Source organism: Diplotaxodon limnothrissa, linkage group LG12, assembly GCF_057381915.1.
Source record: "Diplotaxodon limnothrissa isolate DT_005_m linkage group LG12, D_limnothrissa_male_GT1.1, whole genome shotgun sequence".
Classification (NCBI taxonomy): Eukaryota; Metazoa; Chordata; class Actinopteri; order Cichliformes; family Cichlidae; genus Diplotaxodon; species Diplotaxodon limnothrissa.
This window is the reverse complement of record NC_140607.1, coordinates 3,329,746-3,401,458: the sequence shown is the minus strand read 5'-3', so window position 1 is coordinate 3,401,458 and position 71,713 is coordinate 3,329,746. Positions and strand designations below refer to the sequence as shown.

Sequence of the window (71,713 nt, the reverse complement as noted above, 5' to 3'; positions counted from 1 at the left end):
CATTTTGAGATTAAATCAGTCTTTTTATGAACAAGGAGAGACACCTGGAAAAATATTGGCATGGCAAATTAAACAATTGGAAGTGCAGAAAAATATAACGTTGATTATAAACAGCAAAGGGGAACTGATAATGGATCCGATTGAAATAAACAAGGAATTTAGAAACTATTATGAAAAACTTTATGAATCCCAGGATAGATCAGATCAAAACTCCAGAAATGCGTTTCTGGATAAAATAAATATTCCTACTATCGCTGATGACGTAAAACAACAATTAGATGCAGAAATCACCGAAGAGGAAATAAGCAGGGCAATTAACAATATGAGATCAGGTAAAAAAGCTGGACCAGATGGGGGCAGGGATAGCTCAGTAGGTAAAGTGGTCGCCCCATGATCGGAAGGTCGGCGGTTCGAATCCACTTAACGGCTACCCTGAGGTACCCCTGAGCAAGGTACCGTCCCTACTAGTGATGGGATTTCCGGCTCTTTTTAGAGATCCGGCTCTTTCGGTTCGGCTCACTAAAAAGAGCCGGCTCTTTCGGCTCCGAACCGGCTCTTCAGGTTGTTTTGTTGCTTTAATTAATTTATTATTAACAATAATATAAAATTATGCACAAAAGGAATTACTAACGTAAAAACAAGTGGTTTTATTTATATATGTTTATATATAAATATATGCGGTGGCCCCTAGAGACAAAACACGTACAAACTCCAAAACACATTTCTAGCATTAACTGAACTTCCAAAGCAGAGCTACTAGATCACTTAAATTACACAATTGAAAGCATGTGTGTATTGTTTGTGTATTTATACACAGGCACTCATATATATATTCAAATAATTTAAAAAAAAAGTTCATTTACCTGTTATTACCACACACCAAATCCGGTCGTTGGTACTTGCTGGCTTGTGTAGCCACAAGATAACAAAGGCTCAACACTGCGCCCAGCATCCTGGAGCACTTCTGTTGTCTTTTGTACGTGTTTTGAGTTTTTATGTGCTTCTGAGTTTTTATATGCTTCTGAGTTTTTACGTGCTTCGGAGTTTGTACGTGTTTTTACGTGTTTTGGAGTTTTTACGTGTTTTGGAGTTTGTACGTGTTTTTACGTGTTTTTGAGTTTGTACGTGTTTTTACATGTTTTGGAGTTTGTACATGCTTCAGAGTTCGTACGTGATTTGAAGTTTGTATGTGCTTTGTCTCTAGGGGCCACCGTAAATATACTTTTATTTATTCACTCCACATAAAATGTAATAAATAAATCATATAATACAAAAATCAACTATTCACATTTCAACTTTTAACTATTTAAATTTTCAGCTTTTTCCTTTCACAAATTTAAAGTGAAAAGAACACAAAACACTGCAAACCACAACACAATTAAATATAAATTATAATATGAAAACTAAAAGAACATGCATATTCTCTGTCATATGGACCTGCATGAATAAACTTTCTCAATCCTTTATCATCTGCAACCGAAAATAGTTGTGGATGATTACTATACCTTTCTAATGTTGTTGTCCCTGCCTCTCTTTCTCTCTCTCTGGCTCTGTTCCTGTGCTACTGAGTGTAACTACCGCCCCTCCCCCCTCTGCCCAGCGTACAGCACAAGGCTCGCGTGCAGAGTGAAACGGAAAAAAAGTGCGAGAGAGAGGCTGAGAGAAAGAGCCGGCTCGCGTCGTTCACGTCAAAGAGCCGGCTCTAAGAGCCATTTCGTTCGCGAACGACCCATCACTAGTCCCTACACACTGCTCCCTGGGCGCCTGCTTAGTGGGCTGCCCACTGCTTCACTGAGTGAATGGGTCAAATGCAGAGAAAAACAAGTAATTTCCCCATGGGGATCAATAAAGTATCCATTATTATTATTATTATTATTATTATTATTATTCCCAATTGATTTTTATAAAAAATTTAAAAGTAAATTAATGAAACCACTATTGGAAATGTATCAGGAATCATTAAGCAAAGGAAGTCTTCCTAAATCAGTAACAGGATCACTAATCCTTTTGTTACCTAAACCAGGAAAACCGAGTAATAAATGTGAAAATTTGAGGCCAATAAGCTTACTTAATTCTGATTTTAAGGTGTTGGGTAAAATATTAGCAACATGTCTGCAAGATACTCTCCCCTCAGTAATTCACAGAGATCAAAACGGTTTTATATTGGGGCGCCAAGGTCTACATAATGTGAGAAGAGTCTTTAATATTATAGTCGGACTAAACAATTCTTCAGAGAGGGCCTTTCTCTCACTGGATGCTGAAAAAGCATTCGATAGGGTCGAGTGGCCTTATCTTTTTGATGTTCTGACTAGATTTGGTTATGGAGATGTGTTTCGAAGATGGATACAATTATTACACTCAACTCCAACTGCTGAAATCTTGACAAACAAAAATATCTCTAAACCAATAAGGGTGAAACGGGGATGTCCACAAGGCTCACCGATAAGCCCACTGTTGTTTATATTAGCTATGGAACCCTTTGCTATAGCTGTACGTTCGAGTTTATCATTGACAGGAATTATGGTAAATGAAGTAGAACATAGGATTTCGTTGTACGCAGACGATGTAATAGTATATCTCTCTAAAATAACAGAATCTATACCTGCTCTGCTTAGATTGATAGGGGAGTTTGGTCAAATATCAGGGTATGTCATTAACAACTCTAAATCATCAATTTTATTACTAAATGAAGAAGAAAGGAAAAACCCACCCATAGTAACATCTCATTTTAAGACAGTAAAGGACTTTATGTACTTAGGAATAATGATTTCGCCCAAATTAAGTGAGATCGTGGAAAATAACTATGAAAGACTTTCTAAAGAAATAACAGAGATAGTGGACAGATGCATGTCTCTACCAATTTCTTTAATTGGTCGGATTAATATATACAAAATGAGTATACTGCCAAAGGTGCTTTATGCGTATCAGAACATCCCCCTGCCGCCTCCTGTTGATTGGTTTAGCAGGATCAAAAAGCTTGTTCTCGGTTTTCTATGGAAAAATGGGAGACCAAGGATAAGATTATCATTGTTGCATCTACCATATAACGAGGGTGGTGTCATGTGTCCAAATATTGAGTGGTATTACTGGGCATGTCAAATCAGGTCTATAAGATACTATTTTGACTTAAATAACGCCCCGCAATGGTCAGAGATGGAAAGTATTAATTTGCATCCACCTTTACCTTTATATTTTTTCTCAGACACAGCAATAAACTTGATTAAAAAGGCGAAAAATCCAATGGTAAAGAACATGGTCAAAGTGTTGTATGATGTAAAAAGATATATGAAGGAACCTGTTGTATTGTCACTAGAGCTGGGCGATATAAGATTTTTTCATATCACTATGTTTTTTTCATTTCAGGCGATAACGATATCTATCACGATATAAGCCAAATAACTATATTTGTAAGATTTAAATGTGCCGTTGCTCACAAGTAAAATGTGAAATAATCAGCAGCTTGTTTTTATTTGAATATTTATTTCCCATAATAAGTTCAACAGGGTAGATGTACTTAAGGAACATGAGACTTTTTCAGATAAATAAAGGCAAATATTGCAAACTACACAAAAGGCAGCCGCTAAAGCGTTTAAGTTTCAAAATAGAACAAACGAAACAGACTAAATTCCACTTAGAAACAAAATATTAATTCTAAAAATAAATCTTAGCTTGTTTTACAGAAGAACAGACAAAATTGACTAACTTTTGTCAATATCAAATAAACTGAGAACTAGAGCTGGGCGATAGAACGATAACGATATGTATCGCGATATAACTTTTACTCGATAGAGAAATTAAGCTATCGCGATAGACCTCGCCGCTCTTGTCCTCTTAAAAAAAAAAAAAAAAAAAAAGGTCAGCCAATCCAAATTAAGTAGCGCAGAGCCGAACCAATCACAGCCGCAGCGTCACGTCGCATGACTTGTTACATACAGCACAAGTGCCAAGCCGCACGTGTGTTTGTTTGAGCAGCCAGCGCATAATGGAGGAAATGAGTGTGCCGACTAGAAAAATCAACCGAGCGTGACCGAAGAGAAAACAGATGATGGTTCCAATGCCGGAGAGATTGTCGAACGGAAGAGCCATAGAAGTTCCGTAGTGTGAAGGTATTTCGGCTATTTCAAGTCTGACAAAAAACAGAGTAGCATGCACTGTAAATTGTGCCGAAAGCAAGTCTGGAAATACAATAAACTGGTGCATGCGTCACACTGTGCGCCACGTTATTGTTTCGGTGAAATGAATTTCTACAATACTGTTAATTCTACTCTCTGCAGTGTTTAAATGCTTACATATACACACAGTTACTGTCCGTCCACACATACGACTCGGTTCTGCTTCTATGCCCCAGCTTTGTTTACTTTTTCCCACCGAGGCTTCTAGACTTCTGATTGGCCAACATTTGTGCACGGTTAGGAATCTAGCGCCACCTGCTGCTTTGGCATGTTCATAGCAGCGTTTTCCTTCATTTGTGCCTTTATGTGTGGACGGGATTATTTTTTAAAACGAAAACGGAAAATCTCCGTTTTCAAAAATACCCGTGTACGTGTGGACGTAGCCTCAGTGTCTGACTGGAAGCGCTAATTCGTCATTCGGCTTTTGTCAGACTAAAGTAACTGTTAAAACTGTTTGAAAAGCTCAGCTATACAACAAGGAGAGATTGAGAATTTCCTTTTAGTTCTCAGTAGAGCTGGGCGATATGAGATTTTTTCATATCACGATATGTTTTTTTCATTTCAGGCGATAACGATATCTATCACGATATAAGCCAAATAACTATATTTGTAAGATTTAAATGTGCCGTTGCTCACAAGTAAAATGTGAATTAACAGTAACAGTATTGTAGAAATTCATTTCACCGAAACAATAACGTGGCGCACAGTGTGACGTCAAAAAAATGCGCACACCTTTGACGCTGCGTTTTCTCTGTTTTTCTAGTCCACACGTAAATGCAAAAACGGAGTTTTCAAAAATCTTTGTTTTCAGTGACCAAAAACGCCGTTTACGTGTGGACGAAAGGTGCAAACGCATAGAAAAATCTGCGTTTTCAAAAATACCCGGGTACGTGTGGACGTAGCCTGAGCATGCACCAGTTTATTGTATTTCCAGACTTGCTTTCGGCACAATTTACAGTGCGCGCTACTCTGTTTTTTGTCAGGCTTGAAATAGCTGAAATACCTTCACACTACGGAACTTCTATGGCTCTTCCGTTCGACAATCTCTCCGGCATTGGAACCATCATCTGTTTTCTCTTCGGTAACCTTCGGTCACGCTCGGTTGATTTTTCTAGTCGGCACACTCATTTCCTCCATTACCCGGGTGGCTGGCTGCTTCCCAAACAAATACACATGTGCGGCTTGGCACTTGTGCTGTACGTAACAAGTCACGTGACGTGACGCTGCGGCTGTGATTGGTTCGGCTCTGCGAGGTCTATCGCAGTAGTTTAATTTTTCTATCGAGAAAAAGTTATATCGCGATACATATCGTTATCGTTCTATCGCCCAGCTCTAATTGTCACAGTTTACACCAATGTGGGGAAACCAGGATTTCAGACCTGGAAGAGAGGATGAAGTTTTTAGACAATGGTCAATTAAAGGACTCCAAAAAATCCAAGATTTGTATGCAACAGATTCTCAAGCTATGATGTCCTTTGATATGCTTAGACATAAATATAATATAGATAGAAAGCAATTTTTCAAATATCTCCAAATTAGAAGTTACATTAGAGCGAATCAAAATAATACCTCCACCAAACCACCAAAATCAGAATTGGAAGACATAATAAGCAAAAGCAGTTCAAAAAAAGGGGCAATATCAGAAATATATAAATTGATTAGGTCCAAAACATCTGACAATTCTTTGGGAAGGTTGAACGCCTGGAAAAATGATTTAAAGAAAGACGTATCCGTGGAACAATGGGCATTGGTTTGTGCAAAAGCTCATAAACAAACTATTAATTCTAGACTAAGGTTGTTGCAATACAAATGGTTAATGCGAATATATGTTACTCCGGAAAAATTGAATAAGTACAACTCTAATATTCCAGACACTTGTAATAAATGTAATGAAGATAAAGGTAACTTTTGGCATTGTATTTGGGATTGCAGGAAGATAGGCTCTTTTTGGGTTGCAGTAACACAAACTATGAAACAAATATTATCCAAAGAGGTTGTTTTGGATCCTGGCTTCCTTATTCTGGGATTGTACCCAGAAAACATGAGATACACAAAAAGTGACAGAATGTTTATTGATATGGGTTTGTTACAAGCAAAAAGATTAATCGCACTAAAATGGAAAAGAACAAGGGAACCAAGTATCACACAGTGGATAAAACAAATGATGGTGGCTTTGCCATTGGAGCGGATAACATGTATACTGAAAAGGAAATTGGATGTTTTTGAGAAGGTGTGGAGACCATTTGTGAATTTTGTAGAAGGATTTGTATTATCTGAGGAGGACGAGGACTGAGGGCAATGACATTTGATTTGGGATAATGATAAATTTAGGCCTTTAACAGGGTGATAAATCTGATGACTTTTTTGTTTTCTTTTTGCTGTCTGAGAGGAGTGTATGTTCATGTAGTATTTAGAATGTTGGACTGTTTGTAAGTCATTAAAATGTAAAAAATAATAAAGATATTGTTGGAAAAAAAAGAATTAACAATGGAGTCAGCAGAGTCCACGTAACCTCTTTAAAGTGCAGTACTGCCATTAGGGCTGGGACAACGCGTCGACGTAATCGTACGTCGACGTAATCGTACGTCGACGTAAAAAAATCTGCGTCGATGCGTCGTCACTTTCAAAAAAAGACATGGCGGCAGCGAGTAGCGGAATCATGAGTGAGGCAGTTGCAGTCAACTTAAATCACTCCACCCGAACACGCAGTTCTACAGTATGGGGATATTTTAACAGAAAAGGAAGTGATTCAGTCGTTTGCCGGCTTTGTGAGGTGGAAACGGCCTATCATAAAAGCATGACGGCTATGCACCAGCACCTCAAACGACTGCATCCAGGTACAGCTTCTGCAAAGGACAAACCACCGTAAGTTTTCAACTTTTTTACTAACGCTAGTTTTTACCCGTTAATTCATCCAGACCCCCCACGTAGACGTACACTCACTTATAGACACAGAGATAAACACCCAACCTCCGTAAATGCAAAACTCATTTAAGCTGCTGAGCAGTAACATATAGCAGCTGCTGTTTAGTTGTACACTATTGAGTTCCTCTTGGGACTTCCGTACACTTTTTGGCACTTAACTACTTCCACAATTTTCAGCCGATTTTCACCGTTCAAATTTTAAACTATTCTGCTATTTCTGCTAATGTGTGCTATGTCTTTTGGTATTTTTCACTATTATACTTTTTAAAATATTAAGCTTAATTTGTCCCATTGAAATGAATGGGAAACTTCTGCAATTCTGCTAAAATTTGCTTGTTTCTGAAACTTAACTACTTTTCACGTAGAACAACCATTCAAACTTTAAAATGTTCTCAAATTATTGGGCTATTCAGGTATAAATCAGCTTCCACTCAACTTCCACAAATTATACATCAAAACATAGGTATTTTTGCTGGCTTTCCGAAAATGTCACTATCATTGTTGTGGGATTTATAGAACTTTGGCAAATCTCCTCAGACCAACACAAAGTCGCAAAACTCTCCATAGAAAGTCAATGGAGAGCTTGTTCAAAATCACCGCTTGATTTCTGTAATGAGAGGCATATTCGAATCGTCATATCTCCTTAACGAAGCAAAGTTAAGACATAAGGCTTGTCCCAGTATATCTTCAGATACTCCTGACGCTCACAATTCAAGAATTATTTTCTCACCTATTACCGTTCTGAAATGAGTTAGACTTGTTTGAGGGTAGGAAATTCGTCCTTCGCTCAGATTTCTTCAGATTTCAAACTCTGGAAATGAACCACTTTTTTCTCTCGTCATATCTTTTTAATGGATTTCCACAGAGACCTGAAAATTTCCATGATTGTTCACCAAAGCCTGCTGTCTCTTACGGTGAAAGAATGATATTAATACTCCAAATAGATTTAGAGTTACAAAGCGTTGTTTGAGGGCAAGTCAAGGCAGTTTTTGCTTTGCTCTACTCAGTTATGGTGCATTAGAAGTCAAGTATCTTTAATAATTCATATTTTAATGATAAATTGTCAACACTTTAAGATTTCCCCATCTCTTCTGAACAAAACGGTTTAAGAATGACCGTTCTAGCCCCTACGGTTAGGAAATTATGGTCATTTGTTTGAGGGGAGTCGTCATTATGAGAAATAGACTGCAAAAATCCTGTCTCTCTCTGTGCTGCGTGCACCTGTTTTGGCGGGAAAAAGTACACAGCCTCTCTGATTGGTGGATTCAAATTCAGCAGCTCACAGCTGTTTGACTGACTAACGGTGTGTTCACACCGAACGCGATGGACGCGAACAAAACGCCCCTAATTTGACACGTGCACATTCGCGTCTCAACGTTTTGACGCGCGTGAACCGGAAATGTGGGAGGAAGTTGTGCCAGACCGGTATCTTTGCAAGATGGCAGCTGTCGAGCTAGCGCTTGAAGAGAGAGTCTCCCTTCTCTATGTACTGTGGAGAGCAGAGCAGCGGCGTAAAAGACGTCCAGAGGCGTGAGCAGTTTGGTGAGTTTCACCATTTGCTCCAGGAGCTGCGCCTGGATGACGGCCGATTCCAGCGCTATCACCGTCGGCCAGTTTGAGGACCTGCTTTCCCTCGTCGGTCCCAGCATCGCCCGCCTAGACACCAACTACAGGTGCTCAATCCCACCTGCAGAGCGCCTGTCCGTCTGCCTGAGGTTAGTAAAAGTATTTAATACGGTAGTCCTTTATTGATACCTGTGCTAATATATGCTAAACCATCCATTTATACACTGCTAACATGGATGTGCTATGCTAACAGTGAATGCTGTCGGTGTTTACTGATAGCAAACTGTGGTATGGAGACTGTTTATAATATTTCTAGTGATACTCAGAAGCTCTCATCAAGTCCCGATTTAATTCGATTTATGCTGTTATCAGTGTTTGCAATGATAGCATGGCTGTGGTGTCACATCAATGTATGCGCTCGGTGTTTGCTGATATCAAACTGTAGCATTAGGACCACTGAGTTAACCTTTGTAGTGATACTCACTCCTTTATATTTAGACTAGAGATGGACCGATCCGATATTACGTATCGGTATCGGTCCGATACTGACCTAAATTACTGGATCGGATATCGGAGAAAAATAAAAAATGTAATCCGATCCATTAAATATCACGAAAGCACCTCACAAAACTTGCAACACGCCCTAACTCGCCTCAGAACGTCGGAGCAGTATGCATCACGTGATAGAGCAGCTGTGGCATGCGGGACCTGTCGGTGGTCTGGATAGCATTTGGAGCTTCGCTAGCAACCTGGCATTTCATCTCCGACAAAGTTATCCCCGAGAGAAGTAAAGCAAGTGTGTAAGTCCATCTCTGAATGTTTGTAAAGCATTCCCACGTTAAGCTTAACGAGCGACTGCCTCTCGCTCTCCGGCTGCTACTTCAATCGTGAAACTGCTAATGATCAGCTGATCGGCTTTTCTGTTGTGAGTCTCTCTTGTTTGTTTTTGGTCCACTTTGCGCCAGAAAGAGCAAACCAGCGGCTGAACAACAGCAGCACGTTTAAGCTTGATAAGCTGTTGTTACAATTTATTTAATATTACTTTCTACACCAGGATCTTTTTCTACGTAGCTGACGGCTGGTAACTGTGCAGGGGCGGATCTAGCAAAGTTTAGCCAGGGGGGCCGATAGGGCATTAACTGGGAAAAGGGGGCACAAAGACATACTTTTCTTTCTTATTCTCATTTAAAATGTCTAGCTTTTAATAAATAATTATCTGACACCCAAAGTTTTAATTTGATGTAAAATGAATAGAAGTCAATTACTGTATATAGTGACTATTAAGTCTAATATATATACCCTAGTAAGCTATAGTACATTTTCCTTTGGGAAGGTACCATCTGTGCAGTCTGCAATTTTGTTGAAGAAAGATGTTGAATCTATTTAATATTTCTTGAAAAATAATTGATTTCTGTGCATTTTTTTCACACTTCATCAAATTAAGGTTGATTACGTTGATTAAGCATCATGAGGTGGAGCGTGAGGGGTGGTTCCCTATTTTTTATTTATTTATTTTTGTTGTTGCTGGGAGTTGGAACCCTATTAGTTAGGTTGCTTAATATTTACGCTAAGTACTCTTTAAAATACCAGAATAGGGAGGATGGTGTAGGTCTAAGTTTATTAGATTGATCAGTATTGCTGAACTATGAAATATTTTTTTTGTATACAGGTATAACAGAATAGCTTTAGTGTAGTTGTTGTTTTAAACTTGAGTATGAACTTGCAGACTTGCAAAATGCAGCAAGATATTTTAAAAAACAGTTTTGTTGATTAAAAAACACTATATCGGATTCATATCGGTATCGGCAGATATCCAAATTTATGATATCGGTATCGGACATAAAAAAGTGGTATCGTGCCATCTCTAATTTAGACCTGGTTTAATTCTGGGATAGTTGAATATTTGTATATAATCCCTGCAACTGTCAGACTCTATAGCAGGGGTCACCAGCCTTTATTAAAACAGAGTTAGATAAAACTGAACAGTTTGGTTCATCTTTAGTTACATGGTTCTATCTTGATAAGCTATGTCTTATCACAGATTAATTTTTCAAAAATATTAATGATTTAAGCAAGGAAAGGGCTACATGTCAACATACAACTCTTTATTTCTATTAATGTCTTACTTCATTCCTACCTGATTGACATGTTTAGGGATTATGAGTGATTGGCTCACTGTAGTGGCAAAAGTTGCTACCAATCAAATTATGATATGTTAAAGTTAAAACAAAACACAACTGTTTTAGATATGATCTAATATACATTTTGTAATTATCCTTATAATTACAAAATGTTTTATGTAAGATTTAAGTTTTGTGATTTAAATCTGACATCACAAAAGTATTTTGGAATTTGAATAATGTATTTTGTAACTGCAGTACACATAATACTAATTTTGAACAATTTTGTCCAGGTTCCTTGTCACCGGGGACTCCTTCAGGACCATCGCGTTCAGTTACAGAGTCGGTGTGTCCACGGTGAGCCAGATCACCCCCCAGGCAGCGATGTCCATCTGGGACTGTCTAGTGGACGACTTCATGGCTGTGCCTTCACCTGGAGACTGGCGGTCCATCACAGAGGGATTCCAGGAGCGCTGGAACTTTCCTCTGTGCTGTGCAGCTCTGGATGAGAAGCACGTCCAGACAAAGGCACCCCATATATCATATAGGAGACACACACATTGATATACACTAAATATTTATTTCATTTCTTTTTTCTGGTGCCCAAATTTATGCACCTGCTTGATTTTGTTTAAACAATTATTGCACACTTTCTGTAAATCCAGTAAACTTCTTTTCACTTCTCAAATATCACTGTGTGTGTCTCCTGTATGATATTTAACTGACATTTTTTATTGTAACAACCAACGATTTATACAGGAAAATAATGTCTATTAACAAGGTTGCCCAAACTTTTGCATCCCACTGTATTAGTATATTTGTCATTAGTATAATATGAAATAAATTCTACATGTGTCAAGTCGGGTGCCAATATTTGCTGTGTAGTAGAACAGAGACATTTGTCATTATAAATGTTTATTTGATAAAATATATAAATTCAGTAACAAAAACATAAATATATGAAATTTAACTATTTACAGAGAGACAGGAATAAAAAGGACCCAGCTTGGAGTGGAAGAGCCTCAGGGAGAAGGAGGAGAAGAATAAGAACATTGTTTCTGCCCTGGAGAGCTGCTGCCTCATCAGAAAACTACTGATCATTAGGGTCCAATGTTTCCAAATTTAACACAGCTGTGCTGTTTTCAAAAACTAATTTATAAATTTGAAATTTCACGAATTCTCGTGTCTGAGGCGGCATGCTCTCCAGAGCAGGAACAAGGCTGAGGAGGAAATGCTCTGTTGGAGACGGGCGTGGCCTCTTTAGGGACTCCAGGATAGCCAGCTCCACCACAAAGTAATGAGAAGGCTGCTACTAGATTTTCATTTTCAAAATTAAAAAAAAAAACAGGATATGAACAGATTGGTTGTAGATATTTAGTAAAGGTGATCACAAGGGGATTCAAGCAAGTAACAAGCTATCAGTGCTTGATGTTCATACCTGTGGGTGCAGCAGCAGGAGCTGAGGGACCAGGGACTGGGGAGCCAGGAGAAGCAACAGGGGAGGACTCTGCTGCATGATTACTTGACTCTATCAGGAGAATATTAAATGTTAACAGGCTGAAGACAATAGTCATAGAGAATATTATATACTTATTATTATATACAGTGGTCTCTCATTTATTGCAGCACATGAACAGTAGTCACAGTCAGAGATGGGCAGTAACGCGTTACTGTAATCTGATTACTTTTTTCGAGTAACGAGTAAAGTAAGGGATTACTATTGCAAAAACGGTAATTAGATTACCGTTATTTTCCCGTAGGAACGCTGCGTTACTAAAACCGTGATTTTTTGCGAGAATGTCTTACGACAGTGACGTAAGCGAGTGCGCCGTTAGTGACAACAGCTGTGTGCAGATCAACAATGGATCACATATCGATTGTGGGAGAGAGTATGAGCGTGCAGCGTGGAAGTACTGACCTTACTTTGAGTTTGATTCCATAAAAAGTGACAAAAACATTAGTGTCCGTTGTGCGTGGGAAGAAAACTTCTTTTTACAGCGAAAAAAACCCTAAACTTCCAAGCAAGCACCGAGTAGCTACGACGTAATGGGAAACTCACAGAGAAACTGCCGTATCCTTCCACTGACCGCTGTACACCTGCACCAGGGTAAACCTCCGCCTACCGCAGTCCTGCTTTACAGGTGAAAATAGAGCAACAGGACTGCTGAGTCTTTGACTTTATTTATTTTCTGCTGTGTTTTACTTGCATCTATTTGAAAGAGTGAGTGTAAACACAAAAAATATTTTATTTTATGTGCTGGAATGTGCAGAAAATAGGTTTAAATGTTAAACTAATTTATTCAACTCAGAGAATGTTGCATATAATTAAAGTTTTGCTTGATGCATAAAGTTAAAAGATTAAAACTGATAAAACAAGTTAAAAAAAGAGACTTTTCCATTTGATTACATTTTGTATGATGGATTATGCAGAAAAAGTAGAATTGGGCTGAAAGATCTATCGCTTTATCACCTCTTCAGGTTGTAAATCGTGTTTTTAAAAAGTAACTAAGTAATTAATTACTTTTGAAAATAAGTAATCAGTAAAGTAACGGGATTACTTTTTTGGGGAAGTAATCAGTAATTAGTTACTGATTACTTTTTTCAAGTAACTTGACCAACACTGGTCACAGTTCTCACAAGTTGATTCTCAAAGTGCAAACCTTTGTCGATTTTAAAACGTAAAAGTATTATGCCGCGCTTTTTCTCCGTCTGCGGCGCCACTTTTGTGCGCCTTTTTCGCTCCCGGTGCAGGTGTCTATTTCCGAATGAGGGTCATAGTTAAGTGCTGTTTTTTCTATTGGACATGATGGTTATCAAAACCAAACATGATAAGTTTGGCAAGCGCAGGAGACACGACACGGAGGAGATTTGTCATTTGGGCTGCAGAATGCAATGCGCATTGTTGAAAGCTGTACGGTGCAATAAAAAAAAATCAGCGAAAAGGCGAGGCGGTGACGGATGAACAGTGGGACTACTGTATACTGTTTATTAATAAACAAAATATATTCCTGTATGACAACACGCATAAATTAACTGCCTACATTAATTCATTGTAAACATACACCTTCTGACTGACACTCCCCTGCTGCCTCTTCGGGCTGTCCCTGGTCCTCGGGGGAGAAGTTCCCCACGGTCCGCACCATATTTCCGCTAGTCTCCCGCGGGGTGAGGAAGGGGTCCAGAAACCCTATGACCGCGAAGAACTTCCATCTCCTCCCCGATCCTGCTGCAGACCCACTCCTCTTCTCCTTCTCTGTCCTCTTCTCCTTATTATAGGTGTCCCTGAGGCTCTTCCACTTTCTCCTGCAGATGTCCTCTGAATAAACGCATTATCTGGTTAGCGGAAAGGTATTTGTACAACAGTGGGAAAATCGCGGGACAGTAGGTGGGCTTGCTAGCTTTTGTGCGGCTTCATCGGGTCAGTCTGAAAATTAAAAAGAAGAAGGAATGGACTTACCAGGTTGCCCGATCTCCTCACTTATGTGCCTCCAAGCTAGGTCCTTTTTATTCCTGTCTTGGTAGAAATAGTAGCTGGCATCATACAGCTCGGGGTAATTAGCCACAGCACTGATTAGCTTTTCCTCCATACTGAATGAAGAATGAATGGCTTTGGCTGGATCTGCCCCTTTGACCTAGGTCAGAGCCACGTCACCAGGCTCCTGATTGGTTGTCGCGGCGCGATTTGATGCTGGAGTTCAGATTTTCCAACTCGAGCAGTAGACGCGAAACGCGCGTATGCACAAAATGCAACACAAAAACTCACGCGCGTGGTTTTATTCGCGTGTCAAACGCGCCAGATGCGCTACACTGACGCTCGTTTCACGCGTTTTGGCGACGCAAATCTCCTTCCGAATTTTCGCGGGACCCGCAATCGCGCGTCATTGCGCCTTTCCATTGACTTTACATGTAAACCTGACGCTCTATTCGCGTCCATCGCGTTCGGTGTGAACAAACATGCTGTTGACAGCCCCAGTTCACTTGCTGCTGCTGTGTGTGTGTGTGTGTGTGTGTGTGTGTGTGTGTGTGTGTGTGTGTGTGTGTGTCAGACAGAGAGAGAGAGAGAGAGAGAGAGCCTTTTAATGTGATGATCTCATTGTAAGATTCAAATTCAATATATTTAGACTGGTTGACTGAATTGGATCCTGTGTGTGTGTCTCTCTGTGCATGTGTTTCCATATGTGTCCATATTTGTGATTGTGTGGCTGTTATATATTTTTTTGCAGATTTTTGTCATTTAACAAGTATATTTGAGGGACCCTCAGCATGTTCAGCATTTTTTCAGCTGTCCATTTTGCTTTTCCAATTTTTCTGTTTAACTTATTACTATTGTGCTAAATCACACTATTTCTGCTATTTTATAAGATTTGTGCTAAATATAGTATTTCTGCCGAATATAGTATTTCTGATTAATTATAGTTTTTCTACCAAATCATAGTACAGTATTTTTGCTTTTTATAGTATTTGTGCTAAAACATAGTATTTCTACTAAATGTAGTATTTATGCTTAATCATACTATTTCCATATATTACTGCCAGGTCCCCTGGCAGCCAATCCTCTGTGAGGATTGAGACATTCAAATTTACAAATCAGGGCCTGCACGGCTTCACAGCCAGCCAATCATATCTGAGGGCTGAGGCATTCAAATTTGCATATTGAGGCCTTCACGGCTTGTAAGCCAACCAGTCATCCATGTCATATATCTCTAAAAATTCACATTTTTATTTTAAATAGACAACACTTACTTACACTTATTTGTGTGTGTGTGTCTGTGTGTGTGTGAGAGAGAGAGAGAGCGCCTTTTTATGGGATGATCTCATTGTAAGATTCCAATTCAATATATTTAGACTGGTTGACTGAATTGGATCCTGTGTGTGTGTCTCTCTGTGCATGTGTTTCCATATGTGTCCATATTTGTGATTGTGTGGCTGTTATATATATATTTTTTTTCATTTAACAAGTATATTTGAGGGACCCTCAGCATGTTCAGCATTTTTTCAGCTGTCCATTTTGCTTTTCCAATTTTTCTGTTTAAGTTATTACTATTGTGCTAAAATCACACTATTTCTGCTATTTTATAAGATTTGTGCCAAATATAGTAATTCTGTTAAATTGTAGTTTTTCTACCAAATCATAGTACAGTATTTTTGCTTTTTATAGGATTTTTATAGGATATTTATATTGCTTAATATAGTATTTATGCTTTTTAAAGGATTTGTGCTTAATATAGTATTTATGCTAAATTATAGTATTTCTGCCATTTTATAGTTGTGCTAAAACATAGTCTTAATTTAAAATTACAATATTCATAGTTCATCACAGGGTCTCTGGTAAAACACAGTATTTCTGCTATGTTGTACTATTTTTCTAAATCATAGTGTTTCCATAATGTTTAAGTATTTCTGGCTAAATATATTCTTTCTGTTATCTTATACTATTTCTCCTAAAGTCTTGTATTTTTGAGAAGTTATCATGTTTCTGGTAAGTTACAATATTTCTGCTACGTTCTGCTATGCTATTGTATTTCTGCCAAGTATTATGTTTCCTCTGAGATATTGCAGTTCTGCTAAGTTATTCCATTTTAGCATAGTTCCTTTGCTTCTGCAAAGTTTTTACAATTTCTGCAACTTTTCAGCTTTTTCAGCTAGTTTTTGCATGCAGCTTCAGCTTAAAGCATCCACACTGCATTTTCGCAGGAAATGCAAATTTTTCTAGTTGTTATTGTTTTTTTGGTTTGTGGCCCATGCTGGCGAAATGAGTCGGAATGCACGCAGGCTGATTATCAGAATCGGCGAAAGACAAAAATGTGAGACAGCGAATTGGCCGCAGGAGAAATGTTAACAAGGATAATGCACCACCTGCTAAACGTAGCCGTCGTGGACACTATTACAACATTGTTAAAGTGCTTGCAAAAGCAAAATGACAATGAACTCTTGATTTGTCAAATTTAATGTGTTTCATCCTATTTGAACGCTGTTTTTACACATAATGCTTCTCCAGCTTGATCTTATAGATCAAAGTTATGCCATCTAATGACTAGAAAGCAGTGCACCAGTAAAGGTGCCATCAGCTATGGCTGTTTAAACGTTATTTTTTCCAGCCATCATGATTACTGCATATCATAAGTTCAACATTGGGGATTATTATTAACCTCTTACTGTTATGCTATGAAAGCACATGGCATAACAGTATGTGTGTATCTATCTATCTATCTATCTATCTATCTATCTATCTATCTATCTATCTATCTATCTATCTATCTATCTATCTCAACCAGATCCTTATCAAATTATTTTGATATTATGCTTTCCATATAATTATTTAGTAATTATTCGAATTCATCTGTGTGCTGTGTGTGGTTTATGATTTCAGGAATAAACAGAAAAGTCTGGAGGACTACTGTCAGAGAAGAAGTACACCATGCACCCCCCAGGAGGTGGCTGTACTTACTGAGAGCGTCTTAGCTATGATTTTAAAAGACAAGAGACCACTTGCTGTGGGTGAGGGATTCAAAGAAATGCTGACCACCTTCCAACCAGGTTACACTCTGCCGTCTAAGCGTCATTTTACAAGCATGATGGAGAGAAAGTATGAAACTTCAGTGCAGAGACTAAGGAATGAACTAAAAAAAGCCACATCCAAAATCTCCCTTACCACTTATGCTTGGACAAGTCTGGTCACAGAGTCCTACTTAGGGGTAACTTGTCATTTCATTATTTGTTCAAAGACGCCATTGCTACTGTTTGTATATTATTAATTTTTTGCTATGATTTCCTTTATATTTGTTTTGCAAAACATTTAATTTTTTGTTAAAAACAGAAGATTGTAGTACAATGTTATTGTGGATCAGGGCCGTGCAGAGAGGTTTAAAGGGGCGGGTGCTCAAAGCTAAAAAGGGGCACATTGAACCAGGCTGAATAACAACAACACACATTCATCAAGAATCTAATATGGGCAACAAGGCAAAGCAAACGTAGCCGATGTTTTACCTGATGGGTACAATGTTGCTGTTGAGGGGTTGCTGTGGATAGTGCTGGAGGGCAGGGCTGTGTTGATCTGAGACTGTAGACATTAAAAAGTCCACAGGAGAGATGGTAGCTGATTAATTAAACAAGTATCATGAGATAATAACAAAATGCAAAGATTGGTGACAGCGCTTGGAACCATAAGGCAACAAAAAACTGTGAGAAATAAATTAGGCTCTGCCTGTGAATCACTCTTTGCTTCTCTTCTTCCTTCCATCCCATCTTTTCATATATCACTTTCCACTTGCTGTCCATCTGAGAACAAGGCACAACTTGCTATTGCAATAAACTATAATCTAATTATCCACACCTAACAACTCTTGCACTTAATCTATAATAAAATGATGACAGAAAAATGTTATAGCCCTGCTTTTAGTAGCCTCACACAGCTCCTGCTGTTTCCTCCTCATGTCCTTACCAGGCATGTCTGCACAATGTTATATCATGAGTAATATTTTTTTTAAAAATCCATCTAAATAAAACACACACATGCACGCACACACAGGGACATTTTAGACCTTCTTCAGAATACTGTATATACTATGGGCATCATGGTGCTGATCCAGAATCCTTACATATTTATTACTAGAGCTACAATAATAAAGCAATGAGGAGGGGGAAGTAATAAATATGAAATAATGTATTTATGATGATTCCATTTGTTTCACTATCCACTCTGTGCAGGGCAAAGCTTATTACATGTTTAAACTGTAGAGATACAATCATTTTACTGCTGTAAAATCCAACTTTTGTCTTATTTAAAATATAAATCTAATATAATCTGCTTCTTAATGTATGTTCTTTAAAATACAGCGTGTGTTTTTTAATATATTATAATTATAATAATGCACAATTATGTGGACATGCATATTAGATCGTTTTTAGTGAAATATAATCCCTCCAGAAAGGCAGGAAAAGCCCGGAAACTTACTTTAAAACTAAATATGTTCCCTAAAACGGTGACAGAGCTACAGACCCATGACAGCCTTACACAGGTAGCCAGCAGCTGTGACCAGCACTACTTGTGCAGTTAATAAAAGGACAGGTAATGTTTGTCGCGCTGTTGCACACACAGCACGCTCGTTTGTTTCAGTTCGTCAGTTGCAACAAGACAACTTACCAACGTGTACGTAATAAGCTAATACTCCTGTGTGCTACACACTACAGTGTACGCTGTGCACCTACTTACTGGTTTTGTCGCATCAGTCTGTGTCTCTGAGTTAACTTGTGTTTCTCCTACAGCTCCGGACTACAAAAAATGCGTGTGCTCTTTGTGAGCTCGTTCCCAGCTCCTAACCAGCGCGTTCTGCCGTCAAGGGCGATCATTGGTTAAATGTGATCATGTGACTGATGCAAGCCAGATCCTTTTATTTGGCAAAACTGTGATTAATAGTTAAATATTATTGTTGAGGGGCACAGACAGGACTCCGCACGCACACACACAAAGAAAATTTAAAAAAAAAAAAAAAGTTGCCTCAACAAAAGGGCACTTCGGGCACCCATCAGGAAAGGGGCGGGTGCCCAAGCCCCTCTAGCCCCCCCCCCCCCCTTCTGCACGTGCCTGGTAGGAGAGCCTGCACTGTAGATACTGGGTTTTATTAAGAGAATGCAATTGCAACAATAACAAATTGAAAAGATTTTTTCATTCCCTGTAATGTATGGCTGCTGAGTAGCCATACCAGACATGCACACAGGGTGACCAGATCACAATAAGCCGCATGTCGGACTTTTCAACTCTTGCTAGGTAAACACCATAAGAATAAAGGGAAGCTTTCACTCTCCCTTGTTATTTCAGCTGCGATTCTGTCTGGTAACAGTCTATAGGTTTGAGTAAGGATGTATCCATAGGTCTTTTTGGAGCACTAGCTGACAATTTATGAATCTTTAGCCAAATATACTGTGTGGCTTCACACCATTTTTTCTCTTATGTGAAACTGAAAAATAACTCTATTTCTCAGTATATCTGTCATCTGCTTTGTGGTATTTTCCACTATATTGCACAGAATGATATATTTGTTCATGATAAAAGCATGACCTAAATATGTACTAAGGAAAATCCAGTGTTTAGAAAGGTGGATGTCCTGCAGAGCCTGTAAAATGTGGGACATTGGTTCAAGATGTGGGAGAGGGGGGAAAGCATAAAAATGCTGTGCAGTCCCCCTCCTTAAGGTCCTTAAGGTGTTGTGTTACTGGTGTTACTTCATACTTCATGTTGTGCAGGGAGGGACATCTGATCCCCCTCCCTGCACAACATGAAGTATGAAGTAACACCAGTAACACAACACCTTAAGGACGTAAACCAATGTGTAGACAGTGATGTGCAAAGCTTTTCTTAACCCTCCTATCTATGAAAGTGACCAAGGTACACAAAGTTAAAGCCGCTGGGATGCCTGTCACTTTAACAAAGTTCATAGTTCAAGCTGCACGTGCTTGAATCAACATGGCGTCGCCTGCTCAATAGAAGTGGAGCAGAAAGTAAATACAGAGGTACGGGAAGGTAAGGAGCTCTCGTGGAATGTTACCGCTAGTCAAAAACAGCGCACTACACAAAGTGTTCCGTTAAGATACCGACGTCGTTCCTCTGAAACTGCAAAGAATGTAACTTCCTGCTCGAGCTAACATCAAGTCTTTCAGTTTGCCATATAACCAAAACATAATTACTGAAAAGCAGTAAGTGCATGTACTGTTATGTAGAGTAACAGCATTGTTTTACATAGTCACGGTGACACATTAATTGTAGCAGTTATTTGAAAGTTGCACAATACCCTAAACCAGGCTTGAGAGTAGAGTATGAGACTTTTTTCACGTTTTAACTCCGTGAATGCGAGCTCCTGATAGGCCTACTTATTGTTTGGTGCTTTAGGAATCAGCACAGTGATGGCAGATATCAGCAGCAGCCCAGCGGCCATCACTCCAGCCTCGCTCTCCCTGGAGGAGAAGCCTGATGACCTCTCCAAAAATGATGTTGCCAAGCCTGATGTTCAGGCTGAAGGAGAAAGCCAGGGGGCTCCTGACCCCGGCGTGTACCGCTACATCAAAGAGGACCTGTTCACGTCGGAGATCTACAAAGTGGAGATCAGGAATCTGCCCAGGTTCATAGGCTTCAATGACCTGAAGAAGTTCTTGGCCAAGCATGGCCTCAACCCGCACAAAATCAAGCTGTTTGGCAGGCAGACGTTTGCTTTCGTCACCTTCAAGAACGAGGAGGAGCGCGACAAGGCCATGAAGATGGTGCATGGCATGCAGTGGAAGGGCCAGGTGCTTAGTGTCAAGCTGGCCAAACCCAAGGCAGACCCCATCTTGAGAAAGAGGAAGGAGAATGAGGGGGAGAGCGTGCCCCCATGCAAACGAACAGATGATGGGGACGAGGATGAGGAGCCGCTCAGTGTCCAGATCGCCAACGTCGTGACACCTCTGTGGAACATCTCTTATGACGAGCAGCTGAAGAGGAAGGAACAGGAGGTGGTGGTGGTTCTGCAGAAGCTGGCCAAGTAAGTGTAATATAATACAGATTTGGGGTTATTTATAGGTCATGTTGTACTTTTTATGGGACTTGCTGACATGTCCGTACAAGTTAAACCTTTGTTTTCTTTCAGAGAGATCGGCAGCACCAACAAAGCCATGGTGCCGTGGCTGTTTGCACAGAAAGGGAAATACAACAACATGTGTTGTCCTCTGGAAGCCCTCCGACCGTCTCCTACACAGGTATACTTTGAATAGTTGCTTTTATCTGTCCATAAAAGGCAGGTGGTTATGCAACAGTTAAAAAAAAAAAAAAAAAAAACAGGATGGAAAAAAGGCAAAGCACAAAATAAAAAGTAACTAATTAGAGATGGAAAATGACGTACATAAGTTTATTCTGTTTCACGATCTCTCGGCTGTTTTCATGTCTCTAAATATTGTATATAATTTAATATTCATCCTTCTGACCCGGTTTCCGATCGTGACAGACAGAGTACAGAAACAAGTGCGAGTTCCTCATATCGGTGGGTGCAGATGGCGAGGATAAAACCATCGGTTTCCGCCTGGGGAAATACAAGGGAGGGTCCTGTGCTGTGGTGGGGCCGGCTGACACGTGCCACGTGCCGCCAGAGGCCAAGAAGATGGTCAGCGAGTTTCAAAAGTTCATCAGGTATTATTATGTGTGCTCGTGAGGATCTAGGAACAGTTTAGTTTGGGGAACTAAAGCTGCTTGGAAAAAGTAGTTGAACCTAAATAAAAAAAGATCAAATTCATAATGTACATGTCATGTTATTTGAGAAATATGATACAAATAAGTGGAAAAAAACAAAGCAAGTTGTCTAAAAGTGACTAATCGCTCAGTCTGGCTGTGATTTTTGCAAACAGAACAACTCCATACTCTGTGTACAGCCCAGAGACATATGAAGGACACTGGAAGCAGCTGACTGTACGTACTACAAGGACCAAACATGCCATGGCCATGGTGTTCTTCAACCCACAGGTGATGAAATGTTGAAACTGAACTAGCGCCCCATGCTGTTAAAGGTCTCCCTTTTGATTCGCTTCATTTGTTTAATGACTCTTAGAAACTTGAAGAAGAGGAACTTGGTGCTTTAAAGAACTCCATGAAGGAGTACTTCACAGAAGGAGAGGGGAAAGACAGCGGCGTGACCTCTCTGTACTTTGTTAGAGAGGGCCAAAGGTAAAACTAAACTACATGCTCAGTAAGTCATAATCTGTATGAATTTAATGACTGAATGTCATCTTAATAATACTCTGACTATTCATGTAACTTCTTGTATTTTTTTTTTGCCTGTTAAGGAAATCTCCAAACCCAGAGGATCTCCCCTGTGAGCTGGTGGTTGGAGAGACCTGCATTCAAGAAGAAATGCTTGGTTTGAAATTCAGGATTTCTCCGCATTCATTCTTCCAGGTGAGGAAGAGCAGAAGCTGCATGTTGTGGAAGTTATGAGGTCTGGTTTGCAACTAGAATATTTCAGGATTTCTTTCTGTGAGGATGAGTGAACACATGTTATCGCAGGCATGGTAATCCTTTTCTGAAGTTCTGATCTCACCATGTTATCCTTCTGCAGATGGGGTGAAATGGTACTCCTCTGGCCAGGGGTGGGCAACTCTTGGCCTCGAGGGCCGGTGTCCTGCAGGTTTTAGATGTGTCCTTGATCCAACACAGCTGATTCAAGTGGCTAAATGACCTCCACAACATGTCTTGTAGTTCTCCAGAGGCCTGGTAATGAACTAATCATTTGATTCAGGTGTGTTGACCCAGGGTGAGATCTAAAACCTGCAGGAGACAGGCCCTCGTGGCCTGGAGTTCCCCACCCCCTAGCTAGGCTCTTCTAAGGCTCATCACAGAGCCTAACAAACAGAAGTAGATCACTGTACTTCACCATGCTTTACCTTTTTTTTGCAGGCATTCCTAAAATGTGGAAACCTCTCCAAATACAGGGCTTAACTCAAAAATATCCCACAAGGCTGGAGTGACTGTGAATTTAATACATTCATCTTATGTTTGTTTGTTTTGTTATTAATCTGTGGCTAGGACACTCGGGTATGGTAGACGATGGTCCCAGTTGTGTTTGCCAGCTTTAACATCAGGTGCTCAGCCTCCATTAACAATCTGTTTCTGTGTGCTAGGTGAATACAGGAGCTGCAGAGGTGCTGTACTCTGCTGTGGGGGAATTGGCCCAGCTGGATCAGGACAGCATAGTACTGGATGTGTGCTGCGGGACAGGAACCATTGGCATCTCTTTGGCTAAGGTAATGGTTTTTTTTTTTTTTGTCAATGTATAGGTGTTGTGTGCATTTTCTCATTAGTCATGAAGCAGGACAAATGCACACTGACTCGGTTTCATGTTGCCTTTTTTTGCCACCCACTTTTATATCTAGAGGGTGAAAAAGGTGATAGGGATTGAGATGTGCCAGGAAGCAGTGGAGGACGCCAAAGTTAATGCAAAGCTGAATGGTAGGCACCACAAACATCATCACTTTTATCTTTTTGTAGCATTTAGTTTGGGTAAAGCGCATAAGTTGTGGTATTGATGTGATTAACTTTAGTAATTGTATGCATGCTGCATCCCTCTCTTATTTTTTGTGTTTTTAAGGTCTCAGTAATGTTGAGTTTCACTGTGGAAAAGCTGAGGATGTGTTCCCCAACATCCTCAATGCTGTCGTTTCATCCAGTGCGACTGCTATCGTAGATCCACCACGAGCAGGCCTACGTGAGTGCACGTTATGATCAAAAGATCTACTCAGGTTAAGATGGTTGTAGTAAGAGATGATTATTTTTTCTTTGTTTCCTTAGACTCAAAGGTGATACTCGCAATCAGGAGAGCAGAGCATTTAAAGAGGCTGGTTTATGTATCATGTAATGCCAAGGCAGCAATGACCAACTTCATTGAGTAAGTGAATTTTGTAGTAGAAAATAAGCCAAAATAAAAAAAATTAAAATGTGACTCCAACTGTGGAATTGTTTTTTCCTTCAGTCTGTGCAGAGCTCCATCAAACAGAGTTCATGGAGCCCCATTCCGTCCAGTGCGATCCATAGCTGTGGATCTGTTCCCTCAAACCATGCATGTTGAGATGATTCTGCTGCTGGAGAGAGTGGACTACAGCGAAGACTCAGTTTTATAGCTGGAGAAATGGGTCTCTGTGCAGTTTGATTGGCAAATTGGGCTTCCTCCTCTATAAATGTATCCACACAGTACTCTGAAGAATTAACATTGTCATTTACATATTTGTAAAGCCAAAAAGTAACACAAGTTAAATCCCAGTTTTCACAGTGAGCGATAACTGTAGTGTCTTTTTGCATGAACCTTTGTTAGCTTTGACCTAAAGTTTAATTTTCAAACTAATACTGTGTTTTCTGTTATTCCAAACAGTAAAAGCTTAACCAATAAATTACCACCTCAGCTCACTTCCCCCTTTTTAGTTTTGATCCTTCAATCACTGAATAAACAAAAGCTCTTGTAGCTATTAGTCAAGACATTTTTATTTTGCATAACAAATATCACCAAAGTCATGGAGCTCAGGTTGCAATACATACTTCATAATCTAGGCAGCAACACTTCAAACAAGTCATTGGTACAACTTAACAGCAACGCATGGAAGCAGTATCCCCCCCTCCCCCGACACTTATGGGCTTTGCATGAAAACACATACACAAAGGGAAAGCACATTCGTAAAGTGATCTGTACTATCACAGGAGCCTTGGGTAAACAGATGTGTCCTCTTGTAGAAAAACCGCGGGGCAAATACTTGAGTGCACAGCAGTTTCCATTTTGTTCCAGCAAGTGACGGGTCTATGCATTTTCCTGTTAGTCCATATTCTCTTCAGTTCACAGCAACATTGAGTTTTCTATAAAATGCATAAGACTATAAGCTTTGGTATACACAGTTTCATCAGCTTGTTGGACTGAATGACTTTATCGCTGTTGTTTACATCAGTGCCAACTAAATTTTACAAGTTTGCCTTGAAAGAAAAAAAAAACAATTTATGGCAAACGTACACAAAATAGTCCATTCAGGTGAATCCTACAAATCTGGATGAGTTGTAGGCATATTTTCTTGAGACGTTTCTTGGCCATTTTTAACTGAAAACACTATCTTAAATTCTTTATCAAGTAAATAGAGATTGGTCTTTCCACTTCCTGCTGAAGGGTGTTTTAGGTCCAATGTACAATATATACTCTTGAGCCCTTCATGAAATGGATTAACTAAGGCAACATGTAACCAACATGATTTTTTTAAAATAAGAATATAAATGAAAAGCAACTGAAATGCGCTTTGTGGTTAGCAACTGTGCATGGCATTAGCATATGAATAAAAATCCAAGTGCGAACTAAGCGCATAAGTGAAATGATCCCCAACATGTTACAGTACTGTGTCCCTGTGCTTGGGGTATACTGCAGTGTCACCATGTAGCAGGAAGCTCTTGTAGAACCTGACCTTCACCGGCTTAGGCCTAATGTCAGATATTTGTATGGGCACATGTGCGTGCCCTTTTATACTAAAGATAATTTAGAAGTAGTAGCTTGGTATCATTCAGAGATGGTGTCACAGTTTTTTTCCAAACAGTACCTCCAGCTTCACAGCTGGGTTAGTAGTCGGTGAAATTCATTACTTATTAAATGAAGGAGTCCCTTTTTAATACAGTCGTATTTAACAAACATGCATTTTTGTTAAGAATATCGACTGACATCACTGAAGTTTCGTATTCCATAAAACAATCTGTACTGGTATCAGCGATGAAGACATCAGGTGGGCTCTAGCTTATGTCTTTTACTGAAACAAATGAAAAAGGCAAGACCCTCAAGAAAAAGTCAGCCCAAATATTCCACTAGGAATTATTCCAGGAATAAAAGCAACAGTCAACAAAAACATCTGACAGGACACGAGTGTGTAACAACAGTGAGCACTTCACACCGCATGTTGCCAACGTGCAAACCAAAGACAGCATCTGTCAATTCTGGGGACAAACAAGACCGCACACAGCTGTAATCATCACTCACCACATCCATAACACCTACCATTAAAATAACAAATAAAATAGGAACTTTGCTTCCAATTAAATGAACGGTATAAATACAAGTATTAGTAGTCCCTTTCAAATACTTTTAGCACAGAGAAAACTATCAGCTGCTGGTACTATGCGCTCATGACTGGTGAAAACAAGCCTTCAAAAATAAAACCAGTGTGTGCAGTGGCTTTCTCCACTTTAAGAGGCATGCAAATCTATTTTGATGTGGTTCATCTTATCAAGTAATGGTCACTTCTCTGGACACTGGGGGGGAGGGGGGTTCTCCTACTGCTGTAATTAGGATGCATCTAGAGAGGTAGACGATATTCGCTCTACAGTCTGTTCAGTCCAACACTTACTTCTACCAGCTTAACCAATTAAAACAAGTGAAGGAAGTAAGCAGTAATATCAGCCTGGTCAACCCTTTACTATATTGCCATTTAGATCTCAGTGATGCATAATTAAGTGGTGGATGGTGGGGTGTGCATGTGTGTGATGTCTGACAGTGACTGGTTTTCAGTGCTGTGGTTCATCAGTGATTTGAGATTTAAACGTCGACAGTGCAGAGGGGTTCACTCCCCGGCTGGGCAGATTCCATTATGGTCATCTTGGGTTTCTTCCTCGTTTCCTCCTGGTAGAGAAAATAATTAAAGTACAACAAGCAAGATAACAAAAACAATTATTCTCAAGTACAAGATTTTGGGTAGTGTACATGCAGTCTGGCCAACCAAAGACTGGAAGTTACACTCCTTTGTTTTGTCTTTTTTATTTACAAAAAAATAAAGCTAAACATTACCCCCCCCCCCTTTCTTTTTTTTTTAGAACTAAAATCCCAGTAAGAACCATTCCTACCCTCTGTGCAGCCAATTTAATCATCTCTTCTTGCAGTTTGTTCAAGATATGAAGGTTTGGCTTGTTCTTTTTGGCATACTGCTGGAGCTCGATCACGCTCTTGTCGGAGCTCTCCTGAGAAGTAAGATCATTTTATAACGACATAGCACATGACACTTCATGATAACACGCTATTCAGCTCATCAACACATGGCAGTACCATTTCAATATGTGCAGAAAACTGGTTCAATTCTACATCCCAGTCATTGGTTTAAAACCCAAAATCAATGACGTAGCAGCCCATCCGCTGTTGACCAACACTCTAGGAGCAGAGCTTTGTCATCACATAAGCTCATTTATTTTATTATGCATAGTAGTGACTTTGTTAATTACAGTCGTAAGCCCAAAGGATCCAGCTTTATTTAGCTGGACACTTCAAATGTTCCAGCACTGACCCACTCACATCTTTTTTCCTGTCATAGACACCCAGTTCCTAAATAAATTAATAGAAAGCAGCATCTTAAAACGGCATCTTCTTGCTCTTCATCCTGTTTTCAGACCCAAAATGAACTGTGGTTTGAAAAAGATTGACTGCCACTTGCTCCAATTCAGTAGAGCATCCACTGTTTATCAGTGTACTTGAACAGGCGCCCTCTGTATCGGTCACAAAAACTATGATGCACAATGCTGAGTTAAAGCTGGAGATTGCGACTCTGTGGAAAACGGTATCTTCTTATCTAAAGACACTTAAAACCCACAGGAACTATATTAGAGACCAAAACAATTTTCTTCATCTTCAATGCTTTCTCTTAAGACTTTACAGCAGCTGTCAGTCCTTACCTTCTTGACCATCTTATTGCTCTCTCTGCCGTACATGCGCAGCAGTGAGCCCCAGTTCTTGACGTGAGGATGTAGCATCTGCAAGATCTTCTGAGATGCTAGCTGTTTGCCAACCCTCTTGTTCTTGCCTAGTTACAAAGATGACAAATACAAATAACCTGTCACTGAAACTCACATGTTAGTGTCACAGTGAAAATTTGTATTTATCACTTATATTGGTTTTATTCTGATTTTTAGTGTTTTTATTTGCATGATTTTATTCTGTTTGTATTGCATGTTTTTAGTGTGTTATTTGACATTGTTTTAATCCACTGTGGAATGGCTGAAAATGGGATAAATTAGTTGATAGGGATCACCCGCTGAGGTATGGGTGTCTCCAGAGGTGCTGTGTAAAGACCTTTTAAAAGCAGGCTAGCTGAGCCCTGGGAGGACAGAGGCCCCAGATATGAGCAGGCCAGGTGAAAAGAGGGACCCGCTGCCTGACCGTGGGGTGCAACACCTAATCAGGAGACGTGGCGGCGCAGTCCTGACAGCAAGGAACGGCGACAGTGGGAGACAAACGCGTGTGATTAGCAGCAGGGCAGAAGTATACCTCCTGCATTTGTGAGTAGTGTCTCCACTTGTTCGCCAGATGCAGCCGGGTTGGGAGAGGGACGCCATGGCTATAAGCCAGGGACACTTCTGGGACGATTGTTCTGGCCCCTATTTGTTATTTTACAGGGCGCTGATGCGAGGGGAGCCGTGGTGGCATTGCATGATGGACTCCGGTGCAGAACGCAAGCTGGGCTGGGATGCGATGGGCCTAGTGAAGGGATAGGAGGAGGATAGGAGGCTCCTCCTTGTCTGTTGGAGACTAGACTGTTGTGGACTCCGCTCTGGAGAAAGAATTCCTGGCCTGCTGGTGGACCCATAATGAACATGTGGCATGATTACATCAGGGGATTTTAGTGGATGTAGAAAATTGTATTTTTATGGGTTTTAGAATTGTTTTACTATATAGACAACATTTTATTCTGTAGGTTTTTTTATGCTCCCTGGCCTGGTAATAAACTGCTTCCGATCAGACCTGCTTCATCTTTGTGCGCTTGGTGTCTGACTCGCTTGCTCGCCCCCTTGTATTTAAAAGAATCATTCTCTTTAGCATGACATTCTGGCACATCAGCTTTAGTGTCTGCGTTACATTAGCAAAACAGGTCCACTAAAAAAACTAAATAAAAGGAAAATAATTGTAATAATATGGACTTCATTTACAAAGCAATTCTGACAGCTGCTTTGAACTTATCTATAAATAACACCCAGCTATGCTCTCGCCAGATAGAAATGCAAAGATTAGGGTCTACTTACACCAGCCACGCACAGTATGTTTCCCACATGTCATCACATATTCACTCTTCTGGTTCTTCCCCGGGATCACCTCAAATTTAATGCTGGTGTCCCCCATCCCGTGGTTTCTGCAGTAAGGAACAAACATTTGTTTTCACATGGATATTTGAAATCTGTCTGCGTTTTGCACAGACACCCAAATGTCCAATCAGCAGCTGTGAACTTCATTCTCTCATCTTGATGACGAGCAGCTCCACCTTATCATTTCAGTTATATGCTTTTCCTTGTTTTCTGTCATATATATGTGATAAAGGCTTATATTAAACAGTTACCGATAATAAAACCAGTGTCTGTACAAATAAGCCAAATGATCCATTTCAAACTGATTTTCCCACTTATGTTTCTGGATGATATCCTGAACACTGGCATCTCGGGCACACAGCCAATCAGTTGTTTCAATCCATGTACAAGGAGCAGTCAGTCAGAAGAAAGATGGTGAGGAGGGACTCTAACAGCTTGTTTCAAATAGAGGGTGAAATCAAAGACTGCAATAAGGCCAGTAAAAGACAGTAAGGATCATTTTGAAAAGTTAATCATGCAGAGCTGCTCTATTAACAATATGGACGCAGTCGTAGTATAAATCCCACAACAGGTGACATAAAGAGGCCTGAGAGAGAGAGACAGAAGAAAAAAGGACACACACATCGCTTTAACAATAACAGTTTAACAATATTAATAAATACTCAAATCTACTTTACCTTTTAAGGCACTCATGAAGAATCTGATATGGCGATAGTAGTCCTGCTTTGTTGGTCAGCTCATATACTCTTGAATCTTCTATACTGATATGATTAAAATACTGCAGGAGAGAATGCACTGAATGTCACCACTGCTGTGTCATCTTCAACTCTAAAAAGATGTGTTTTACATTTGAAGGAAGTATTATATGAAAATCTTGGCTTCAGAATCAGGATTTAGCTTTGCTTCAAGAGTAAACAACAAAAAAAAAAAGACAAAAAAAGAAATACACACAGAAAAAAATGTCAAAAAACGAAAAAGTACCTCCAGTTCATCGCCTTCGACGGGTTTCTCCTCCGAGGTCTGCTTCACAAAGTCAGGTATGAGGATTTCCAGTGTTGCTCGAGCTGCAAACACCCAGTGAGATTTTACAGCAGGTGAATGTGCAAATATTTACCACATGTAATACAGTGTACTGTTATCTTGCTCCATTGTGGGGAGGTGCAACAAAGAGATTGTTCTTGGAGCTGCAGTGTGTAAGAAAGTGTAACCCCTTGACTTTTCAGAAGACCTCTCTCTCACAAAGCAGATACATCCAAGCTATTCAGTGACATCCAACTAAAGCCCCTTTACTATCAGTACCTACTCGAATCGACTCACCACATTTTCAGGGTTTTCCATTAGGTCATATTACCTGGTACCACGTACTTTTTTAGTACCTTCTCGGCCGGGTCTGAGCAGGTACTAAAATGTGATGTCGTCAGACTCCACTGCCACTGATTGGCTGGTCAATTGCGTCACTTGATGAGTGATGAGAGCCTCTCTCATTCACGAAAATCAAAACCATCATTTTTAAAAAACCCGGCAACGAATGACAGGACCACAAAGAACAACGCCGGGGTCCCCCGAGTCTGACGGAAAGCAACAGAGCGAGCAGCGGGTATATTCTTGCCTCAACGTCCACCTTTGTTGTAGCGTTTGTGGTGCATTCTAATAACATGCGATGTATTGCTATAACAACGAAAACACACATTAGGTGGCGCTCATTTGCAATGGAAAACCAGTGAATTGGAGTCAAGTCGTGGCTACGTGATGTAGGTACTAATGAAAAAGGGGCTTGACATGTTTTTTAAGGTCATTATGCTGATTTTTTTTTTTTAATTTATACCAACTCCAAAGGACAACCTCTAATACAACACCATAATTTTTTTATATATTAAGCTGTGACCAATATCAACCACATGATCAAATGTCCAATATTGTAAAGAAGAAGAATTACCAGCTTTATTCTTGGCAAGTTTTTTACTGCTTGCAGTCCCTGTGCCGTATGTGACTCCATCTATAATGACTGACGCTCCAAAGGGTTCACTTGGGTTCTCTGTGGAAAGAATGGCAAATTAAAATGGATATTCCAAAAAGGTCAACATCAAAAACAGGCAAAACACAAAAAAACAAAAACACTTTTACTAGTTTATGCACAAAAAATCCTGATAGAAAATGAGTGGAAGAAGTAATAGCGTACTATGAATTTGACTGTCTGTGCATTAGCTGCTTGATAAAACCAAATCAGAGATCATATATCGGGCTTTCACATTGCTTAATAGCAGTTTTATATGTTAACCCGGTGTTTTTGCTCCAGATCCAACACCAGGTTACAGCTCAGTTGTTGTGTCTATTTAAGATAAGGTAAAAAGAGAGCTACTGACATAGGTAGCTAACCTGCTAATATTGCTTCGTAGTACACCGTTGTAAATTACTGTATTACCTTTGGCCGCTTAAGAAAGAGGAACTTACCACAATCAAAAAAGTTGTAAACAGGGCGAACCTTGAGGATACGCTGCATATATTCATGTAAGATGCAGACTTCAGACTTTCCATTAGGATTTATAACAAATTCTGTGGAAACAAACAATTCATTGCATCAACAAACAAAAACTTAACAGGATATGTTTAATATCTACACCCAAACTGTATGAAATGTACACAGTATGAATCACAGGTACTGGCACCTTTCTTAGTAGGAGCGTCCTGGACTGACAGTGTGATGAGCTTCTGGTTGGCAGGCAGGATAGGTCTTTCCGACTCTGCCTGTTTCCTCTTCATGTCTCTGTTGAACTGTCTTCGCTCAGCCCAGGTGCGAAACTTCTTGACAGTCACTTGTTCAAAGTCAAAGCATTTCTCCAGGTACAGGCGAAATTCTTCAAGTTCTGCAAGGAAGTTTCAAGATGTCAGATGATGTCTTTTACTGTAGCAAAACACAAGCAAACAAACAAAAGAACATTTCAAAAGTCACTGCTAGTGTGGGAAGCTATTTACCGATGGACTCATCCTTGCACACCTCCACTTTGGCCTTGACCTGCCCTAAGGCTCCTTGTGCAGAGTCACAGGGAAGAGACTCTTTATTTTGGATGCTGTTGTCAGTGGTACCTTCTCCATCCCGACCTTCACCAGGGAGACTGGAGGGTGGCATGACATCCTGGTCCTCAGCTGTAGCATCTGATGTGCCTACTTGCTCTCCCCCGTTGGCCTCCTCAGCAGGCTTGACAACAGACTCCTCTGCATCAGGCACCACTTCCCCATTCAGCTCCCTTTCCTCCTGTTCCTTCATTTTCTTGTAGTGTAGGCAGGGGATGCTGCTTACAGGTGGGTCGTGTTTCTGTTTGAACAATATGTTAACAGTGCTGTAAGTTTGAGACTAATTTTAAAATGACCTGGAAAGTGTCCATAGGCTTTAAATAAATAAGGTAAAATCTCTCAAAGTGATGTTTACCCAGCTGTAAAATGTTCAAGATGTAGCTCATCCAGTGCCGATATGCGTTTTGGGGAAAACAGTGTCGTTATGGTTTTCTTTAGGCAAAAACATTTGAGCCTTTGTTTCCTCAAACACTGTCAGTATTGGCAGGGTTCCCAAGCCCTTTAAATCACTAATTTCACACTAACTTGAACAACAAAAATAACACCACATCAAATGTTGTTACTTTTGTATTATGTGAATTAACTCAGATTAATCAGGAACAAACAGACGAGGAACAGTGCAGAGTTTAGGCTTTTGGTGGCAGACTACTTTAGTCCAAACTGAGAGCAGAAGCAAAATCTGTCACTAATCTGTTTAGAGTGTTGACACAGGCAGACGTTTAATGTAAGCAAAGCTAAATTTTATTCCACCAGTTTCATAAACAGAAACAGTTGTGAAATTTATGCCGTTCTTACCCTAATGCTTCCAGTGCCAAGGAAGTACGGTCTGGACCAAGTGACCACTCTGGTCTCTCTGTGCAGGTAGACTGGAATGCCTGAATTATGGAATGTCATTATCCATCCATCAGGGAGAGGCTCGGTGGGCGGACGTCCCCGACCTAGTACATAAGAAAATGCAAATGTAAATATAAGTACTACATAGTACACTTTGTGGTATACCTCATTAGTAATACTAAATACTGACATTTCTAGGAGTTGTAATAATCATTCATTCAAAAAACGTCGAAGGCATTTTTATTCATTTGCTTCATTTTCCATGTAAATATAATCCAAAACAAATCAAAAAAGCCAGAACAGCAACCATTACTAAGACTTTAACACGTGTGAGGTTTTTGTCAGATATTCAAGGCAAATTAGAAGAATTTATTTTTCTGTAAATATTTTGCTACTTTGAAAAGAAAAGTTCTTTACAGTCTCAGTGTAGGTGCATGATATCCCTCTCACTCTTAGCAGCAATCATTACACTTTAGGTCACCTTGTTGTAAATAAGCACCTTGCTAAAAATCTATGGGAGTTTGTCCCCTGTGAAAAAGACATTGCTTTTTAACTTTGAGACCGAATCATGTTCAGCTCATGGGTATGGGGTGAAGACTGAGAGACTATTTGCTATTCATTACATCAAAACCATCATTAACAGGCCTAAATGCTTCTTAGCTGGGAAGGTGAAGTCTTTTCATTAATTTGCCTTTAAAATGCGACCAATGCAACCACATTAATTTAAAGTTTGGTAAAAGAAAAAGTGAGACACGGTTCTGAAGTTGAAATTAGAAACTTCAAACAATGATTTCTGAAGGAACTTTAAGGAATTTGGAAAATATTTCTGCTTTGTCTTTTAGGATTTCAGACCAGACTTGTTTAGTAGGTCATTCTGTGTAATGCAACAACAACACTCAAAGACAGCAATGACCATGTGCTGTTAGACTGTGTGATCCTTTCAGAGGACTTCTTAGTTGTCTAGTGTATTTATAGAGAGCACATCTACCAAGCAGTGTCTCAAAGGAGAGCAGGTTATTTCCATAGGTCACACACAAAAATATAATATACAAAAGATAAAATAAATTTCCTACAATTTCAGATGGTTTATTTAAACAAAAAAACAAAAGTAACTAATAAGACAAATATGTGGCACATACAAGACAGTATTTGCAGTATACTTCAGACTACAGGCCCCTCCCCAACTCACTCTTCAGGACAGTCTTAATTTTGGTCATCATGGGTTGAACACCTCCTTCACCATCTGACTGATGATCACTGTCCCCACCATATTTATCCTCTGCCGGGCGCATCTTCTTTGGGACTGGCATGCCCTCCTCCAACAGAGCGTCGACATCATTGTCAAATTCCTCCTAGAAGAGTGAAGGGTTAAGGCCAGCAGATGATGATTGTTGGGCAGTTCTAGAGAGTACTGAATTCTTTGTAGTCTTTTCTCAGACTGTGTGTTTGTGTGTGTGTAACTCTGTAGAAATATAGAAAAAAACATTACAGCTGCAAAATGGTGCATAAAAGCAATTATGAGTTTAGAAAGAGAGGATATGCCCCTCTGTTAACTAGCCAGGTTTCAAAAAAAAAAAAAAAAAATTACCTTGAAAATAGGAAAAGGGCAGGCACGTTAAAAAATGACCAAAGCTCCACAGCTGTGATTTTACTGGCCAATATTTCCTCAAAAGTACCAGCTGGTCCGACCAACCACAGTGAGCTTAAAGCCTGTCAAAATGGATTCTCTAAGGATCTCACCAGAATTCATCCGTCTGACAGTAACTTCTCCTACTAGAAAATCATATGAAGATCTTTTGGGTCAAATGCAGACTCCGCTATTGAAGGTAAAAATTAAAACACTGACCTCTTCCAGCTTCACACTTCACATTTTCAGTGATTTAAAACAAAACAAAAAAACATTGGTTATCAAACATTTACTTAAACATTTGGTCCTGTTTTTATAAATAAAAGCTTGATGCAGAAGAGTGATGAAATATGACATTAAGAAGTGTACTGTACTTGCAGTGACTGTAGTGTTTGTGGTCTGCATTAGTCCTGCATTATTATGTATTTCACAACGAAGGACAAACTCAGTGCAAAGTTGTCACTAAAAGGGGATACTGCAAATAAAAGTCCAGTCATACCTCATAAGAATAAGCCGTGACTTCGTCATATGCCTGTTCCTGCTGAACTATGACGTCAGACTTAAAGCCTCCATGCTCTCCATCGTCGGGCTCCAGGAAGTTCTCGTAGAGGTCATCCAACTCATCCAGGACAGCAAACTCAACCTTATTCTCTAGATCTACCTCTGTGTCCTCTGACTTTCTGCCTGCAGCATTTGCTGCTCCACCAGTCACCTCGGCTACCTCCTGCTCACTAGCCATGTCGTGCAACTCACCATTGAGACTTTCTAAGCCATCCTCGCTCCCTGCCTCCTGCCTCTCACCTGTATATAAAACCTTCCTCTCTTTGCTATTACTGCTTTCAGTGAAGCTCACACTAATCTTAACATCTCTGAGCAGCTTGAGATCTGGCAGAAACTTGGTGACCGGGGGAGCATGGCGGGCTGTTCTGGGGCACGGTGGGGCGGGACTGGCCTCATCTGAGAGATGACTACAGAAAGTCAGTGAGCCCCTGCTGAGGGGCTGCTGTGTCTTGGTTTCCCCGTCCCCTGGGGTGTATGTGTATCCATCACCACCAGAGCTAACGTCCATTACCTCTGCGTCACTGGACGTTTGCAGGGGAGGTGGTGGAGGTGCTCTTCCCTCATCTAGGCCAAAATCATCAGGTGGCTCCAAGGGGAGAGGGGGTAGAACATCATCTATCTCCATTTCCTTATAAATATATAGCTAACTTAAATAGACTGAAATTTTAATTTTAAATTCTTTACTTAGTGAGAGGCTATCTTCTTATCTAAACACAGAATGCATGCAGAAGCACATCCCTGCATAGGCCACGTACCAGAGGTGAATATGCTAAGCTGACTACATTGTTCTTTTCATTAATGTAGACAGCTTTCAGAATCACTGTCTCAATTATTGGAAATCACAATGCATTCAGCTTAATATGGGATCTAGGCACTGATCATCCTCCACTGCGATCTTGTGGAAGCTAGAAAAAAGGGACCAGTGAGAATAATGTCAGAAAGCACAACTTTATTACTATTACAATACGATATTTAACGTAAAAATAGCTTCGACAAATAGACGTGTTTTGGCTTTGAATTTGAATATGTTGTATGCAAACTATACATTTGAATAAAATGGGGAACAACCACTCTTTAGCGCATCTGTTCAGCCCGAAGCTTCACAGTGGGCCCCTGCTAAGGTTAGCATCAATGCTAATGAGCTGAGCTACAGCTCACCGAGCGAACCCGCAAAGGTCAGCAACCCATAAAACAGCCAGATATTTGGGATACAGGCGTACTCACTGATAAATATGACACGGGTATCTCCTCTTGGGCAACTATCTACCTTTCTAAATTAACACAATTCTCGTCGCGCCGCCATCTTGAAGAAAATCCTAGCCGCGGCTCCCAAACTCATGCCCCGCCTTCCTCTACCGGCTTTTTCAGAACCGGATGTTCACATGGCCAATCACTGCATTCTTCAACCGCCATTATTCGGCCAATCAACACGACAGCGTCACACCTCGTGGCCTATCAGCAACATGGCAATGCTTCGTGCTTTCCCCTAAAGCAGGGGACACGGTCCAAATTCGAATGAAACCAACAGTAATTAGTGTGAATGCTTGAAAAGCATTCACAGTATTGTTCTTCTAATTAGTGTGAATGCTTGAAAAGCATTCACAGTATTGTTCTTCTAATCTTTATTATTATTATTCTATTTTATTATTATCTATTCCGTACGTTTTTTGAAAGCCTACTCCTTCAAAACCGTTCAACTTAGAAAAACCATTCAAACATCGTTAGATTCCTATTATTTTGGACAACATTGCTTCTATTTTTCTCATTTTTAACATTTATATTTTTAATTTTATTCAACTTTATTCAACAAAAATTTCCCATGTATTTCAATGGGGAGACCCTTCAAATTCTCATTCAACTTACTCATTTTTAAACTCTTACTACTTCAACATACGTTCACATAGAGCCACCATTCAAACTTTAAAACGAAGACAAGACATTCAACTATTCAACTTGTATTTATCTTTTCAATATCTATTATACTTTTTCTTCAGTTCCAGTTTAAGTTTCATGATGTTTTTTCACCCGTTTCAGAGTTTATAATGGGTGTGTATGGGACGGAATGTTGGGGCTAGAGTGAGGCAGCTCAACTGCTAGAGTGAGAGGAGCAAAAAAATTAATCTTAAAATCTTTTTTAAAACTGCTGCTGTGTCCGCAGCATTTGCTCTACAGGTATGATTTTACCCTCAAAACGTAGCCATCGCTGTCCTCTTTCATCCAATGTGTTTACTATTGTCCTAGGTGTTATGGTTCTTTCATAAATGTCACCAATGCACAGCCTCCTCCCTCCAACTCTTCCATAGACCCTAATGTTAAAATGGCTCAGAAGGTTCGTTTGAAAATCAGAAGAGCATGGTGTCTTTCCACTGTCACCACGTCCATATAATAAACTCCACAGGCATGAAAACTGAGAATTCAGTAGACTAGAAGCTGCTGTCACTCACGGTGAAAGAATTTTGTCAATACGACTTTTACTTTTCATTTGGGAACGATTTGTTTCGGCCTGACTTTTCTGTTCATTTTAAGCAGCAAAAGTGAGGCGCATGTCTGTGTACGTGTGTATGGAGCCATTGGGTGCGGTCACTATAGCAACCAGGCTCACACCTGCCTGCTTAACGAGCTCTGCCTGCCACTGTGCCAAGATTCATCTTAAGCACTTCTCTTTCAACTGCTGCTGTGTCCACAGTGTTACAGCCATCATTTTACCCTCAAATTGTCGCCATTATTGTTCTCTTTCCAACACCGTATCTTTCAAAGCTCAGGCATTTAAACTTTTTAAACTGTGTGGATCAAAGTGGAGGGATCACATTTGAGTCATTCAGTGATTCAAAGAATATGAACTTTTAATATTCATTCAGATGTTTTCTGACTCTAAATGTTCTTTTCTCATTTCTTAGGTTTTTCTAATTTACAATTAAAACATTTTCAGCTTTTTTCCAACTTCTTCTTCTGTGTAACCTTCAGCTTTTAGCAGTTCAGCACTTTTGTTTTCAGGTTAAATTCGGGTTTTTTTTTTTTTATCTCATTCAAAATTTTTAACTTAAATTCAGTAATTATTTCATTTCAGTGCATACATTCAGATTCAAGCATTCACACTGCAGTTTCTTCAGAAAATGCACTTTCTAGTCTTTATTATTATTATATTTTATCTATTCCGTACGTTTTTTGTAATCCTACTCCTTCAAAACCGTTCAACTTAGAAAAACCATTCAAACACCGTTAGATTCCTATTATTTTGGACATGACTGCTTCTATTTTTCTCATTTTTAACATTTATATTTTTAATTTTATTCAACTTTATTCAACAAAAATTTCCCATGTATTTCAATGGGGAGACCCTTCAAATTCTCATTCAACTTACTCATTTTTAAACTCTTACTACTTCCACATACATTGACATAGAGCCACCATTCAAACTTTAAAACGAAGACAAGACATTCAACTATTCAACTTGTATTTATCTTTTCAATATCTATTATACTTTTTCTTCAGTTCCAGTTTAAGTTTCATGATGTTTTTTCAGCCGTTTCAGAGTTTATAATGGGTGTGTATGGGACGGAATGTTGGGGCTAGAGTGAGACAGCTCAACTGCTAGAGTGAGAGGAGCAAAAAAATTTATCTTAAAATCTTTTTTAAAACTGCTGCTGTGTCCACAGCGTTTGCTCTACAGGTATGATTTTACCCTCAAAACGTAGCCATGGCTGTCCTCTTTCATCCAATGTGTTTACTATTGTCCTAGGTGTTACAGTTCTTTCATAAATGTCACCAATGCACAGCCTCCTCCCTCCAACTCTTCCATAGACTCTAATGTTAAAATGGCTCAGAAGGTTCGTTTGAAAATCAGAAGAGCATGGTGTCTTTCCACTGTCACCACGTCCATATAATAAACTCCACAGACATGAAAACTGAGAATTTGGTAGACTAGACATTGCTGTCGCTCACAGTGAAAGAATTTTGTCAATACGACTTTTACTTTTCATTTGGGAACGATTTGTTTCGGCCTGACTTTTCTGTTCATTTTAAGCAGCAAAAGTGAGGCGCATGTCTGTGTACGTGTGTATGGAGCCATTGGGTGCGGTCACTATAGCAACCAGGCTCACACCTGCCTGCTTAACGAGCTCTCTCTGCCACTCTGCCAAAATTCATCTTAAACACTTCTCTTTCAACTGCTGCTGTGTCCACAGTGTTAAAGCCATCATTTTACCCTCAAAACGTCGCCATCGTTGTTCTTTTTCCAACATCTTGTCTTTCAAATCTCAGAGATGTAAACTTTTTAAACTGTGTGGGTCCAAGTGGAGGGATCACATTTTAGTCATTCAGTGATTCAAAGAATATGACCTTTTAATATTCTTTCAGATGTTTTCTGACTCTAAATGTTCTTTTCTCATTTCTTAGGTTTTTCTAATTTACAATTAAAACATTTTCAGCTTTTTTCCAACTTCTTCTTCTGTGTAACCTTCAGCTTTTAGCAGTTCAGCACTGTTGTTTTCAGGTTAAATTCAGGTTGTTTTTTTTTATTTTTTTTATCTCATTCAAAATTTTTAACTCAAAATTCAGCAATTAATTCATTTCAGTCCATACATTCAGATTCAAGCATTCACACTGCAGTTTCTTCAGAAAATGCACTTTCTAGTTGTAACAACATCTCCAGCACTCTCATTCCTTTCAGTGGAAATAAATATATTTGGAAAAACCTTTATATTCAAGCATCACCCACCTAAAACAAATGATGGGCATATCCTGAGAAAAGTAAAAGTTCAGTATTTCTCAGTATATATGAATTACAAGAGCTATAAAGGCACATGTAATATTTTGGAAGTTAAAAAAAGTATTTTACTTCATCATCCAAACAATATGTTGACATCTACAAACACTCTATACAGAGTACTATGGGGCGCGGTTTGTAAACTGAAACATTAACAGCAACATTTTTCCACATTTAGCTCCAAACCTTGTAAAAACCTGTTGTTGTTTTTTTAGAACATTTATGAAAATATTTGTAACGTTTTTTAATCAAGGTCTTTTCATTGAAAGAAATCATATAATCACAACAATAGCATACTGCTTATAAACTGAAACCCCACTCTCCTGTCTGCCAAAGGAAGGGGGGGGGGGGGGGGGGGGTCAAATTAGGCAGTGTGATGGAAAATTGACATTTATAGACATTTCCACAAATTGTACAGAGGCAACTATCCATCTTTCCATTTGTCAGTAAATGTCAGAGATGGTTGCCAGGTAGTGTAGAAGCTGGACGTAGATCCTTTGAGGGAGCATCTTATCTTTTCCTGTTTAAAATACTGCATAACCTCTATGATCCAATGTGAACATGAAAGGGGTGAGGAGTCTTTCCAATGCAACAGCACCTGTCTCCTGGCTAACAGAGTATAAAAGGCTATCGTTTTCAACTTTATTTGTGTTCAGATGCCTACCCTGTGGGACAGTACCAACTAGTCCAACAAAGGGACATGGCTCAAATGGCTCTCCTAAAACTTTAGAAAGAGTAGAGAAGATTACTTGCCAGAACTGATGATGCACTGAACAAACCCAGAACATATGTAGAAGGGTGGCTGAAGCATGCTGACATTTATCACAGGTAGAATAAAATTAGAATAGAATTCAACTTTATTGTCATTGCACATGCACAGGTACAGGGCAACGAAATGCAGTTTGCATCCATCCAGAAGTGCTTTAGTGATATAGATATATTACAATATATATTAGCAATAATATAGATATGTGAGTATATTACAGAAATGGGTCTATTATGGTATGTTATAATGTACACGGTATGAAGTATGTTGTGAATATTCTATAACTATAAGTATGTACAGGCTGTAGTGAGTACAAGCTATGTACAGGCTATGAACAGGATATAAATATGAAAAACTATACAGAATATGAAATAAATAACTTTACAGAATCTGGGATATACAGCTATACAGAAATGGGAACTATGCAAGTTGTAAACAGTTGTAGGATTAAAGATTATCGAATGTACAGAATGATTATTTACACAGAGCTATACAGTAGTGCAGTTAAGATAAGTGAGGGTGTAGATAGTTTCTACACTGTAAAAACTGTGATTGGGGTTAATTAGAATCTAATAGGAGAGTAATAGTAATTATTACTCAGTAAAAACGTGTATGAGTAGTTTTAATCAAATCTAAGCAAAATTCAACAATTTTGAGATGTTCAGTTATTTAAATTTACACAGTTTTGTTTGGGGTAAATTCAGCAATGGTTTGTTGAGTAGATTTTAAAAAAAATGTTTGAGTACTAAAAAAATTTAAGAAATCTAATAGATTTAACTGATGAAAGCATTTTCATTTTAATCATTGAACACTTCCGCCCATAATCCTTTGTGCCACGTGCAGGACACACGCGCTTCATGAGTGGACATCTCCATTTTGTCAGAGGTAAGACTTCTTAATTTGTTCAAATATAAGACACGGTTTAAACAATAACGTATATCGGTTTTGAGTAAAGGTTTTAAACAGTATGATACGTCGAAATTTTATTAATAATCATCACTGTAATGATAGTATCGTATTTTTACACAAATGGCAGTTAGTGGACTGCTAGCACAAGGTCACTTTCCAAGCCTTCACGACTGTGTTACTGAACAGCTTTAACTAACCACATGTTTTACCGTATTAAAAAACATCAACGACATATTCCGATGAGTTTTAACGTCTTTCATCCACGTTTAAAAGTTCATGAAAATGTTTTGCGCTCAGTTGTGAGTGATTTTGTCAGCCACAGTCAGTTTTTCGAACTCCAGTTTCCAATAATGGCGGCCGCTACTAAGTTTTAAAATTACTCTTAGTAATCTTTCTGGGTCACAAAATAAACTTTTAACATATTTTCAGGCGAGAAAGTAGCTGTGTAAACATCAAATATCTGCTCGGTTCATCAAGATATCGCGTGTTTGCAAAAGTGCTTCGACGTTTTCGGAGCATCTGCTACCCACCAGCTCGATAGCAAGCCGGGAGCTCGAGGGTCACTGAAGCCGCTGAGAACGGCACAATTCCCGGCACATCATTTTCAGATCACCGCGGGGTTTCGCTACTCAGTTTAAACGTAATGTATAAGTCACTTAGACAACCTAAAAATGTTATTGTTTGGTTTTTTCGGTGTTTTATTTGTTCGTGAGTAAATCGGTTTGGCTGAGATTAAAGTTATTAGATTAGATTAGATAAAACAAAACTTTATTAATCCTCCGGGATTTTCACACAGCTGAATAAACGTCAAACAGAAAACTGATTAAACAAAAGTGTGAGACGGTCGAGAATTTACTCCAGCGTCCTGTTATATTTTAGATAGCAAGGAGCAGACGGCTGAGTTTATTAAACTCCACCGAGACAGCGGTGACGCTAATCAGAAGGCTAGACCGTCCAATTTCCCCAGCCGTTTACTTCCAGCCTACCCGACCTTCTGGGGACCCGGCCCACGTAGACCGCGAAGGCCGGGTCCTCAGGAGGAAGCAGCCCATGAATTTGGACAAACTTTTAAGATATTTTCATGCGAGGTGCTGTGTAAACTTCAAATACCTGCTCGGTTTATCAAGACATCGCATATTTGCAAAAGTGCTCTAAAGGTTTGTGTTCGTTTAGAGGCGTTAAGTCAGTGTCAGTGAGTTTATATTTACTGTTAAGAGTAAATATCTCACCAGAAAATTTGTAGAATCATTATTAGAAAATAACAGTAAACGTCCTTATATGTTTTGAAATGTGTTAATCTATTGGAATGACTGCGTGTGTTTGTGTAAATTTTTTATTTTGGAGACTGCTATTAATGATAATGTTGCTTTCCTTTCAGGTAATGGAAGATCCCTCAACTTAAATTCACCTGATCAGCATGTAGACTGTGCATTATAAAGTAAGTTGTGATAACATGTTATATTAAATTAAACTAATGGTTTTGAAATTGAAGCGGCATAAAATTACCAAGTTGACCCCACTTAATCTAACTTGTTTGTTTTTGTAAAAACAATAAGTAGAAAATAATTGCTTATTATTTGTAGGATTTTTTTCTTCTTCTCTATAATCTCAACATCAAATGTGTATAGATACCCATGCTCTTACATTTGTCATGAAAAACTATTTAGATTCTTAGATATATATTTTTCCATCACTTTAGGACCTGGCAAATGGGATGGCAGTGTAAGATATGCAAATCTTTTTCAACAAACAAACAAACAACAAAAAACAAAACGACAACAACAAAAACTTGATAACATGTACATCTCCCAAGTATTTGTTATTTGCAACATTTGGTGTGTTGAAGTGTGCTTTTTGTTTTATAGTTTTATATCTCAACTATTGTATAAATGAAAAGTAATAACTAATTTTATTTAATTGAAGGGAAATTTAACTCTGCCCATTTACATTTTATTCTAGGTTGAACAAGATGGAGGCAAAGCTTCGTGTAATTATTGATGACCAAATCGAGAAGTTGGTTCTTCCATCAGGGATCCCACCAACATTGGAGGAGCTGCAGAGTGTTGTGAAGGATACTTTTGGGATTTCAAATGACTTCAGTCTTCAGTATTTTGACCCAGAATTCCAGGACTACTTCACTCTTCACAGAGCTGACCAGATAAAAGACAAAGACACTGTGAAGGTTGTTGGCATCACCCCAGTCATGCTAAGCTTGACTCCGGTTGATGACAGTTTTGGCGGCCCCTCTGGCCAACTGTCTGACTATGACTCCTCATATGCTGAGTCAGTTGTATCCAATGCAGACTCTGCTGCAACTACTTCTTCTCAGGACACCATTATTCTCAAAAGGCAGAAGACCACAGAACGTTGTGAGCCCTGGCCGAAACAGTTTCCCATTCCACAGTTTGCATATGAAACTGAGATGTACCTGGAAAGAGCCACTGAGGAGTATAAAAAGAATGGAAATCTTCTGCCCACCTCCAAAGTAAAGACTGATATTCTTGAGAAGTTGGCTGAAACTATATTTACATTTACGGCCTATCCTTCAAGTGCACAGGTTAGTTATGTTGCTGAGGCACTTGTGACAAAATACCCTTGTCTCAAGGAACCTGGCTCTTTCTCAGGTTATTATGGTTGGCAACAAAGCATCAAATACAAGATGGCCAATTATCGTACAAAACTTAGAGGGTTTGGTGTTCCTGAGTTGACATGCAATGCCATGAAACACAAGAGTCCAGGTGACCAGAAGTCTGCAAATAAAGTGAAAAAGCCTCGGAAAGCAGAGGTAAATTACCTTCCGCCATATCCAGCAGGTGAAGATGAGGACAGTCAAGAAGAAGAGAGAATTCAGTTGCTTACTGAAGTCAAGAAAAGAGACAACAACAAAGTGATAAAAGAAAAAATGGCTAAAACATTTGCACATAGACGACATGAAATTGTCAACCTGTCCCCCAGCATTGAAGACATCAAAGCCAGATGGCCAGCTTTGTTTGAGGCATCTCATGTGAGTTCCAAATTCATTTTGGGTAGGCTTTTGGGTTTTTTTTAATGTAATCTTTCAAACTTCAAATAATTTGAGGCCGCATCATGTTTTTTTTTGTCGTTCAGCTGCAGGATGAGTTCTACAGGATCACCCTGGTACACCTTGAACCCAAATTCATGTCCATGCTGGATGAGTACACTCCCAAACTGTTGGCCCTTTTCCATTCCAAGGGGGGAGCCATGGGATTGAAGTTGCAGGCTATCATAGCCAAGGTATTTTCCACAGACATTTCAGCTTGGAATTTTATTTAAAGAATTTTTTTGTCAAATTTCATTTGCATGGTGCACAGCTCCACTAATTTGTTTGCATGTTTTTGTCAGTGCAAGAGGACGCCAGGACGTCACTGATATAATTAACAACACAATTATGGGTTTCATGTTTTAATTGTATTTTAAATACATGTCTATTCTTAGTAAAAACAAACAAACAAAAAACAAACAAAAAAACACAAGTACAGGTATTGCTGGGTTTTTGTTTTGTCCCAAGAAGGAAAAACCCTTTCTGACGAACATAAACTAAATTAGATAAAAAACTAAAAGAATAAATTAATGTAATTTACTAAAACGACACATTTAAAGATTGAAGCTTACAAGCATGTTGACAATACCTTTGTGTTGACTGTCAGCACCCAGGCATGTGCATTAACATCAGCTAATTATCGCACATAATGTTCCATGTGATGATAATTTGATATTTAACAGTTTTTTTTAATACTGCCAATTCTCACAGTTTTGTCTTAATAAATGGTCACTTATCTGATGGTAATTTTTGGAATTCTTGCTCATTTTCAGTCACCAAGCAATCCTAGCAATGACATAACCAGAAATCTGGTTATTCGGTGCTTGATGGTGTACCTTGGGGAGTCCATTGATCAACTGATCAAAGAGTACAGTGTAAGTGTTGAAGTAGAAACATTATTCTGTTTTTGTTATTCATATGTGTTTGTCAAGTTTCAAATAATTTGAGGCATTATCATGTTCTATTTGTCATTCAGCTACAGGATGTGTCCAGGAAATATTTCATGTGTGCAACTACAGTCAGAAAACTCATGTGTTTGTTGTTTCAGGATGCTGATGAGGATGGTGTGTCACAAGATCTTTCTGAACAGAGGATGAAAATCTACAAAATCAAGGCTGTTGGATCTGAGGAGGATGACATTGGCATTGTGCTGGAGGGTGTGAGAGTTATGCCTGCTCTGGGCAATTTTCCAAGAGCATGCGCAATGCTGGTTGAATTGACATATGCAGTCAATCTTGCCTATCCCAAAGAGCTAAAATACACCTTGGAAGTATTCCAGAAAACTTTCCTTGAACTGGATTGTGCTAAGCTCTCACCAAAAGTGAACAGCCTCAAGAACAAGTTATTGGCTTAAGTGAGGACTCTGAAAGAATGAAAGGGAAATAAGCTCACTGAAAACCTTTGGTTTGTCTTTGTTAGATGCAGCTATCTTTTCAGTTTTCAAAATAATTTCAACTTATTCATGTCTTACCCAAATGACCTGCAATGTGTCAGGCTGTATTTGTGCTCTTCATTTTAATGTTTGTTTTTTATTACCTACAAGTTTCTTAGGAATATTCTGTTTGAAAGGCAACAAATTGGAGGAATCACTAGTGAAGCTTTTCTTTGTTTATAGTGTATGTTACTATAAAACATTAGTTTAAAACAACTTTAAAATTTAACAGAAGTGCAGTCCTGTAGCTGTAGAAATGTTACTTCCTCTTACATGTGTCTTAGATTTTCTCAGGTTAAACATCCAAATTGGGATAAAAGGTTGATTTACATTATTGATATTCCATGTACATGAGTTAAAAAACCTTTGTTCTACAGTTATATTGAGTGATTCAATTTAACAAAAGATTGACTAACTAAAGTTTTTGTTAGTCAATCATAAATAAGTAACAGAGATAAAGGAAACGGTAAAGGATATTCAAATTTCAGGTTCATGTTGATATTACAGTCTAATCTAAAGATTAATTTCTTTTTTACAAAACTGGTTTACATTCATGCAGTTTATGTTGCTGTTGCTCTGTACACAAAGCTGTGTGATAAACTGTTTATGACACTAAAACAAATTTACAGCAGAGGAATGTATTTAGGAGATCAGGAGATTGTTGATGAGAATTCAGTGTATACGAGCAGAAAAATGTTATATTATAAATTACTGTGTTTTATTTTCCACAATAAAACAAATTACTGTGTTGATGTTTTCTTTGTGAAATTGATTCATTTTACTCAGAAAATAAGTTAAATTCATTTCATTTTCTCTTATTATTCAGTCATTATTTTTAAGGTTTATTTGGAAAATTATTGAATCCAATTTGAGTTTTACTGAAAAAACAATAAGATTTCATTTCTTTGTAATGGATATTTTAGGAAGTTTTTACTAAACATTTGCCAGATAGTTAGTAAATTCAAAGTAATTTTTCTCAGAGACTTATTTCATATCAATTATTTTTTTTGGTAAAGTTGGGCAATTTCAACCTTCAGTTTGAGATTTTGACCCTAAATCCAACACATTTACAGTTTAATTCTATTAATATCTACTTTTGTTTTCTATTTGAATTTAATTAACATTTTCTCTACATTTTACATAAATCTTTTGAAATTAAAATCTACTTAATTATTTCAAGTGTCACTTTGTTGCCATAACTTTTTTAAGTAACCTCTAGTCACAGTTTTTACAGTGTAAGGACACCAGTGCTAATTGCCCTTTCTCAAAAGCTGCTGTGGCCGCAGACTCCTGGAATTGTTCAGAGATTGGACGGTGAGTAACATTTTAAACTTCGGACACATTTTCGTTTTTCGCATTACACATAAAATTATGCACTGTTCCAAATGCAAACTTTAGCGCTAAAACGTCTTTGAAAACTGCATGACAGCGTCTCATCATGGAAGTGTGCGGTTATGTCCCCCCCCCCCTTTTTTTTTTAAAAATAAAAGTCAAAATTCGGTGTGATCTGTATAAAATCTTCATGCCATTTCCCTACTAAATGATTTATTGGTCAAAACGGAGAAAAAGCCGTATTACGTAGAAACTATGATTCTTACAGATGTGGTGTGTATTGTCAACAGACAGTACAGTATAGAGATTAAAAATATCATGCCTCGGATCCCATCATTCACTTCAAAGATCCGGACCTAAGATCTGTTTCGTTCCTAAGTGACAAATTACTATTGTTACTGACATCGTCTGTAATGACAACATAGAGGGGAATAATATTCCAGTATCACGGTAAAGCACGTAATAGATGGTCCAACATGTGGATATCACCCTTTGCCTCTCCTAAGCATTAAATTTAAACGCATACTTAGGTTGCAGTAAGCTGCAGTACCAACAGTGATATTTTATTTCAAGCAAACATGAAAAGAAATGTTTAAAGAGATGGGGGTGGCTGTAGCTCAGGTAGAGCGGGTCACCTACTAACTGGAAGGTTTTTGGTTTGATATATATATATATATATCAAACCAAAAACCAATCTTGACCAATCTTCTTCAGATAGATTTATTCCCTCTCCTTGGACACAATATCTGTATTACAGTGAGGTCTTAATTGGAGACATTTAAAGAAGTAACCCCTCTCCAGGTTTTAACTGTCTGACATTTGTTGAAAGGTAACCAGGCCTTTTTCAGATGATGCTTTCCAATATGCGGAAATGCCAAAGTTGCACCAATATTTAAACCTACTATCAGTTTTAACAGGGCTGATTTCTGTGTCATATGCTCGCAAGCGTAGTATTCTTGCATCACTTTCAAACATTTTCTTTCTAAGTTCCTGGAACCAGATGTTCAGTGGTACTTTTATGCAGTTGGATACTTTGTTTTAAAAGTGACTGCAATAATGGTTTATCCCCGCGAATAGCCGGGAGCGGGACATGAACTTCAGCCTGATCTATTTCTCTGAACTGTTTCAGGAACATTCTTCAGAAAGGCGGCTCTGCAGTAGATGCTGCCATTGCTGCGCTGTTGTGCACCTCCATCATCAACCCACAGTGCGCGGGCATCGGAGGCGGGGTCATATTCACTGTGATGGACAGCTCTGGTAACAAGACACCCTCGCTCCTCTTAGCTCAACCCCGCTGGGGAATAACATAATAATATGTCATCTTTTCAAAGGTAAAGTGAAAATCATCAACTCCAGAGAGACTGTCCCCAGAAATGTGAACTCTGACCTGCTTAAGTTGTGTCGTAAAACCACAGAGTGGACCATGGAGTGGCTGGAAGGTGGGTTGTTTTTCTGCCATAATGCTAATATTTATAATGGTTTAGTCTAATCTGCTCTTGGACTCACCTTTATGACACAGCCTCATTCCTCATTCCTCAAGAAAGAGAAACTGGGATAATAAAAAAGAAAAGAAAAAAAGAGATAAAGCAAACCACTACAGAGGGTTTGGCTGTCGGCAGTTATTCAAGACAATGAGTCGGTGTCGTATATGACACTATCAGAATAATCTAGCATAAATTAAAACCATGAAACACATGCTCCTTAGTTTCAGAAGCAACCAGAGAGATTGAAGTAGTTTCTTTCTCCAAACAGGTCTTAACAGGTCTTTTTCCAAATTATGCACAAGATGTAACACAAAAGTTCTAAAGGTGTAGCCAGTTATTTGCAGAGGTATTTTTTACATTCTGCACCTTAGTCTGTAAGACAAACTCAAGATGTGAAGGATCATACCTACTTTTTATCATCTGGGATAGGGCTCTTGTCACCAAAGAAGCGAAGGAAAGAGACAGCATGACAGGTATCCGCCTCCTCACCTCTAACCTCATCTCCTGAAATAAAGTCAGGGCTCTAACACACTAAGGAATGCATAACCATTATTATTTAATTACTGTAAGCAGATTAGACATGGAGCGCTTCCAACTCCAGGCAGTCAACGAAAAACCAGCTAAACAACAACAGCTGGTTATAAGCTAACATTAAAGCAGGCTTGAGTTTCCTGTTTATGAAAGTGGGACAAACTGGGACAAAACAGTTGGACAAAAGAACAAAACACTAAAGACAGGACCCTCAGATGAGACAGAGACGGACTGGACACAAAGAAAGTCCTGGGTCCTTTTTGTCATATCTTTCATTTCATGGTGCATCCGATGTGTTTTTTTTTTCTTGGTCAAAGGTTTGAACTGCAGGCAGGTCATTTTAACACCCAGGTACTTCTACTGTGAAACCATGCTATTGTAATAGATACAGTATGCGCGGTCTTGCTGATGTCAACTCGATGGGAGCGTAAGTTGTTCTAAGACCTGTGTACACCTTTCAGCACTGATGGTGCATTGCCAGATGTGCAAGCAGCCAATTCCATAGGCAGTAATGTAATCACCTTCAAATGTTTTGAATTGAGTGGTGATAACAAGCTGCAAAAACAGCAGCACTTGTTAAAGCCCTTTACTGTTTAGCCCAGAGGATGCAGGATCCACATTTTCTAACAAACAAACAAACAAACAAACAAACAAACAAACAAACAAACAAACAAACAAACAAACAAACAAACAAACAAACAAACAAACAAACAAACAAACAAACAAACAAAAAGATTTGTCAGACATTAGAACAGTTCTCCACTTTGCCTCAGTCCTTTTTAAGTGAGCTTTAGCCCAGAGAAGACAGCTGCATTTCTGGATCATGTTCATGTATGACTTTCTTTTTTGCATGATAGAGAATTTAAATTTGTGGATGGCACACTGAACCATGAAAAACTAAGTACATGCTTACTGTTGTGGCGAGGTGGTCAGGGGGTGTTATGATTAAAATGCAACAGCGCCACCTAGGGGAATTTCAACCCTAGGAAATATAAAGAGAGTGTGTTTTCAGACTAAACAAAAGAATTACATAGGCTTGAAGAGACATTGCTGAGGCAAATTGGTTCCAGTATTAAAATGCCTTTATTAAATACATTTGTTAAAAGACAAAAAAAGGGTTAATAAGCAATTGCAGCCCAGAGCACAATGAAAGTTGACTGTGGCACGGCCTCAATAGTGTCCTCAAGTGTCCTATTATTTTACATTTCCACCAAATTATGTGTGTGTGTTTTAACAACAAAGAGAAATATAAAATTAATGATTTCTAAACTCAAAATAACCCGTAACCACACAGCTCTTTACATACTTTAGAATTTAGTCTGTGCAATACTACAAATTTTTGGATTCAAAGATTCAAGAAAGTGTTTATTTTCATGTGTACAGAAGGAATAGCATTTCTATGTGCAAAATGAACTTAGTGTGCAAATTGTCCTTATATGCAAATTGCAGTTGAGGTAGGTCAGCTGTTCAGGTGTCCGACAGCAGTGGAAGAAGGAGTTAGTGAGTCGAGATGTTCTGGATTTCACACTCCTAAACCTTCGTCTCGAGGGCAGAAGTGTGAACAGTCCATGTTGAGGGTGTGTGGGGTCTCTAAGGATGGAGGCAGCTCTCCTCTGGACTCTGCGATGGTAGATGCTCTGCAGAGAGGGCAGCGGGGTCCTGGTGATCTTCTCCGCAGTTGTTATCACTCTCTGCAGGCGCTTGTGGTCCATAGCAGTAGTGCTGCCGTACCATGCAGTGATGCAGCTGGTCAGTGTGCTCTCCACGGTGCAGCTATAGAAGCTGCTGAGGATCTTGGCTAACATCCCAAATTTCCTCAGCCTCCTCAGGAGGCTTCTTGACCAGCTGTGTGGTGTTCAGTGTCCAGGTGAGGTCTTCACTGATGTGAATGCCCAGGTACCTAAAGCTGCTCATCTGCTTTGTTTTATCAGTGTTGAGGGTGAGGTTATTGTCCTCACACCATGACACCAGACCGGCCACCTCTCTCCTATAAGCCGCTTCGTCCCCTCCAGTGATGCGACCGATCACTGCAGTGTCATCTGTGAACTTCAAAATGATGTTGTCTTTGTTGGAGGCGACACAGTCGTGGGTGTACAGGGTGTAGAGGGTGGGGCTGAGGACGCAAACTTGTGGGACGCCAGTGTTTGTGGTAATGCTGACTGAAGTCCTGTTGCCGATCCTGACAGAGGCCTGCCAGTGAAAAAGTTCTGTAGCCAGTCACAGAGGGTGGGGTGCAGGCCGAGTGTAGACAGTTTGTGGATGAGTTTGTGAGGGATGACTGTGTTGAAGGCGGAGCTACAGTCAGCAAAGAGTACCCTGATGTAGGAGTCATTATTTTCCAGGTGGGAGAGTGAATAGTGAAGGGCAGCAGCGATGGCGTCTGACGTGGACCTGTTGGGCCGGTAGGCATACTGCAGGGGGTCCAGAGTGTCTGGAATATTGCTCTTAATGTGTCCTTGGGCAAGACACTTCACCCTACTGGTGGTGGTCAGAGGGCGCCAGTGTCCGGCAGCCTCGCCTCTGTCAGTGCGCCCCAGGGTGGCTGTGGCTACAATGTAGCTGCCATCACCAGTGTGTGAATGGGTGGATGACTGGTTGTGTAAAGCGCTTTGGGGTCCTTAGGGACTAGAAAAGCGCTATACAAATACAGGTCATTTACCATTTAATGTAGGCCAGCACCACTCTCTCAAAACACTTTGCAATGATTGGAGTGAGTGCAACTGGTCTGTAGTCATTTAGGCAGGTGGCTGGGCTTTTCTTGGGGAGATGGATGATAGTTGTGGTCTTGAAGCATGTGGGAACTATGCTCCGACTGAGGGAAAGGTTAAAGATGGAGGTGAGAACATCAGCCAGCTCGTTAGCACATGCTCTAAGGGCCCGTCCAGGGATGTTGTCTGGTCCTGCTGCCTTGCGGTGGTTGATCTTCCTCAGGACCTTGTGCACTTGGTCTATTGAGACCGCTGGCGGGGGAGAGGGTCGGGTAATCTGGGGGTTCTGGAAGGTCTTGGAGGTCTAGAGGTTCTGGGAGATATGGGAGGTGTGGAGGATCTGGGAGGTCTGGGGGGTCTCAAAGCAGGTGTAAAGCGGGTTGAGATCCTCCAGCAGACCACCTGCGGAGCTGATGGTGTTGGTGGTGGCCCTATATTCTGTGATGTGCCTTGCCACATCCGCCTGGGGTCAGCAGAAGAATAGAAGTACTGCCTCTTAGCTGCTGTAATGGCTTTCCTCAGTGTGTACTTCACAGCTTTGTACTCCATCTCATTGCCTGATCTGAATGCAAGAGAGCGAGTACGCAGCATGTGTCGTACCTGACCGTTGATCCAGGACTTCTGGTTGGGGAACTTTCTGATTTGTGTAGACAGCTTGCCAGGATGCTGTCCATCTTTCCCATTTTCTGGTCCCCAGGACAAATCTTAACTTTCCTCACAAGTCCATCTTTATCAGTCATTGTTTCTAATTTGGCTAATCTTCACTCGTTCTGTGGCAGATTATCTGTCTATGGAGGTTAAGCTGGAAATCTTGTGAGATCTTGTGAGGCCAGAGACACAGGCTGCTGTGGATGCACATGTCCCTGTCCCTTATGTTGCTGTCAGCAGAGTACAAAAGACCTTCCTGCATTACTTCCTGATTGTCTATAGTGTGTTGACTTTGACCTATGGGATGGACAGCAATACGAGGAGTATTTATTATAGCAGTTCACTTGTGGCGGACATAAAATAAATAAATAAAGAAAATAGAAATTAAAATATGTGTGAGGTAAATGGATCAAGAAAAGAAAGGGGGCTCCAGACACCATTTATTTATAGGGTCCAGAGTTCTGTGCTACACTCCTGCACACAGACTGCATAAACAGTAAGAAAAGTAAGTATAAGATGCTAAATGCTTCTTTAGGCCAGAAATAGTGTAAATATGTAAATGTAGTGAAATAAACTAAAAGTAAGTGTAGGATGCAAAATGTTATCTCTAACACAATCAGTTACAAACAGACACACATTTAAAAATTACAGTGTTTCCCTCTGAAATGGAGCAGAATAGAATAGATTATTTACAAAGCACCAAATTATAACAAATGTCATCTCAGACCATTAAAGGTCAGGACCTTACAGTTTACTCAAAACACGAGTAAATGTATGTGTGACTTTCCAGCCCTGACTACCCATTATCTGTCTAACCAGATAGCAGATGGATTGGGGTTCCTGGGGAAATTCGAGGTTATGAAGCGGCACACCGGCTTTATGGGAAGTTGCCGTGGGCCGACCTCTTTCAGCCGACCATCAAATTAGCCAGAGGAGGATTCCCTATTCCTTACTACCAAGGTCAACACATCCCACGCATTGGCAACACGTCACTACGGTATGAAATACACCAACAATGTGATTTCAAAAATACAAATGAATGTTTTAGGCGATCGTGGCTCAAAGAGTTGGCAGTTCGTCTTGTAACCGGAAGGTTGCCGGTTCGAGCCCCAGCTCGGACAGTCTCGGTCGTTGTGTCCTTGGGTAAGACACTTCACCCGTCGCCTACTGGTGTTGGCCAGAGGGGCCGATGACGCCAGTGTCCGGCAGCCTCGCCTCTGTCAGTCTGCCCCAGGGCGGCTGTGGCTACAATGTAGCTGCCATCACCAGTGTGTGAATGTGAGAGTGAATGAATAGTGGTGTTGTAAAGCGCTTTGAGGGCCCCGAAAAGTGCTATATAAATGCAATCCATTATTATTATTATTTCACTGTCTTTGTGTTTTAGGGAGTTATATTTAGATAAAAATGGGAACCTGCTTAAGACCGGGGATACTGTGAAATTTGAGAAACTGGCTGACACTTTGGAGACGATCGCAAACGAGGGACCAGATGTGTTTTACAACGGAACAATAGCAAAGAATTTAATCAGTGACATACAGAAAGCAGGTATTATCAGACGGGATTCATCCTGCTCTCTTTTCTGAACATTTTCTGTTTGCCAGGCACAATGATCTAATTACAAATTAACAAATCGATTCGTTCTGTAAAAATCTACCATGATCACTGTGTGCTACACTCTGATCTGTCTGGATCCATTCAAAGTCTTGATTATGAAATGCGTTGTGTTCATTTTTGCTCAACAAAATCATTTGTTTTAATGTTTTTGCTCAGGAGGAACACTCACACTGGAGGACTTGGCATCGTATCAAGCTAATGTGACTGATGCGTGGAATATTTCTCTGGGAGAGTACCGGATGTACTTCCCTCCGCCTCCTCCGCCTCCGCCTCCACCTGTCCTCAGACACCCTGGTGAACTTCTATCGCTGCACCATCGAGAGCATCCTGACCAACTGTATAACAGTCTGGTACGGGAACTGCTCTGCCTCGGACCGGAAGGCGTTGCAGAGGGTCGTGAAAACTGCCCAGCGCATCGCCGGAGCACCACTTCCTGCCATAAAAGACATCTACAGGAAGCGGTGTCTGAAAAGGGCTGGGAAAATCATCAAAGACCCCAGTCACCCATCACATGGACTCTTCACCCTCCTGCCCTCTGGGAGGCGCCACAGGAGCCTCCGGACTAAGACCACCAGGTACCGGAACAGCTTCTTCCCCACAGCTGTCAGACTCCTGAACTCTGCCTCCTGACATCTGACCCACGTTAAACTCATGGACTGAACATACACACACCCACAATGGACAACTGTACCCTCAAACACAATAATAACATGGACTGAACCACCACTCACAACCACTAGCACTTTATATAGCCTCTGTAGAAACTATCTACACCCTCACTTATCTTAACTGCACTACTGTATAGCTCTGTGTAAATAATCATTCTGTACATTCGATAATCTTTAATCCTACAACTGTTTACAACTTGCATAGTTCCCATTTCTGTATAGCTGTATATCTCGGATTCTGTAAAGTTATTTATTTCATATTCTGTATAGTTTTTCATATTTATATCCTGTTCATAGCCTGTACATAGCTTGTACTCACTACAGCCTGTACATACTTATAGTTATAGAATATTCACAACATACTTCATACCGTGTACATTATAACATACCATAATAGACCCATTTCTGTAATATACTCACATATCTATATTATTGCTAATATATATTGTAATATATCTATATCACTAAAGCACTTCTGGATGGATGCAAACTGCATTTCGTTGCCCTGTACCTGTGCATGTGCAATGACAATAAAGTTGAATTCTATTCTATTCTATTCTATTCAGGAGGAGCCATCCTCAGCTTCATCCTCAACACCATGAAAGGTTCCTGATTGTTGCTTCTAGCATGTGGAGATGATCCTTATCAATCTTTACAAATGTGATACACTAGAAATGGATGTTTTAAATAAAAAACAAACAATTATTTATATTTTCAGGATACAAAATGGAATCAGAACCTAACATGACTGATGAAAAGATTTTGTTTTATCACCGTTATATTGAAGCTTTAAAATTTGCCAATGGATTAAAGAAACATATCAGAGATCCAAACTTCAGCTCGGATAAAGTAAGTATCTGAAAATCCTACAGATTTGCACCTGCTTTGTTGCATATAGTATGATTATATTTAAGTGACTAAACGAGTAAATGTAGCAACACCACATCAGCCTCTGCTCTGCCTGAACCCTGTGCTCCACCCCGCCTGCAGCTCATCCACAAACCACATCCCACCACAGTCGGTTTATGCACATTGATAATGAGTTGAGGTCTGAAGTTTTTTGTAATATCTCTGAGCATTGCACAGTCGGACTTTGGGTTAATTTGCTGGGGTGAGCTTGCGACTTTGCAAGTCGCTGGTTGAAGATGCTTCTGCTGTGTCTGTCACCAGCAGCATCAGTGATGCATCAATGATCAAAATTCTGTTAATATTTGGCTGTAAATTGTTAATTTTCTTGATATCAATGTATTTTCTGTAATGTGCTTATTTAATTATGGGTCTTAATTCTCTGTATTTCACACAGATGGCAAAGAATTTGACAGAGGATAGCTTTGCCAACCACATACGGAGCTTGATCAGCAGCGACAAGACTCACGATCCCCAGTATTACGGCAAAAACTCATATCTGGACAGCATCGGCACCACACATGTATCTGTGCTGGCTGAAGATGGATCTGCTGTGTCTGTCACCAGCAGCATCAACGATGAGTCAGTACCTGCATCATTCTGTTTCACTGTTAGAAACCAGCTGACACAACACAGTGTCACAGGGTTTAGACCTAGTTCATTTAATGTTTACTCTTTACAGATTTGGGTCCAATGTCCTCTCTTCAAGCACTGGAATCATCCTCAACAACCATCTAAATGACTTTTGTGGTCGAGCTCATAACATCTTTCATGGTAAGGGATCAGCAGGATTCCTTCTGAATTTAATATTTATTAACAAATATTCTGGACCTCAGTTCTGATTTGTATAGTGCTAATTCGCAGTTGTACTTCATCTTCATCTTTACTTCAACTAACGTGTTTAGCATGGTTAATATCAGCGGTCTCCAACCTTTTTTGCGCCACGAACCGGTTTATGCCCGACAATATTTTCATGGACCGGCCTTTAAGGTGTCGCGGATAAATACAACAAAATAAAACTAGTACCGGTACCGAAAAAAAGAAGATTTATTCATAACACACGTGAAAAGACCCAGGAAAACCGAGTTAACGGTAAAAACAATAACAAAATAACGCTGACAACCGATAAAAACCCTGAAAACTATACATTTCACACCTGAGCCTCAACTCTCGCGGCCCGGTACCAAACGACTCACGGACCGGTCCAAGGCCCGGGGGTTGGGCACCGCTGGTTAATATAACATATACTTTATAAATATGCATGTTTGTACATGTTAGCATGTTGGGGGGTAAATATAAGAAATTTGAAAGAAAAACAACAACACCTCAGGAAACTGCACACCATGAATTATTAATCTAAGAGTACCAAACAAAAGCACCATTGAGGAAATGAGCGCAGAAAATTGCATTTCATAATTCATGGTGACACCTTGTCATCTGACAATTGATGAAAACAATCAACAAAACTGCCAAACTGAAGCACATCATGTAAATTTGGATTAAAATGCCATTTTCCATTTAATGCCATAGCCTACTGAAATGTTTTGAATGTTCAAAAACAGGCACAGTTGAGCTCTGAGTGAACTTCTATAAACACAAATTACACGAGCTCTCTAAATCTGTCCTGTCTTCCTCACCTCACTCTTCAGCTGGTGACTGCCCCTCTGTGAGCCTGGTGCTGTTGGAGGTTTCTTGCTGTTAAAAGTGAGTTTTTCCTTCACACTGTCATTAAGTACCTGCTCACAAGGGGCTCGTCTTATTGTTCAGTTTTGTCTCTACTGAAGTGGGTTAACCTTATAATATAAATGTGCTGTTGTGATTTAACAGTATATGGATATTTATATTCATTTATACTGTATATAGATAGGGCAGCACGGTGGCGCGATGTTGCCTTATAGCAAGAAGGCCCTGAGTTCGATCCCACCTCCTGTGGGGAGCTTGCATGTTCTCCCCATGTTTGTGTGAGTTCTCTCTGAGTACTCTGGCTTCCTCCCACAGTCCAAAGACATGCAGTTAGTAGGGTTAGGCTAATTGGTGATTCTAAATTGCCCATAGTTGTGAATGTGAATGGTTGAGTGTCTCTCTGTGTTAGCTCTGCATCAGGCTAGCGACCTGACCAGGGTTTAACCTGCCTCTCACCCTATGATAGCTAGGATAGGCTCCACTGCCCCCGCAATCCAGGTATGAAAATACTGCAAGAAAATACAGTCACTGATTTATGTATGAAACATTTGTATGAATGATTTATGCTCAAATATGTGTGTACAGACTGATTTCTGCTTTCTAGTTTCGCCGTTCAAGGTCTTTGTTGTATTTCTCAGGCGAGCGGCCTCCCTCCAATATGGCCCCTTCTGTGCTGAAGTCTCCGTCGAAGACGCTGGTGATTGGAGGGTCTGGTTCTGAAATGATTCCACCGGCTGTGGCCTCGGTACATATGCATGGTACACACAAAGGTGCCGTTACATATTAAATAAAATAAATTCATGTGGACCGATGCCCGTCTTTGCTGTTAAAGGTTGCATCACAGTAAGAGGATTCTTCACCCTAATTTATCCTGTAATCATCACATTCTCACCTCATAGATTTATTTTTTCTCTCCAAGGCGCTCATGAACCACCTTTGGTTTGGAAAGAGTCTTAAGGAGGCAATTGATACTCTGGTTGTTCTTGTAGACTCTCAAAGTGAAGTAACACTTGAATCCAAGCTTGAAAAGGTAATTTATTCAGTGTATTTAAATGATAAATTAATAATTTCTACAGGTTTTGTTCCATCTGAGTCTCTCTCCTCTTTGCCCTGCAGGATGTAGTTGATGGTCTTGAAGCTCTGGGACATAAAGTAGCAAAATTCTACAACACAGTTAACGCTGTGGAAAAAGCGGGCAACTGTATCTCTGCATGGTCTGATAAAAGGAAAAATGGTGAAGCAGCTGGTTACTGAGACCAAGAGTCAGTGATGTCAGTTATACAGCATGGCTTTAAGGTTATGATAGCAGAGCTGGACATGGCATATTATGTTTAAGTGGAAGCTAGCGAGCTAACTTCCTGCTAACTTCTAACTCTGTTGAATTTAATAAATTCTGTTTTCATGGATGCCTGGAAGTTAAACTTAATTGTTACACCTGGTAGAGCAGAAAACTGATCATCTTATTAAAGATGAAAGAATTTAGACAGTTTGTAACTCTCAGTGATGCCACAGTGATCGTTTGACTGTGGGACCCAGAAACGGTTAATGACGTCAAACTTAAAGACCTGATAACTATTTCAAACTGTTTACAGAACACCAATAGGAAAGGATGGTTTTGTTTCTTGTTTTTTTATAATTTTTGTGCTTTTGAGTGTTTGCCTTAGAAAATGCAGTTTTTACTGTTTCTTCCCTCAGTAAACATAAACAACGATTCAGGAAAAAACATTACATATATTTTTTTTATCATGACTCTAGTTTTACGTGGCCTATCAACACAACATACACTTTTAACACAAAAGTGAAGACTCAGGGTTGTCTTGGGTTGTTGCTATGTCATCTTAAATTGGTCATGTGATTGGTTTATCATGGCTATTTTTCCTCAGCAAATCAGCAGCACTTGTGCGATTGTTTCACCCTGGAGACCGCTTCGACTGTCTTGAGTGTTGAAAATATTATTTAAATCCCAAATTTAATGCAAAATAGTGCAAAGACAGCATGATAGAATTTTTTTGAGAAATTGATATATCGGCCTTGATTTTATACAGTCAATATGATCTATTATATTCTTTTATCATAGAATATATAAAAACAAGGACACCGCTTTCAGGTTGAAATGTGAAGCCTGTGTCTGTTTCTTCAACCTGCATCAGGCCAGCAGGAAGAGACTGACCGCAGAAATCTTTGGTTATATGAAAGATTGTTGGAAAAAGAGCTACAATTCACATTTTCAAGTCTCATCAAATTCATGTTTACTTTGTAAATTTTAGCCCACTGGATTGTCCAGAAGTGAGAGAAAGTAAGGTCCACTTTAGGACAGCCCTAAGTTATCTATCAATTGATTTGTAGCTTAAACAAATAAACAAAACCAAAAAAGTTTGGAGTCCTACAACAGCAGTGCAGTTACTGTTACAGGCATGTCAGCATTAACAAAACTAGATCTCACAGACTGTTCGAGCCAAACAGAAAGGTCAGGTTTTTATCTGAATATTATACACCACATTTAAATGCTTTTCAATATTAGGTTTTTTTCTTCAGTTTGCATATTAAGATTCTTTGCTCAGTTCATCCTGTTATTGTTTTGCTGTTATAAAGTGTGGGTAATTCTGCTGATGTGCTCAGGGTTAAAGTTAATCAGACAAACAGTTTGTGAAGCAACACTTTTCTTTTTATAGTTGTTTAATGTGTTTTATTGACAGGAATAGACAACCCGGACTTGAACTGAAAATGTTTTATTTTGCCAGTTTTGTGTACAATAAAGTCCTTTCTTCAGTGTTTAATGTCTGCCTAGTTTTCATTATTGGATTTCATCCAGGCTGCCTTTTGGAAATCACGAGTCAGAAACTTTATGTTCTGCGGAGATGACAGAAGCTTATAGAAAACAATTGCTTTCAAAACACACAGGTCACGTAATTCTGACAAAATCTGAAGTTTTGGTGCACTTCACCCCAGTTCCAACAGGTGGCGCACCTGCGGCTTCAAGGTTCTGCCAGGCGCCAGAATTCACATTTTTATCAACTGGAGTGATTTGTAATAATTTAATCATTACTGCTTTAATTTATTAAACACACATGTGTAAAAGAAAACAATACCCTCTCTCTGACCTGAATTTGAAGCGTAATCAAATCAATATTATATAGATAAATATCCTACTCTGATAATCCTGGCTTACAGATTGGAGAAAGCAAGATACTGCTGGGTGAGCTCCATTCACTCATATAAGCAGAGAGAGAGAGACACACCAAGCTGCAAACTCATAAAAATATCTCAATAAAAAAATGTCATCCTCACTATATACACACTATATTTGTACTGTAGATAAGAAAAGCTAGAAAAACACATCCATTATTTTCAGGTGATCGATTTCGTAACAGTTTTCATAACAGATTCGTTTTTTCTTTTCTTTTCTTTTAAAGAAAATTCTTGCTGATGCTTCTGGTGTGAATATCTGATAAACAACACAAGGCAGGTTTACTATAACCAAAGCTCAGCACTCACAGTAAACATCATGTCACTGTTACGAGATATACAACATTCACAGCAGTATAAATTTTAAAAAGGTTTCTTCATGTTTCAGAAGTCGCTCAGCAGAGGATGATTCGAGTCAGCATGCATGAAGTGGACTGTTACAACTGATCAGAATTAGTCCATCAAAATATAATACATGTCAACTTTTTATAAAGAAGGAAAACACATTTAGTGTTAAATTGACTAAAAATAAAACCAAATTCTATTCCAGCTTCTAGCTTTGTTCTACTGTGTAAGTAAAGCAAACCTGATGACAGGAACTCCCAGAAAATGTAAAAAAACATGTAGAAGTCAACCAAACACATCCAAATTTTGAGCGCTTTGAGCAAAAAATAAAGCTCAAAACCAACTGTAAACCTGTGTGGTTTTTACAGTAAATGTAGTAATGTTACCCACAGATGTATTTGGGGCTCACTTGTGAGGGATGGCAAGGATTCTATTAAATTATAATAGAATCTATCTATAATAATCCTTATGTGTTGGAGTGTAAATGGCACTTTTCTAGTCCCTAAGGACCTCAAAGCGCTTCACACTACATTCAGTCATTCACACACTGGTGATGGCAGCTACATTGTAGCCACAGCTGGGGCGCACTGACAGAGGCGAGGCTGCCGGACACTGGCGCCACCGGGCCCTCTGACCACCACCAGTAGGCAAACAAGGTTAGTATCTTGCCCAAGGATATTTGGCATGCAGTCAGGAGGCAGCCTGGGATCGAACCACCGACCTTCTGATTAGTGGCTGACCTGCTCTGCCACCTGAGCTACAGCCACAGTAGAGTGTATACTGTTGACTTTAAAGAGTTACTGGCAAAGTTACACTAATCATAGCCCAAAAGGTTGATTCTGTTCATCTGGACGTAGCATTTTCAGTTGGAGAAACATTTTTAGCCTGTCTCACCCTGTCCCTTTCAGAAGATGACATCAAGAATTGGGCAGACTCCACTCCAGTAAAGCTGCTGGCCCTGACGGTGTCAGTCCCAGGGCCCTCAGGTGCTGTGCTTCGCAGCTGTCTGGAGTTCTGCATCGGATCTTCAACATGAGTCTGAAACTGCAGAGGGTCCCATCACTCTGGAAGACATCCTGCCTGGTTCCTGTCCCTAAAAAGATTAACCCGTCGACCCCCAGTGACTGCAGGCCAGTGGCTCTGACTTCACATGTCATGAAGACGCTGGAGAGACTCATCCTGAGACATCTGCGTCTGCTGGTGGAGCCTTGGCTGGACCCCCTACAGTTTGCTTATCAACCCCATCATCTACCTGCTGGACCAGGCTTATTCTCACCTGGACATTGTTGGGAGCACTGTGAGGGTCATGTTCTTTGACTTCTCTAGTGCATTTAACACAATCAGACCATCACAGCTGGGGAATAAGCTCACAGAAATGCAGGTGGATGCCCCACTGGTAGCTTGCATCACAGACTACTTAACAAGTTGACCACAGCATGTTCGGCTGAAGGGCTGCTGCTCGGACAACATCCTGAGCAGCACTGGGGCGCCGCAGGGGACGGTCCTATCACCCTCCCTCTTCACCCTCTACACGTCTGACTTCAGGTCCAAGTTTCAGTCATGCCATCTGCAGAAACTCTCTGATGACTCTGCCATTGTGGGCTGTATCAGACGGACAGGAGGAGGAGGAGTGCAGGAGTGTGGTGGACAGCTTTGTTGAGTGGTGTGAGCTAAACCATCTACAACTTAACATCACAAAGACAAAGGAACTGATCATGGACTTTAGGAAGCAGGCTCCTCCTCCTCCCCCTGTCACCATCAGAGGGGCTGATGTAGAGATCCTGGAGGACTACCGGTACCTGGGGGTACACTTGGACTGTAAACTGGACTGGACCAAGAATACCAATGCTGTCTTTAAAAAAGGGCAGAGTCGGCTTTTCCTACTGAGGCGGCTCAGGTCCTTTAATGCTTGTAGGAAAATGCTGACCATGTTTATCACTCTGTGGTAAAGAGTGTTGTGTTCTTTGCAGCTGTGTGCTGGGGCAGTGGGGTGAAGACAGCCGATGCCAACAGGCTGAACAAACCGATTAAAAAGGCTGGTTCTGTCCTGGGTGTCAGACTGGACCTAGAGGAGGTGTCTGAGAGGAGAATGCTAAAAAAGCTTCTTTGTATCATGGACAACCCCGCCCACTCCATGCACGCCTCCATGATGGACCATCAGAGCACACGCAGCAAAAGACTCATTGCCCCGAAATGCAGAACTGACCAGTGGTCAATGCAAACAGTGCTGAAGCACCCCCCAAAATGGGCTAAAATCGCCCCTGCCAGGTACCAAAGCAAATCATTCGTACTGTACAAATAATGTAAATATGACGGTGCATCACGAAAGATTGATATCAAACTGATCACTTGACCCATATTACGTTACTCGCTCTTCGAATGAATCAACAAATGGCGAAATGAAAAGCCGAACAACAACAAAGCTGTTTCTTTAGAGAGTCTCAGCTTACATGTGTTTATTTCATATTTTCAGTTGTTTCCCTCCACGGCTAAACAAAGCGTTTCAGTTATGTACTGATGAACACAACAATGGACATAAGGAGCTTCTTTCAAAGAAAAAACTCTGGTAGATGTTATTTTATATATTATGCTTTGTATGTTGTTCAGTATATTTCTATGCAAAACAAGAGGAACTTCAACACACAGCAGTATATTCACAGCTGAAACCAGATATTTACACTTTATGGAAAACACAAGAACAGTTTTTTTACTGTACAACATCAATTTAGAGTAAACTTGTTTTGTTTTGGATAAATAAATATTGAAATATCTTTCGAATTAGTTAAATGTCCGAATAAAAAGAGACAGAGCTTCTATTTTTATCACTTTCATCAAATTTAGGAGTACATGTACACTAAGTTTATTGTTAATTAATAAGAAAACTGCAGACGATTCCATTCTGAGCTGAAGAAGCTTCTGATTGGTTCGTAGAGTCCATGTGAGTAAACTGGTGGCACAGCTGTGGATGCATATAAGGCAAAACACAGAGCCTGTTTCTGTGACATGGGAACATCAAGAGATGTCAACAAAACACCAGGAAGAGAACTGTGGAGCTCCATAAGTGTGGCTCAGTTTGAATACAATTTGGTGCCATTTACAATTAAGAAATACAGACAGTTTCTCTCTTTACTCTTAAATTTAACAAATGTTTTTTATATTTATCAATCTAAACAAAAATAAACATTTAGTCTGATTTGATGTTACAATTAAAAAAGTGTTTGTGTTTTGATCTGAAGAGTTTGTAAATATCTGGTTTCCACTGTATATTTGATGATTGTCAGCACAAAGAGGGAGAGAGAGGAGCAGAGAGGGAGAGAGAGGAACAGAGAGAGATGGAATAAGAGCAGGTGAGGTCAGATGGTTGTTTGCCAAAACTCATCAGAACATGTATCTCGTACCTAGTGTTTCTTTTTAGATACCATTTGTTACTTTTCAAATTCTATATTTATTAAGTTTTGCAGGCTTGTTTGCACAACAAGGATAAATAATTATATAAATTTTTCTCAATCTAAATATTGTACTTTGGTAGAATTAAAAAATAAGTATAGTGCAAGTTTATGAAGATTTTAGTGCTGCTATCATCTAGTTCTGATTCTGGTTCGGTCGTGGTTAAATCCTAAGTAGTCCTGATTTTGAACTGTTGTAGTCCTGTTTTAATTCAGGATCAGTTCTGGGTCTGGTTGAATTGGGGTTTAGTCTGCGTGTCTGGATACAGCTCTGATTTTGTTCTGCCTTGTTGCTTAATTAAAAACTAGTTTTACTGCCTTACTTTCAGTTAATGTATTTTGTTTTGCACTATGCATATTTTATATGCCATTAGGTAATTTATTGTGAAAATTCTCATGTAGGAACTATTGTACTACATGTTGGTCCCACTGGTGCACCTGAGGGAGATGCACGCCCATGTTGATGTGTGAGCATGGCAAGTTGAAGCAAGAGAAGCCAATTTAATTCAGAGAAAGTTGTTTCTTAAAAGTATCTGTAAAGTGCTCATTTCTGCCTCAAAGCATGGCTCAGCCAGCGAGGTATGTTTGTATGTTATATAGATCATTTTATGTCTTTATTTCACTCGTCTTACTATTTCATTGAATTTTATGTTATGTTTTAGTTCGACGGTGGTGTAGTTTGTGATCAAGGTGAAGCTGTAACAACCCCAAGACCTTACAACTAACATTAAAGCCAACTTCATGCCATCAGTAAAAGATGAAGTCATTCTTTTTTAAACAAAACTCAAAACACAGCCACAGTCATTTCTGACCCCCATCCCACATGCATACGACCCTTTAGGGCTAAGCCCCAGGTGTATAAAATGTCTGGCTCTGCCTATGGAGTCAACAGTATCCATGACACACAACGTAACGTTTGATAATGTGTCGTGCGCTAAAGCATCAGCTCTAAGAGCCGTGCTTAGAGAGCGCTTTGTAGTGAATCAGAAGAATAGACTCCCATTGAGCGAGAGCCGGCTCCTCACTTAATTTCCTTTGGCTGCTCAGCTCTCACACAGTGGCTCAGCTATGCTCCAATCCCTTCATATTGTGGCCAATTATATGCGAGGATATAGGATAATATCATTATGTGAAAAACAGAGGGTGAGAGAGAGGAGGGCTGTGCATTGCAAAAATACATAAATATGGCTGACACCCGTAAACGAAGCAGCATCTGGCTGCAGTTTAAAGACTTTTTTGTCTGAGTCTTGGTCTCCATACCCTCTGGTCTTGGTATTGTCTTGGTCTCTTGACTACAAGTCTACTGCTATCACACTCTTTAATTCATCCACTTAGGTCAGATCCACAAATGTGGAACAGAATTAATCACACCACAATGCACCATGTACACCATGACATATTTGAAGACATACTCGTCCTTTTAGATTTATATGTATAGTTATATCTCTATATTTATCTTAATATTTACGTATCATAACTCTGTTTCCACACTCATTTTGAATGAGTGCTTGATGTTTGTTGTATATTTGCTGCTATAACAACTCAATTACCCTCTGGGATTAATAAGGTTTCTCTGATTCTGATTGCACAAAGTGGATGGGATAGGAGGATGACTACCTTGTTATTCCTCAACTTCACTCCAAATCAGTAACTATAGTTAGAACTTGGACACAACTGGAGGTTCCAACAGAATAATGATCCCAAACACAAATCAAAACTGGTTTATTTAACATTAAGATTCTGCAATGGCTTCAAAGCTCCAACCTCAGCTGCATTGAAAAGTTGTGGACTGCTCTCCAAATCTGTGCCTCAAAACTACCCAAGAGTGGTCAAATATCTGTAAAAAGATTCATCTCCAATATACTTCAATAAAGTAATTGAAGATGGATGACAAAAAAAAAACTGGGGTCAACCATCCAATGAACAGTTCACAAGAGTTGAAGTAAACGTGTGCAGTTAGGGTGGGGATTGGGTTGAGTTGAATGTCAGGGGTTATTTGTGACAGAAGGCTATCAGCTAGAGAGAAAGGAAAAGCTTACAAGATGGTAGTGAGACCTGCTATGGTATAGTTTGGAGATGATGGAAGTTCTTGGGAGTTACAAGATTAGAAGTGAGTATCAAAGGAACGGCTTGGGTTGAGTGGGTTAAAGACAAAGCTAAAGAAGAAAGGTTGTACATGTCCAAACAATCCTAAAGGATAGGGTTGGTGTGATAGAAGATTCTAGAGATGGGGTGAAAATTAGCCGGTCTCACTACCATCTTGTAAGCCTTTCCTGTAGTAATTCTTAAAGAGAGCAGCCAAAAGAAGATTGTAACTTTAATATTATTTTATAGTTTAAAAAGAGGTTTCAAGGCATCTGTTGAGCAGTTAGTGGTTGAGCCCTTCCTGATTTTCTTGTTTGCCACATTTTAGATCATTAAACAAATGTAAATATTAGACAAAGATAACAAAGAAAACCAACTGGTTCGTAACCTCAAGCTGAACCACACTTGGTTTTTTTACAGCAGAACAATGATCCAAAACACACCAGCAAGTCCACCTCTGAATGGCTCAAAAACCAAATGAAGACTGGAGTGGCCAAAATTCCTCCACAGAACTGTAAAAGACTCATTGCCAGTTATTGCAGTTTAGGGGGCACACAGGGGTTTCGATTTGTCCCCTTAATGTTAATTACATTCATTTGAAAACTGCATTTTGGGTTCACTTGTGTTATTTCGATTTATTTATTTTTGGGGGGCCTTGGGTCAGACTGGGTCATCTGCTCACCCACTGAGCTAAACTGAAACTAAATGTGTTTAATGATCTGAAATATGTAAATGTGACAAACATACATAAAAATATCAGTAAGGGGACAAACACTTTCACACCACTGTATATTAAGAATCATGAAACACAAAAAAAAAAAAAAAAAAACCCTTTACAAAGTGTTCCCAAAAACCTTCAGTGGCACATGAAACTCCAGGTTTTTGGCAGCCAGTAATAACAAAAACAAAAAGCAATGGGACATGCTCACTCTGCCTCAAACTCTACACTGCACTTAGGCAAAAAACAAACAGATGGACTCTGTCAGGCTTTTAGCAGGAATATAGGCAAGTTAGCAAGTGGTGGGTGAAAATGACCGGTTAGTGTAACTGCATTCCTTTAAAAAAGGTCTTAAAAATGCTTAATGAGTCTTAAGTATGACACAATTTATGGGTTTCACAGGTTTATTAGAATCCAAACAGTAGTTGGAAGTTGGAACAATAAATAAATGGGCTTTCAGCATGCTCAAGTGATTCAACAAAGATATATGAAGACAAATCTCAAGTGTTATTCATTATGAAGGCCCAAATATAGCATCAGGTCACACCTGCCTTATTGTGGAACAACTAAAAGGCACATACAGAACCAACATATAATGTAGGTGACATACATGCAGTAGTGAAAAAGAAGGAATACACAACCCCATTGGTCATTTACTTCTATGTCCTACAGCACAAGACATGAAAGTAAATGCCTCAACAGATGGAGATCTGGCTAAACGCCACCATATCATGTCCTCACAGAGCTACATGTAGACCGCTTACAAAAGGAAGTGCTCGTTTAACACCATCACACATCAGCAAACTGATTAAAAGCATATTAAAACAAAACCCTTTCTGAACAAAGCATTTCAAGAAAATAAGGCGACATCTGTTTCATTTCAAATCCTACAGTTTAAATTTGGAATGACATCAACATAATTAAATTCTGGACTTGTTTTCAATTATTATATTCTAAAAAACTAACATGACATCACAGATGCTATTTAAGGTATTTTTAATAACCCACAATTTAAAACTAAATAGTGTACAACCAAGTAAAATGCAGCTTCTCTCTCCTTTCATTCAATGTGCTAAAAGCATATCAAATCTGGTTTTTGGTGGTGACTTGCTGCAGAAAGGATTCCTCCTTTGATAACTGAAGACACTTGTTCACCGGGCAGCCACTTTTGATCACTTTATCAAAAAAATGATTTCTAAAAGCGTAAAGTAAAAATCCGCTCATTACACCAGGATACACTAGGTTTCATGTGGATTGTGAATGTCTCTCTCTTTTTTTAACTTTTTAAAATGACAGGGCTCTTATATTAGAAATGCGGCAACATTACACATGAACTTCGCCTCAACATTTTGTTGAATATCAGTTAATTGTTAGTCGTTCCTGGTTTCTTCTTCTTTGTCCATCTCATGTGTTGCAGCTCGCATTGTAAGAAGGAGGAGCCTCTGAAACACACACACCATCAATCCAACTGGTTAATATTTAAACACTGTTAAATACCACACTTTATATATTGCCACAAAACAAGCAGTATGAGCTAGGTCCTTGTATTCCAGTTGACTTTGTTCAATCTGAATACACTCTTGTTTGGACCACATTAGTAGCTGTGGTTCTTCTGATGGATCAAATTACTGCACCTATTTTCACAGCATGAAGCTAGTTGGGTAACTAGACTTTATCCCACAACTGGACTTTCCTATATGTGAATTTGTAGAGCCAATCAATCTCCTATTAATTTCCTTAAGAGTACTGCTGTGGGGAAGAGCTGCATTGATTCTGCAAAGAGCCACACCCATGGGATTGCTGAGCAACACCACTAACACCTTGCAGTGACTGTATCACACCAGAAACTTTTACTGAACTAAGTTGGGGTTCATGAGACTCTGTTGTTTCTGGTGAACAGGGATGAGCTGATGATACTTTACAATTAGTAAGCCATTGCATTCCACCAACATGAATTCCTGTTCCAAAGAATTCCATGCAGATTGAGATTTTAAAACTGGCTGCCATGCTGCACAAAGGTACAAAACATTCCTACAGACTATCACATAATATGAAGCATGGTGGAGGGATCATCATGGTTTGGGCTGCTTTGCTACCCAGTCTTTCAATCATTAAGGGAACAATAAATTCAAAACTGCAGCAAGAGGTTTTGAAGGCCCCAGAATATCCAGACCAGTTGCTGGTAAAATCATCATACAGCCATCTATTTATGCTTGCCATGACGGCACAGGTAGCCACTGTAGTATTCTCCCAAAAGATAAGCCTTGCTATTGAAACCTCCACATCAATGCTGATATAGGGGAAGAAACCAAAACTGGATGTCAGAGTCCTGCCTTAACCATTAGTGCTGCATGGCCTAGGACTGTTAAATCGAGTCCAAAGTCTAATAAGCAGCTACAGGAACCATTACTTAAGGAACTTCTAGGAATAACTAAGGGTTCATTAAAGTTGTTGCAGTCGATACTGTGAGTAATTACTCAGCGATGAGGCTTGAACCATCGCTGAAGTTTTTAAAAAGTAGAGTCTACTGATTTCTAGAGCAACAGTGGTAGATTGTGTGGCAACTGACCTTTTGGATAATCTGACGTGCTGTAGTCTGGAGGCAGGATCTGTGGTGTTGCCACTGAAGTGGTACCATTCAAAGAGGGGTAAAGACTTGTGGGCCCTGTGGACCCACTAAATTCAGGCCCGTTGGGTGCTGCAGCTGGTCCGACTGGCTGCTGGTTTTGAGGAAAAAAGAGGCCTGGTGCATAACTAAATGCATTGGGTGACACCAGTTGAGACTGCCGCTTGTTTTGGAAGTCCTCATTCATCAAGGCCCCTCCCTCTGCTCCCGGGTGGTACTCAGCTGGAGGAGCGCTGGGGGAATTGTGGGAGGATCCCCTAGAGCGAGGGGCAAGACGAGGAGCAGGTTTTGGGGCTGGACGAGGGGGCAAGGTGGGCGAGGAGGCAGAAATGGATGTGTCTAGTGTTGAGTCAGAGGCTGGCGTATCCTCAGTGGAAGGAGCAGATGCTTTTTTGGAAGGCCGTTGTTTTTTGTCTAATGAGACGTTCCCAATGTGGATGGGTAGTGTCAGCATGACATCAGGAGACTTCAGACACACCTGGTTCATCAGCAGAACAAAAAAGAATGTCGGGTGGTGGAATAGACTCTGATTTTCATTCTTTGTCAATATTAGTGGATGTAAATCTGCTTTGTCAGCTGGTCAAAAGTTTAAATCAGCACAAAAATAAATAAATAAATAAATAAATCACCTTTTTTAGACTATGGGAGCTCTTGGCTCTTAGGGATTACTAGAAATTGCTTGTCACTGACCTGATTATTCAAAACCTTGGCTAAACATTGGGATCATCATTTAAACTGTGTGTGTGTGTGTGTGTGTGTGTACACACACACAAATAAATAATATAGGTTCTTGCAGCCATCCTCATGCTTACAGTATTGCACATACTACTCATAATTTTTCAGACAGGTAGCAAAGCAATACCGAGTATGTATCAGAGAAGGAATATGAACCTACTTTGACAAAATATTCGATCTTTATAAGCTCACAGCCAGCGAGGGAGGACTGAGGCAGGGGAGGAACAATGATCTGCTCCTTCCACTCCACCTCTTTGCCAGCTTTCACCACGCCTCCCTCCACCTCCGCTATTATTCTCACATCATGGGTCGGCTTCTTCGTCTCATAGGTCACTCTCTGAAAACATACGACTATGGATAGTCAAAAACTGTGATCAGTGTGTTTTGACTGCAAAATACAGCCCAAAGTCAGCGTGTGATCTCACAAATAGGCTTCTGGAAGAATAGTCAAAATTCTCATAAGCACACTTTCAAACATTGTGGAAAGCCTTCCCAGAAGAATTGAAGCTGTAATAGCTACAAAGCCTAGGCCAACATCATATTAGAACCCTATTCATTAAGAATGGTATGTCAGTTAAGTTAAGTAATGCATG

General features: G+C 39.7%; 4 protein-coding genes across 5 annotated transcripts in view; 2 read left to right on the top strand and 2 right to left on the bottom strand.

The window, feature by feature from the left end:
• The first annotated feature begins 20,247 nt into the window (after positions 1-20,247).
• trmt2a (tRNA methyltransferase 2A) lies at positions 20,248-24,626 on the top strand. 2 transcript variants are annotated; one of them, XM_085367786.1, is made up of 12 exons: positions 20,248-20,303; positions 20,670-21,297; positions 21,403-21,511; positions 21,757-21,938; positions 22,154-22,268; positions 22,354-22,469; positions 22,589-22,700; positions 23,423-23,545; positions 23,675-23,750; positions 23,890-24,006; positions 24,090-24,186; positions 24,271-24,626. In XM_085367786.1, the coding sequence occupies exons 2-12, from the start codon at positions 20,684-20,686 to the stop codon at positions 24,416-24,418; spliced, it is 1,809 nt and encodes a 602-aa protein (XP_085223912.1). In that variant the 5' UTR covers positions 20,248-20,303; positions 20,670-20,683; the 3' UTR covers positions 24,419-24,626. The 2 variants fall into 2 exon arrangements, with proteins under 2 accessions (XP_085223912.1, XP_085223913.1); XM_085367787.1 differs by having other exon boundaries at positions 20,249-20,293.
• Positions 24,627-24,769: 143 nt separating this feature from the next.
• On the bottom strand, positions 24,770-36,325 carry dgcr8 (DGCR8 microprocessor complex subunit). The gene is made up of 13 exons (XM_085367032.1): positions 35,411-36,325; positions 34,474-34,636; positions 33,246-33,388; positions 32,352-32,691; positions 32,045-32,242; positions 31,830-31,931; positions 31,315-31,413; positions 30,360-30,442; positions 30,056-30,156; positions 29,319-29,425; positions 27,975-28,102; positions 27,156-27,269; positions 24,770-26,934 (listed from the first exon to the last, which is right to left on the bottom strand). The coding sequence occupies exons 1-13, from the start codon at positions 36,095-36,097 to the stop codon at positions 26,851-26,853; spliced, it is 2,349 nt and encodes a 782-aa protein (XP_085223158.1). The 5' UTR covers positions 36,098-36,325; the 3' UTR covers positions 24,770-26,850.
• Positions 36,326-43,881: 7,556 nt separating this feature from the next.
• LOC146620679 (glutathione hydrolase 5 proenzyme-like) lies at positions 43,882-59,233 on the top strand. The gene is made up of 17 exons (XM_085367695.1): positions 43,882-44,916; positions 45,021-45,167; positions 45,747-45,848; positions 46,022-46,132; positions 47,640-47,719; positions 48,867-48,994; positions 49,069-49,176; positions 53,928-54,105; positions 54,493-54,653; positions 54,879-54,981; positions 55,952-55,995; positions 56,109-56,239; positions 56,694-56,878; positions 56,979-57,070; positions 58,618-58,724; positions 58,899-59,009; positions 59,096-59,233. The coding sequence occupies exons 1-17, from the start codon at positions 43,882-43,884 to the stop codon at positions 59,231-59,233; spliced, it is 2,961 nt and encodes a 986-aa protein (XP_085223821.1).
• Positions 59,234-69,139: 9,906 nt separating this feature from the next.
• Positions 69,140-71,713, bottom strand: part of arrdc1a (arrestin domain containing 1a) — a 9,641-nt gene continuing 7,067 nt past the window's right edge. Inside the window, exons 6-8 of the mRNA XM_085367785.1 lie at positions 71,281-71,457; positions 70,329-70,863; positions 69,140-69,201 (exon numbers count right to left, since the gene is read on the bottom strand). Of these exons, the coding sequence (XP_085223911.1) occupies positions 69,164-69,201; positions 70,329-70,863; positions 71,281-71,457 (750 nt within the window). The 3' untranslated portion in view covers positions 69,140-69,163. The remainder of the gene's footprint in view (positions 69,202-70,328; positions 70,864-71,280; positions 71,458-71,713) is intronic.

Bases quoted from the DNA above. Each gene is read 5' to 3' on its own strand.
- trmt2a (XM_085367786.1), top strand. From the start codon at position 20,684: ATGGCAGATATCAGCAGCAGCCCAGCGGCCATCACTCCAGCCTCGCTC. The intron at 23,546-23,674 runs GTAATGGTTTTT...TTTTATATCTAG, and splicing joins TTGGCATCTCTTTGGCTAAG to AGGGTGAAAAAGGTGATAGG. The intron at 24,007-24,089 runs GTGAGTGCACGT...TTGTTTCCTTAG, and splicing joins TCCACCACGAGCAGGCCTAC to ACTCAAAGGTGATACTCGCA.
- dgcr8 (XM_085367032.1), bottom strand. From the start codon at position 36,097: ATGGAGATAGATGATGTTCTACCCCCTCTCCCCTTGGAGCCACCTGAT. The intron at 34,637-35,410 runs GTATGACTGGAC...TCACTCTTCTAG, and splicing joins TCACGGCTTATTCTTATGAG to GAGGAATTTGACAATGATGT. The intron at 31,932-32,044 runs GTGCCAGTACCT...TTGTTTCCACAG, and splicing joins GGACGCTCCTACTAAGAAAG to AATTTGTTATAAATCCTAAT.
- LOC146620679 (XM_085367695.1), top strand. From the start codon at position 43,882: ATGGAGGCAAAGCTTCGTGTAATTATTGATGACCAAATCGAGAAGTTG. The intron at 55,996-56,108 runs GTTCCTGATTGT...TTATATTTTCAG, and splicing joins CATCCTCAACACCATGAAAG to GATACAAAATGGAATCAGAA. The intron at 56,240-56,693 runs GTAAGTATCTGA...TATTTCACACAG, and splicing joins CAAACTTCAGCTCGGATAAA to ATGGCAAAGAATTTGACAGA.